The following is a 60,948-nucleotide window of genomic DNA, read 5'->3' on the forward strand; positions in this document are numbered from 1 at the left end:
GTTCCTTTATGAATAGCCACTTAAGAACTATATCACCTGGTGCTAATTAGCAGTACAGGTGTTTGTAAATGACCTCCATTCTGAATCAGTTTGACTGTTCTGAATGGATTATAGGCAAAGGTGCAAGTGCCAGTTGTTTCCGACTCTGGGATGACGTCGCATCACGTTTTCACAGCAGACTTTTTAACAGGATGATTTGCCATTGCCTTCCCCAGTCATCTACACTTTCCCCCCAGCAAGTTGGGTACTCATTTTAGCGACCTCAGAAGGATGGAAGGCTGAATCAACCTTGAATCCGCTACCTGAACGATCGAACTCAGGTCGTGAGCAGAGAGCTCGGACTGCAGTACTGCAGCATTACCACTCTGCACCACGGGGCAGTGAATGGATTATAAGCTAAGGCTATTGTCATGGATGGAAAGGATATCTGAGAGCAACTGGTATTAACTGGGTAATAAGTAGTCTACCCTTTATTGCAGTTATTTACCATGGAACATTGGAATGTTGTCAGTAGTAAGTTTTGATTTTATTTGAATCTGTGGGAGAGACACTCCTGTGCACAGGTCTGAAGAAGGGCAACAAAACACACCCGTCAAACATCAAAGTGCTGTTGCTGCTGTTATCAAAGTGAAGCTTCAGGAGACAAGTGCACCTTCAAGACCAACTAAGTTTTATTCAGAATGTAAGCTTTTCGTATGATGAAGTCTGCTTAAGAGCATACAAAAGCTTACATTCTGAATAAAACTTAGTTGGTCTTAAAGATGCACTTGTCTACTGCATTGTTCTATTGTGTCAGACCAACACGGCTTCGTACTGGGCTCAAGCTTCAGGAGAGTTCAGTGAATTACTGGAATTCTCAAGAGCAAGCTGGAATTCCCATAGGGAGAGCAAGGATTCATCCTGCTTTTCTTCCCTGTGTATTTTGTAGTGTTTATGAATATAATAATGTACAAAATTCACTGTAATTTTGAATAAACACAATGACAACTATAAGCAGAATATTTATTATAAGATAAGTAAGTCATGCTATCTTTCTATATAAAAATTAAATTATCTTGGTCAGAGAGTTTATTGGTAATAATTTTCTGGTGATTTGGTCTTATTAGTATCAACCTCCATGTAGTGACTGGAGATTACAGCTGGTCTCCAGGCAACAGAGATCAGCTCTGCTAGGGAAAATGGCTGCTTTGGAATGTGGACTCTATGGCATTGTACCCTGCCAAGGTTCCTGTTCTCCCCAAACTCCACCCTCTTCAAGCTCCATCCCCCCCTCCCCCAGTCTCTAGGTATTTCCCAACCTGGAGCTGTCAACCCAATCAATGCAATCCCCCCCCTTTTTTTCAGTGTGGCAACACCTACTGTATCGGCCACATTTTCCAGCAGCATACTAAATGGCAGCGTTACAGCAGTTTTATGATTCAGGAAGATGCAGAAGACAGTGCCGTATCAGGACCTCAAGGATGCAGGATTGAGCTTGACCAAAGGCAACTGAGATAAAATTATCTGCTGATTGCAATAGACAGTGGATTGCATGTCAAGATACACTTTTTGGTAAACAAATGGTTCCCAGATAAACAGAGATATCTCAGATTTCCTCTGCTGTCCCACAACACAGTAACAGCAGCTGTGTCCTTTGTGGTCGGTAGCCCTGTAACTCCCTCTTGTGGCTGCAGTGCTTCATCGCTAACGTCCACACAATTTGTGCGTAAAGTGTTGTCAATTTGCAGCTGACTCACAGTGAGTCTCATAGCTTTTTCAAGGCAAGAGACAAACAAAGGTCTCCCATTAAGTAGTTAATGAAGACCAACCCTGCTTAGCGCTTCTGAGAGCTGATAAGATCAGGCTAGCCTGGGCCATCCAAGTCAGGGTGTCTGTACAATATATATTATTAAAGTTTCTGGGTGTGTATGGAGAGGGCCATCAAGTCACAGTCAATTTATGGCAATTCCACAGGGTTTTAAAGGCAAATGATTAAGCAGAGGTGGTTTGCCATTGCCTTCTCAGAATAAAACGTTGTTGACCTTAAAGGTGCCACTGGACCTCCTCTGTAATCTGCCAAGTCCACTTGCAGAAGGCAGAATATAAACTGAAATGAATAAATAAGAGTCTTCCTTGGTGGCCTCCCATCCAAGGACCAATGCTGCTTAGCTTCCAATATAAGAACATAAGAGAAGCCATGTTGGATCAGGCCAATGGCCCATCCAGTCCAACACTCTGTGTTACACGGTGGCCAAAAAACCCAAGTGCCATCAAGGGGTCCACCAGTGGGGCTAGAAGCCCTGCCACTGTGCCCCCCCCCCCCAAGCACAAGAATATAGAGCATCACTGCCCCAGGCAGAAAGTTCCAACAATAAGCTGTGGCCAATAGCTAATGGACCTCTGCTCCATATGCTTATCCATTCCCCTCTTGAAGCTGTCTATGCTTGTAGCTGCCACCACCCCTTGTGGCAGTGAATTTCACATGTTAATCACCGTTTGGGTGAAGAAATACTTCCTTTTATCAGTTCCAACTCGACTGCTCAGCAATTTCATTGAATGCCCATAAGTTCTTGTATTGTGAGAAAGGGGGAAAAGTACTTCTTTTTCTACCTTCTCTGTCCCATGCATAATTTTGTAAACCTCTATCATGTCACCCTGCAGTCAACGTTTCTCCATGCTAAAGAGCCCCAAGCGTTTTAACCTTTACATCTCTCACCAGGTCTTGGGCATTACTTAGGACCAAATCCAGGATCGCCCCACCCCTCGTAGGCTCTGTGACCATCTGCTTCATAGCACAGTCGTTGCGAGTGTCTAGAAACTCAATCTCTTTCTCCCGATCAGAACACATATTGACCCAATCAATCTGCGGGTAGTTAAATCACCTATCTGACATGACTGGACTACACCATACCATTCCACATTCCCAGAGTTTCCTGAGGAAGTTGAAATAGCAATTATTTAATTTACACGTTTTTACTTATAACTTGCATAATGGTTTGTGTCCTTAGAGACTGTTCTGTCTTCTTTGTGCTGTTTCTGATCCAAGCTCGCATAGGCCCAGAGCTCATCTTTTCTTTCTCATTACTCCATATGAAGCATGGCTGGGCATTTCTTATTGCACATAATTGTAGTGAGGTTATCGCATCCCGAAGTCAAAAAGGTTTCAGGGGTAGCTTTTACCCAAGTTTTTTTTTCTTTAGAGGAGTACTGGAGGCTTATGGTGGCTGTCTTGTATTTGCACAGATGGAGACAAGGAGACGCTCTAGCAGGCTAGTAGAGCCACTGCCCCATATCAGATAGCAGAGAGAGATCCTGCATGTCCCCTCCAGGGTTGCCAGCTCCAGCTTGGGAAATTCCTGGAGATTTGGGGATTAAAGCTGTGTTCTGTTGCTTCGGACCTACATGGCTACACACCTGAATGTAAAATTTGTGGCAGGGTATGAGCTTTCGTGAGTCACTGAAGAAGTGAACAGCGACTCAGGAAACCTCCTGCCCCGCCACAAATCTTGTTAGTCTTTAAAGATGCTACTGGACTCTTGCTCTTTTCTACCACTACAGACAGGCTACCCATCTTGATCTGCCTCTCCAACCATGGAAAACACCACATTTAGCCTTACAAAATGGAAGTTTGTACCTCTGCAAATTTCTGTGAAGAAATTTGCAAAGGTACAAAGAGACATCATCTTTCTCACCAAATGCAGAAGACTTAACAAAGGGTCTGAGAAGAAAACAGGTATCTGAAGAAGTGAGCTGAGCAGTGACTCACGACAGCTCATCTCCTGCCACAAATTTCGTTAGTCTTTGAGGTGCTACCGGGCTTTTGCTCTGTCTTTTCTACATAAATCCAAGCGGGCGGCCGTGTTGGTCTGATGAAGTAGAACAAAGTAGGAGTCCAGTCCCATCTTTAAGACCAACAAAATTTTATTCAGAATGTAAGCGTTTGCGAAGTCAAGCCGAGAGAGAGAGAGAGGCTGCAGACTCAAGAACACTCATGTTTGGTTATAGATTCAGGCTCAAGGTTTAAATATCTACAGATCTGGTCATGTGTGGAATTAGATATATTGATCTGTGCATGCATGTGAAGAATTCTAACATTGAAGCTAAAGTAAAATAAGCAGTTTAACTGAGTGCACACGAAAGCTTACATTATGTATAAAACTTTGTTAGCCTTAAAGGTACGACTGGACTCCTACTTTGTTTTCCTGAATAAAGGAAGCGAAAGCATAAACCACGGGCCTCAGAGAGTTCTCCCCTTTTTCACCTTCAACGGCTATCGCAGCCGTGAGCCCTTATGGGCGCTAGATGGCGCTGGCGGTTCCTCGCTCGGTCTCTGGGGCCGGGCGCGGCCATTGTTGGCGCCTCCTGGCCGCCTTCCCTTGCCTTGTTCCGGCGGGTTCGGGTTTGGCGCCACGCTGGGCATGGAAGGGGAAAGCACCACGGCCCTGCTGCCGGGCTTCGTCTTCGGCGCCCTGGCTTTCCACCACTTCAGCACCGATTCGGACACAGTACGTAAGCGGCCCCCTTCCATCCTGCTTCTTGGGACTGGGGGAAGGCAATTCACACCATCCAGCGGCACGGGCGGGGGGCAAGCAGTGTTCCCTCTAAGCTGCGCAATCTTGTGAGCAAAAATTCTACTTTGTGAGCCACTGGCATTAAAGTGGTGAGCTGCTGCCATTAAACTTGTGAGCTACTGCATCAGTTAGTTTGCTCTGGGGCCATTTTTCCTCTAGTGTGAGCTAGAAGCTAAAAAATTGTGAGCTAGCTCACACTAATTCAGCTTAGAGGGATCCAGGTGGGCAGCCTTTTGTTGTTTCAGCCCAGTTAACACTAACGAACAAACACAAGACCCCAATTTATGATTCTTTTAATCTGCTAAAAAATATTTCCATGACTCTGCATACTAACTCACAGCCCACTTTCTCTAGATTTAGGACTTCTTCCCATTCCATACTATTGTCTGATGAAGTGTGCTTAGAGCACACGAAAGCTTACATGCTGAATAAAACTTCGTTGGTCTTAAAGGTGCAACTTGACTCCTGCTTTGTTCTTCAGTTTAGAGGGAACACTGAGGGTGAGTTGTGCTTCCTTCTGAGAGCCGAGGCTCCGGGCTGTGCCCTGCTGGTGGCTCTCCTCTCTGAAGCTTCCTTTGAGTTTAGCCCCAGGAGCTGTTAAGCTGAGCTTGCACAGCGAGAATGCCTCTGCATTGGTGCAGAGTGCGTTCCCCTTTAGAACTGACTGAGGAACCAGCAACAGTCAGCCCTAGGTTTGAAAGAAAAGGATTTCCCGCCTTACAAAATCTGGAAATCTGAGGAAAAGCCAGAATGTTGGTCCCTTTTGTGATAGAAAAGATAGCTCACTGGGTCTGTATGTGAGGAGAGAGATCTGCTTGCCCTGCGTTGGCGGATATTTGGACATTCTGAGTATTACCTTTTCTCCCCACATTTGCTTTTTGCCTTGTCTTAGGGTTTTAAAAGAATAAAACCCACTTCCCTTCTTTTCTCCCTTCTCTCTTAATGTGTGTGTCTCCGATTGTACACAGAGACTAGGCTACAGCCCCCCCACCCCCAACCACTGATTTCTGCAGTAGTCACAGGAATGCCGCTGCAACTCATCTGAAATGTCCACACATAAGGAGGATGGTTGGTGTGTGTGAATGTGTAAAAGAGGGATAATATGTACTCAGTAGCTTAATGCTAAACATTCTGTTTAAAACTAGTTTCCTTTGCAGTGTGACCAAGGATTGTCATGTAGCTGGTGCACTTTTCTATCCTCTGCATGTGTATTTTCAAACTTCCTTCCTTTGAGTAATTACTGACTGTAGTCTTTCTTAATGGAATCCTGCAGCGATGGCTGAAGACAGAGATTTTCACAGTCTTACTGATGTACTTATTGATTTAACCCCCCCCCCCTTCCAGTCCAGGAGGCTCTCCAAAGTGGCTTACAAAGCTCAATGGCAGGCTATAAATATTTTTAAAGGAACCACATTTAAACTGTCCATTCAATTACAGCATGCATTTTAAAACACCTACGTATTTCCTTCCTTTTAAAAATATGTGATTCCTTTCTGGTGTTTTGAATTTGTCATCCGTTGCTGCCTCTTCACTTACACACCCCCACGCTTTAATGAAATAAGCATTTAAAACACAGACACGAGAGATGTGGATGCCCACTCCTATACATATTAGTTCTCTTTGACCACATAATATACATAGATCCATCGTCCCTGTACAAATCTGCCTTTTGGAGGTTTGCACCCCTCTCCAGATTTTTCAGACCCAAGAAGAATTTTACTCTCCCAGCCAACAACTACATCTCGGTTAATGAAGCCTCACACATCACTTCCCAGCTGGTGTTTAATTGAGACATTGATGCAGTCCAAAAACATCTGCTGAAAAGTTTGTACCCTGGTTGCAGACAGTGTGTGAATTCGATCAGTGATAGGGCAGAGAATGATCCCCCCCTCCATCTATAATAATAGAACATCCTGTGAAACTGATTGGCTGTAGATGAAAGACAGTGAAAAGCAGTAGTATGTCACACAGTAAGTAGCTGACTTGTGGAACTCATTACCACAAGATGGAGGGCAACAGGTTATTTTATTTATTTTATAGATTGCCTTTTTTGCTAAGACTCAAGGTGGATTTAAAAGGGTGTTGGACAGATTTAGGGAAGATATTGTTGTTTATTGGCCGTGATAGCCGAAGGAGGATGGGCTCTGGATTCAAAAGAAAAAAATGTTTTTAAACATTGGAGAGCAATCTGTAGGCAAGGGATGTGTGGCTGTACTTTTGGGTTTCCGTAGGACATTGACTTGCCACTGATGGAAACAGGATGTTGTACTAGATAGACCACTGGTCTGATCCGGCAAGCCTGTTCTTATGGTGGAATGCCTAGCTGCAACAGGGTCTCTTTGATAGTCTCACCATCAAGCTAGCAATGTAGTCAGTGTCATCACTGTGCTAGGGGCAGTTGCAAGTATTTAAAGGTGTGTGTGTGTGTGGGAATCTAAGGACAGTTTTACATTTGAAAATATAAACCAGTCTGCAGTGTGCATCACACAAAACCAGTCACAGTAGTTCAGTTTCTCTTCCACACTGTGGCTCATGTTTACAGAATTTGCATAATGGATGGATAGTCCCTGAGGGACTCAAAAATTATTTATTTACTTAATTTGACTTTATCCCGCCCCTCCCACAAATGGGCTCAGGGCAGGTTACAGCACTGAATAAATAGGATGGATCAAAAATACTTTGAATAAAGAATTAAAAAATAAGATCAAAAATACTTTGAAGCTTTGTGGAAATGCCTGCAGTTCTTACAATTAAAAACAACAACAACCCTAGAACAGAATTTTGTAAAGATTGCATATGATTATATAAACTTGGCCTGTGTTTCCATGTTGTTTTGGTTCTAACTGAACAAATAGCTTATGATTACATACTTCACATTAATGTATGGAGCCTGGGAGAATTATGCAATTATTTAATTCAGATTAACCTGGGGGGGACACACAATAAAACCCTTTATTGTGTTGTATTGCTTTTTAAACTTTCCTCCAGCCTTTTTCCAGCATGTAGGTTCAGAATATTAATTTGGAATAGGCAGTCCTGAAACTTCTCTGTAGTATTTCCAGTATCTGATATGTTTTTCTTCTCTGGTTATAAAGGAAGGCTTCCTCCTTGGAGATGTGAAAGGTGAAGCCAAGAACAGCATTACTGACTCTCAGATGGATGATGTTGAAGTTGTTTATACAATTGGTAAGTTTTGAATGGTTTGGTTTTGGTTTCTCCCCCCATCCTTGCTTTTCATGAGATACATCAGGGATAGCCAGTGGTTGCTCTCCAGATGTTTTTTGTCTACAACTCCCCTCAGCCCCAGCCAGCATGGCCAATGGCTGGGGCTGATGGGAGTTGTAGGCAAAAAACATCTCGAGAGCTACTGTTGGCCATCCCTGAGATACATCACATTTTTTGGTTGGCCCTTATAGGGGACCTTTGTTCAGTACAGGCAGTGAACAGGAGATTACATGTACTATCTGCCTGGAGGACCCTGTATTTTGTGGGAAGGTGGCATAGAAATATAAATATTATATTTTAGCACAATTTTATGGAAGCAAAATAGTGAACAGATAATGAAACTGTATTCTTTATTTTCATTTCATTTCATTTTATTTATATCCCGTCCTCCCCACCGAGGCGGCTCAGGATATGACGTCGCCAGTATTTCTGCATATAGTGATACAGCTATGTTGTATTTCTGCCCATCTGCCATCATTTTATGAGTTTACATCATGATCCCCAGCCAGATCTGTTTTACAAAATTTCAATTGCACATTTTTGTTCACTTGAATCTACCGTTATCTAGCATTTTTAAAACTCGATCTTTTCCTTTAAGGGTGGTATTTCCCCCTTCCCTCTTTTTCTTGCAACAACCGTGTGAGGGGAGTTGTCTGAGAGAATAAAAATGGCAAAGTGGGCATTTAAATGCTGCTTTCCCAGATAATAGTCTGACACTCTAACCATTGGACCACTTTGACTCTTACTAAGATAGCACCCCCTGCAATTGTCCCATACTGCGCTGTTCCTTTTTCTTCAGCTTCCAGAGTTCCTTACACAACAGATCAGGGATTCCCAACATTTTCAAGCCTTTGGGCACTTCTGGAATTATGGCACAGGGTGGCAGGTTCAACCACAAAATGGCTGCTACAGGAGGTGGAGTCAACTGTAATAAGTCTGGGTGTGAGGTTACATGGAACTCTTAATAGTATCTCTTCAGCATTTCGGGCAGTAGCTCTGTAATAATAATAATAATAATTTTTAATTTATATCCCGCCCTCCCCGCCAAAGCAGGCTCAAGGCGGCCAACATGACATAAATGCATCATTACAATAATACAGCAATAAAATTCATAACAATCAGTTAAATATACAATTACATTTAAAGCAGCATTTAAACTAATAATTTAAAACCACAATGTGATATGGTGCTGTATTAACAGTATGCCTTTTTAAATGAATATACTTTTAAAATATTTTCTTGCATGTGTTCTCAGTAGCATAGTGAAGATCATGCTGTGGTGGCTGTCGTTGCTGAAGCAGTTTTAAAAACCTCTGCACAGCAAATCAGATCTCCAGGGGCCAAAGCCCCACCAGGCTCCACCCCCTTTTTAAAGACACTTGGGGGGCAGCATGTTGCAACAGACCCTTGTTTTCCTGTTCCTTTCAGAGCTGAGAAAGGAAAGACAAAAAAAGTAGCTTTAGGGAACTCTTCGTTGTGCACTGTACTTAAGTCTGCATCTTCCAATTTTCCAACAGTGCCAACTAGTAGGTTTTCTTTGAAGATCTGAGTGGGCACAGGATGGGATTCACTTTGCAACACTCTTTAATAATGCGGCTGATTTCATTTCAGATATAGAGAAGCACATTCCATGCTACCAACCTTTCAGCAACAACTCAAGCACAGTGTCACGTGCAAAAACAAACACAAAGTTTGCTTCTAGTCTAAACTTTTAAAAAACATTGTACGTTGTTTTGCATATAAAGTATGAAATTGTGCAACTGATGATAGATGACATTTTGATGTCTTAAAGGTCATGCGTTTCTGACAAGCACTTAGAAATTGTCATGCAGTGTAATCAGTTCAGTCTTGGGGGAAATCAAAATAAATAATAAATAATACAGACAAAAGGCTGTCTTTCTCATGATTATAGTAAAGGGCAGAATGATGAACAACAGCTTTAAAGTCTTTAATAAGGAATCCTTTTTTTAATGTCTTTTTAGTGGGGAATATGCAGAAATTTATTTATTTATTTTATTGGATTTATAGCCTGCCCTCCCCACCGCAGCAAGCTCAGGGCGGCTCACAACAGAAATACGTCTACACCAAACATTGGGGGCAAAAGTGACATGTTGATTTCATTTCAGATATACAGAAGCACATTCCATGCTACCAACCCTTCAGGTAAATGTTATATTTTTAAAAATGTTGTACGTTGTTTTGCATATAAAGTATGAAATTGTGCAACTGATGATAGATGACATTTTGATGTCTTAAAGGTCATGCGTTTCTGACATGCACTTAGAAGCTCTCATTATGCATTCATCAACACATAAGGGATGGCTGTCTCATTTGTTTTAACTTTACCTAGTGTCATGTTCACATCAGGGCCCTTAATATCCTTACGTCATGGTAACCAAACATATAATACTTACTTTTTACTTCATTTTTACCCTGCTTTTTTTCTCCACTGGGGATTTAAAGTAGCTTATGTTGTTCTCTTTGCAGGGAAGGGTACTGGTTCTGGTTGGTCCAGATCTTTTCGTTTGCAGAGCGGATGAGGCTTTAATGCAGAGGTGCTTGTATTGAATCTTGAATAGACCAGGTGGTTGCAAAATTATACAAAGCCACTGTTTCTTTTGAAACTAAACGATAACTACTTTATTACAGAAATACGTGTCTGATAGTGCAGGGTAAGAGAAAGAGACACATCCTATGCTATCTACCTGGCAGATGGGGCTGGATGCAGAGAAGCTTTGGCCTTTGAAGGAGAACTCAATGGAACCTGGCCCAGCAGCAACCACCAGGCAATTTGTATGACCTACCCAGGCCAAGCTGTTCAGCAGCTGCTGCCCCACTCTGCTGTGAAGGCTTATAGGGTAGCTTTGGGCCAGTCACAGTCTCAGCCTAATCTACCTCACAGGTTGTTGCAAGGAAACAGGGTGAGGTTGGAGAATGATGCAAGCTGCTTTTGGTCCTCATTGTGGAGACAGGTGGGGTATAAATCAAATAAATAATTGATCTAGCTGAAGATGGCAGGACAGATAAAAAATGGGTTGGCTGGTGGGTGGGAAGGAGAGGGGGGGGAAGCTGAGAATGCACGAGGGAAAGAGGAAATACTGGTGGAGGGGAGTAGAGGGGAAGATGAGATACCCTCTACAACTCCTTGCATGTCTCCCACTTGTATTATTTTAAGTCCACTGAAGTCAACGGACCTAGAAGGATATAACTCTGCTTTGGATTGCATGGTTAATGCTTTTCATATAGTCCAGGGGTGGGGAACAGTGGCTCTCCAGATGTTTTTGCCTACAACTCCCATCAGCCCCAGCCAGCATGGCCAATGGCTGGGGCTGATGGGAGTTGTAGGCAAAAAACATCTGGAGAGCCACTGTTCCCCACCCCTGATATAGTCCCTGCACACAGGAAGTCGGCATGTAAAGAAAGCTAGACCACAATCATTTGTGAAATCTAGTCTTTTTTTGGGGGGGGGGGGCAGGATTTATGGAGAATCAGTTCTATAAACATCCACCTGCAGGTGACAGCACAACCTGCCATCATTTTGTGGATTTTTTTATACCTCAGTCCTTGCGTTTTTGATGTAAAGAAAAGAGACTGCAGCTTTCAGATTTGGAGAATATGTTTCCAGCTGTATAACATCTGCTGTACGGAAGAACTTATTTCTGTTTGCAGATGAATTGCTGTAGGATCTCACTATGGCTCAGGTTAATTTGAAGTACATGTAATATACATATGTCCTGCTTTCTGTCTCCTAAAATCATAGAGCAGAAAGTGCAGACACAGGTTTTTCACACTGAAAAGATTTTAGGTGTAAAGAGTTGCAACTCCAGTGAACAAATACTCCATGATTATGATCTCTGGAACAAACACATGCATTCTTCTTTGCAGATGCTTTCCTCTCCCCCTCCCCTCTGCTCCAAGGTTTTGGTTTCTGTATTCTTGATTGGCCTGACCTGGATGGCCCAGGCTAGGCCAATCTCATCAGATCTTGAAAACTAAGCAGGATCAGGCCTGGTTATTTCTTGGGTAGGAGGGAAGTCCAGGTTTGCTATACCACCTCTAATTATCTCATGTTTTGAAAACCCTACGGGCGGGGTGGCCAAACTTGCTTAGTGTAAGAGCCACATAGAATAAACATCAGATGTTTGAGAGTCGCAAGACATGAACAGCAGATGTGGGAGGGAGGGAAGGAAGGAAATAGATGAGGGAGGGAGAGGTGGAAAGAAAGCAACTTTAACTTTAAATGCATTCTCCAAGCCGTGGGCTGGTGTGGCTTGGAAAAGTGATTTAAAAAGACAAGTGCTTTTTCCAAATTGGCTAATGGGGTGGTGGGGGCTTCAGGAGCCACACAATATCTATGAAAGAACCACATGTGGCTCCTGAGCCAAAGTTTGGCTTCCTCCCAATGTTTCCTCTAAGCTGCAGAATCTTTTGAGCAAAACTTCTACTTTGTGAGCTACGAGCATTAAAGTTGTGAACTACTGCATAAATTATTGTATTCCGGGGTCATCCTTCCTGAGCTAAGACAAAAATCTGTGAGCTGGAGGCTAAAAATCTGTGAGCTAGCTCATGCTAACTCAGTTTAGAGGGAACAATGTTCCCCCACTACAGAGCCACATAAGTCAGCTGCAATTTGATGGCACTTTCCCCCACCATTCATGATTATTGCTTTGGAATACTATTTTTTTATATACAATGGAAATGATTTACTCTGAGTCCCAGTAAATACCATAGAAAATGCCAAAGATCTGTGTTTACATGTGTGAAACAATACAAATTAATTGTAGCACCTGATAAACATGCACCTGATTTTAACACTTATGTGGCTCTCTAACCTACTTTGTTTGCTTTTCCAGCTTTTACAACTCAGCTGGAGAACTGAATGAATGTGTACTGAAGAAAATACTGTTAGGATGCAAAAAGGTATTTTGCATTTAGAACCTCTATTCTGGAAAATATATGTGTGCTGAGCTAGATACAATAATGTTTCTTAAAGACCTATATAATTGCCTACAGCGTCATGTTGGACATGTGCTTGTCCATGTTTACTTGGAAGTAAGTTGCAGGGCGTTCAGTGGTACTTACTCTGCTGTAAGTGTACATAGGCTTACAACCTTAGCCACATTCTCAATTTATGCCAGAGGGACACATCCATCAAGAATTCAAAAGCTCCCTCAAAATGAATGCCAACTATGTAAATGCACCCTGTATTTTTCTCCACTTAATGATGCATTCATACTTTGATTTAGGGAAAGTCATACATTTAACTGCTTTTGGTTGCTTTTTAGTGTGAAAAGTGTCTACTGTGAATTAATGTTCATTCAGCAAAAGAAGCGCATATCACAAGTTGTGTACTCTTGCCCCAACTCCCTCCCCATTTCCCTACCCCTCTGTTCATTTACTTGCATGCTTTAAAAAGGTGTGTTTATATATAAGCATTCTTGCATTTGGTTCAGGAAAACAAGTAATTCCCAAGGAACAGGTATGCTAGTTTGTTGCAGCAAAACTAAACAGGTATCTTGTGGCATTTTAAAGACTAAGCAAGATTTTATCCTGTCATAAATTTTTATCCCGTCATAAATGTTCATAGATGGGGGCCTGCTGGAAGTTTATGTGCTGGAATAAAATCGTGTTAGTAAGCTGCCACAAGACTTGTAAGAATATTTATTATTCCAGCTGTGCTATCTAATGCATCGTCTCAGTAGCAGCAGTGATTAGTTCCAAGCTGTGGCTAGGGGTTATTGCCTGGAAAATAACAGGTGGCTCCAGATAACCAGACCGAAACTTTACAAAAGGTGGTTCTCCCTCCACATGCTCATGTGTTCAGTTTCAAATGGCTCAATGTAGGTGTGCATGGACAGGGAAGCAACTGAACATACCTGAGAATTAGTAATCTCCGTGAATTTACTTGCACAGTTGGGATAAGCATCATCTGCCAGGGCAAGGGCATCCACTGTACTTACTATCCTGGTTCTGTGATTTTTTTGGGACATTTTATTTTGCGGCTCATAGACTTGGGACTCTAATTCTTAATTTAAATGCTCTGGTTCATGTGTGTGATCTCTTTTTTTTTTAAAGCTGTATCTGATTTTCAGATTCATTTATATTTTCCAGGCTGTGGTGGGCTGGTACAAACTCAGGCGCAATACTGACCAGGTGATGACATTCAGAGAGCGACTCCTTCATCAGCATTTACAGTCACACTTATCAAACCAGGGCCTTGTTTTTCTATTACTAACTTCCACAGTAACCTCATCAAGTTCTTCCACCTACAAACTTGAATATGCCTTGCATAAACCACAAGAGGGGTGAGTCTCTATTTTTTTTTCCCTTTTCGCAGGGAGACATACTATCTTATGTGCAAAGTAATGTAATAAAACTTTCAAATTTTCAACTTAGTCATATAATACAGTTTCTGTAATTTATGGTGCCCATGGGTTCTACGGCTCTGCCCGCATTTTGGTTGACACCCGCCACATCCTTTTAGAAATTGGTAGATCAAGGGGTGGCCAGACCGCAGCTCAGGAGCCGCATGTGGTTCCCTCTTTTCCTGCTGCCTTCCACTTTTCATAGTATTATTGTCTTTTCCAGTGACTCTTGTCTTCTCCTAATGTTACCAAAGTATGATAGCCTCACTTTGGTCATTTTAGGTTCTAGGGAGAGTTCAGGCTTAATTTGACCTGGAACCCACTAATTTGTCTATAAAATTCTCTTGCAACACCACATTTCAAATGAATCCCAATTTCTTCCTATCAGCTTTCTTCATTGTCCAACTTTCACACCCACATCATGGATCGTAATCATTGTCAATATCCCTGGTCTTTCAAGAAAACTACTGCTCTAAGACCTTAGGAAGTATTTCACTTTCGGTTGCTGCAACTATTTTTATAGAAGTAGAATCACTTTAAAAGTTCCTCCTTTTTATTTTTCTTATTTGTGGCTGAGAAGTGCATAACTTTCAATTGTATTAAAATTTAATGACATACAGTGTTCTATCATGCATTTTGACAAGAAACATTTAGGTGATCCACCCTTTTGGTCCACAGTGTAAACGTTTCCCATATTTATTTATATTCTCATCTTTCTCTTTTCCTGAAGTCTTTTCCAGAAAGTTCCTCTTGTTGTTGCCAATCTGGGAATGGCAGAACAGCAAGGCTACCGAACGGTATCTGGTTCATGTATTTCTTCTGGCTTTTGTAGAGGGATTGCAAAACACAGGTAAGAGCAGAATATTTTTTTATATTTTGCATGTTATTTCCAGAGGTTTCCATATAAGCTACAAATTAACTCCGGATCAGGGAAAACATAGTTCATTCAGAATCTTAAGCAATGGTTTTAAAAAAGGGATATTGCATATATTCAACAAGGAAATGCCTACAATTCCACACTGTTTAAAGCAGCTAAAAAATTCAGTGCATGTAATCTGATACAAAATTTTCTTCACTAATAATTTAACTAGTGAACACAAGTGCTTCTGTGTGTCCCTATTGATTTGGTAGCAGTTGTATTTTGAAGTGTCCACGTGGTAAAGTGCTGTAATTCATAATATTTCTAAGTGGGTAAGATTCACTTTATTATAAATGCCAGGTGCAAACAGTACATGCTAGGTTTCTTTTTGTACCAAAAGGTCTGAATTTTTTAATGAAGATGGGTCTCTAAAAGAAGTTTGCAAGATTAATGAAATGTATGCTACTTTGCAGGCAGAACTGAAGGTAAGTTTAAACTTTTCTTTAAAAACATGTATTATGTAGCTTTTAACAAGAAACACAACGTTTGAGTAAATCATTGTGGTCAGAAACAACACAACAGCCAAGCCAATTCTATCAATACGGCCAATTCAGATGCAACATTGTGCCTCTTAGAACTGCCTTTTGCTATATCTGGTGATAAGCTTCTATCGTCTTTTAAAGTCACTACACAAAGTGGCCATTACTACATCTTCTGAATGCCATTTGCTACTTATGTGTTATATGAATTAGTACATGTAATTGCCTCTGGCATTTTGGGCAGTTGCGAACATGGAGGAGGAAAACTCTGAGCTGTAGTACCATCCACGAGGGGCAGGGTTTTTGACTAGATGTAACACTAGCAAGAAACAGTTTTTTGACAACTGCATCTTCTATGCCAGAGTTTAAATTAAAGAAAGTTCTGTAGGTATATTGTCAGGTGCTAATATTAACTCATAATTTTATAGCTGTCTCCTATTTTTCTGTTCCAGGATTTATGCAGTGAAGTAGTGGATAGTGAAAGATCAGTAGAGAATCTGCTGGCAGAAGTGAACAAACTGAAACAAGAAATAAGAAGGAAAAAAGAACTTACAGAAGCAGCAGGTAATGTATATAGTAAACCATCGCTCTTCTCTAACCTTCACTCCAGATCATCTGGTGGCACCTCCTCAAAGATGTACAAGTGTTGCGTGGTGTGAAGGCAAGAGTAAGAAGATATTGGATTTATATCCCGCCCTTCACTCCGAAGAGTCTCAGAGCGGCTCACAATCTCCTTTACCTTCCTCCCCCACAACAGACACCCTGTGAGGTGGGTGGGGCTGGGGAGGGCTCTCACAGCAGCTGCCCTTTCAAGGACAACCTCTGCCAGAGCTATGGCTGACCCGAGGCCATGTTAGCAGGTGCAAGTGGAGGAGTGGGGAATCCAACCCGGTTCTCCCAGATAAGAGTCCGCACACTTAACCACTACACCAAAGCCTCATCAGATGTTTGTTGAAAGAGACTAATACAACCAATGTTTTGGGAGTATGTGATTTTTTTTAAAAAAAAGAAAAAGAAATTAAATGAAAAGTATCAAATACCGTAAGCGGCATCTAGGGCATCAGATAGGTAACCCTCAAAGAGATTGCCTCCCCTCCCCCCACAGTTAGCGTTGATGTAGGGTGGGGGGCAAGCAACCTTAATATATGCGCTGGATGGGAAAGGTTAACACTCCACAGCCAGTGCCTTGGCCCCCCTCCAAACCCCCTCCCTCATTTAGCCACCTTTTATGTAGCGCTCTAAAAAGACCCTAACTGAGAACTCTTCCTGGTTTTATTTCAAACATGTAGAGCAGGGGTGGCCAAGCTTGCTTAATGTAAGAGTCTCATAGAATAAACTTCAGATATTTGAGAGCAACAAGACATGAACATCAGGTGTTTGAGAGCAGGCAAGCAGGAAGAAAGGAAAGCAAATAGATGGAGGAGGGGGGAGGGGAGGTGGAAAGAAAGCAAGTTTAATTTTAAATGCATTCTCCAAGCTGCCAGCCTACTTGGTTTGGAGAAGTGATTTAAAGAGACAAATGCCTTTTCCAAGCCAGCCAATGGGGTGGGGGGGGGGCTTCGCGAACCACATAATGTGTGCAAGAGTCACATTTGGCTCCCGAGCTGCAGTCTGCCACCCCTGATGTAAAGTTTGGGAGAACTGGAAACATTTGTAAACCAATATTGCATATTGTTAGAAGAAGACATATGGTTTAAGACTTAGTAATTCTTTGCATGAGAGAGCTGGGAATTCAGAGTACGCCCCACCCACACCCCGCAATTAGGACAAAAGTTAAAGGAAAACAACCAAAGATGATAGAAGTTATATCTGTGGGTTGAAACAGGACTTTGTATATTTAAAAAAAAATCAACAATGATCCAAGTGGGCAGCCATGCTGGTCTAAAGCAGTAGAACAAATTTTGAATCCAGTGGCGCCTTTAAGACCAACAAAGTTTTATTCAAGTTGTGAGCATGCACACTTCCTCAGACACATTGGGATGGAGGTTAACTTTAAGATCAGGGTGGTATATAAATTGAAATTATAAATAAATTCTAAGTTTTATATATATATATATATATATATATATACATACATATACACACACACACACACACACATATATATATAGATACACAGATGCCTCTACGTAAGTGAACAGCAAATTAGCATACAACTTAATGAAATGTTCTGACATATGCAAAGGCCAAAGAGCAATAACAAGCTAAGTGCATAGGGTCACCATTTGTTTGGACAGAGATTCTCACCTGAGAGATCTGCAACAAAGTATCCATCTGATGAAGTCCAAAACAGATTAACAAAGCCAGGATGGTACCCAGAAAAAAACTGTTACAGAGGCTCAAAAGAGACAATAATAGAACGCCACTAGTGGTCACATACAGCTTTCAACTTAAAATGGTTAACATATCAGTGACATACAACCTCTACTGGATAAAGTTCTCTTTCACAAGTACTGGGAGGGCAAACCTTTTCTTGCGCACAGACAGCCCCCTATCTCAAACAACCCCTCACCCACAATAACGCAATATCTAATCTGAACACGGACACTGGTTACCAGAGCTTGCAATAAAACCAAATGCCAACTTTGCTGCCACATACACCCAGACAGCACAATCACTGGACCTAACTACAACAACATCTGAGGCTTATTCACATGCTCATCTTTGAACACTGTATGCCATTAAATGCCAACAATGCCCTTCGGTTCTCTAGATAGAGCAAACAGGACAAACCCTATGCTAAGGATAAATGGACACAAATCTGACATCAGGAATCACAGGCCTGAGGAACCTGTAAGAGAACATTTCAGCCTTCCAGAACATTCAATGGGTGACCTCACAGTAACTGTTTTATTGCAAAAGAGCTTCAGGAACAGAACGGAAATTGCTGAATTACAAGTTATTACAACACTTAGAACAAACACCACCCAGGACTCAACAGGATTACATATGCTAAACTCATTCCTACCAAGAACAGCTATACATCCTCGGTGTTTTAGAGTATTTTTTTTTAAATAGAATAATGGAAAGCAATTGCAATGCAATATATTGGAATGTATTCCTTGACCCCTAAGAAAAGGATGCTGTTAATTAAATCCAACCTTGAGAAGAAACAAATGGAGTATAACAGCTAAGGACACTTTTACACATCTGTCTCCTATTTGGACATGTTTATTGCTTTGCTGTCCTCCCCAGTTAAATCCAAACAAACGGTTACCCTATGAACTTAGCTTGTTATTGTTTGGCCTTTGTGTATGTCAAACATTTCATTAATGGGTTTGATTCCCCACTCCTCTGCTTGCAGCTGTTGGAATGGCCTTGGGTCAGCCATAGCTCTCATAGAATTTGTCCTTGAAAGGGCGGCTGCTGTGAGAGCCCTCTCAGCCCCACCCACTTCACAGGGTGTCTGTTGTGGGGGGAGAAGATATAGGAGATTGTAAGCCGCTCAGAGTCTCTGATTCAGAGAGGACGGGGTACAAATCTGCAGTCTTCTTAAGTTGCATGCAAATTTGTTGTTCACATATGTAGAGGCATCTCTGTATGTGTGTGCACGTGCGTAAAAACTGTTAGTCTCCATTCTAATGTATCTGAGGAAGTATGTATGCTTGTACGTGAAAGTTCACACCTTGAACAAAACTTGGTCTTGATTGGCCACTGGACTCAAAATCTGTTCTAACATCAGTAATGGTTGCAGTTGTCCTTAAAGAAAGTTTGCTTCTTACATTCTCCATGCAGACTTTGAAACCCTTCAAGTGCAGACTAAGGTCCTTTTTGTGACATTACTAGAACATGAATTCCTCTTATTTTAAAAACAGATGTAGGTGCCTACTAGGAGATGTGGTCTCAAAAGTTCAGAGTCTACTGCCCTACTGAACCCATCTGCTATGATCTCAGGGATTCCTTTCTGATTTAATAGAGCCCTTACAGATTAATATTTAGGCTTTGTTTCTATTAAAGGACCATCAACCAATGGGGTTTTGCTCTTAATTCTAAAGCACGCCTTCCTGTAGAGGTTTCACAAAGGGTCTTGTATGTAGTTCTCTTGACTAGGAAGATATTTTCAAAGGACATGGAAGCAATGTACACATTGTGATACTGAACAAGGACTGTCTTGCTTATAGTCTCCCCCCTCAATTTTTCCTCCTGTCTGTTTCAGGTAAGACTAGAAATCTTCCAGCTGAGACAAAAGAGAACATTTTCCTTTGTCAAGCGTTGCAAACCCTTTTTCCAAAATCTGGACTGCAGACAAGCATTGTTACCTTAAAAGGAAGACAGATTTCAAAATACTGCTGCAATACTGACCACAAAATCAATGTAATGGACCAGTTAACCTTAATGCTGAAAGAAAGTAATTTCCCTGAAACTGAAACAAGGCAAGCAGTTAAGCGAAAATCTACTGGGAGTGCCACTGGACCAAAGCCCTTCAAAAGGCTTCGATCTCTGCAACTGCATCAAAATCTATTTCCAAGAGATCAAGAGGACAGTGACCAGGAAAGATGCGCTACAAGTAATACTAAGACAGAGGACAACATAATAAAAGATGTTGAAGAGCATACTGTGTCCCCCAATCCTCTAATTTCTTGAAGGTGGATAATGCGGAAAGTGAGTGAGCTACCCGCCCCCCCCCCCAAAAAAAGTGTTGCATAGATATTCTCTGTTCATTTATGGTGGGGGGACATTATTAAGCTACAGGTAAAGACTTAAACCAGCATTATCCCTGTACTGGGGGAGGGGAGCGGGGAAATGAGCCCAGACTGCTCTTCCATAACTGAATTTGTAGACACCTTCTCAGGGAGTATCATAGAACAAGAATGCAATGAACAGAACGCCTTGCCTTTCAACACACTGTGCTTACTGTTTTGTTGTATTGGAGAGAAACACTGTTAAGCATTTTGAAAGCCAGCTGATGAGGCCTTGATACATAGATGTCACATGCACCGCCAGAAAATTCTAATAATCAGGCTGCCCAAACCATCAACTGTTAATAATATGCAATACAAATGAAACAAGATTTCCAGTTACAAATGGAATCCTATGCACAGTTATTCAGGAATCAATTCCACGAAGACTTGTGGGACTAACTTACACGCAAAAATGTTTGATTTAGCCATGACAGTATTTTTGTTCCTCAGACAAAATATGTCTGATGTGTATTTCAAGAAGGTTCATATGATTGAAAAATAATGATAATTTACTATTTGTAGCACAAAATATTCTCTTATGTATGTCACAACGCTACTTGTGTGTTTTAAGTGACCATTTTGCTTTGTGCCAGCTATACAAACAGCAGGAAATAACCACAAGATCATCTTTAAAATGTCTGTATATTTATTTTTTTATTAGTATTAAGCACACACCAATTACAACTTCGTCAAGTACAAAACATAATTCATTCTGGATATCTAATATCACATACTTTAGGATCACTGAGGAATGTTGGGTCCTTATATGTAACTGGCATAAATCCTGCAAAAACATAATTCAGAAGTTGTAGAAATAAATATTTTTATAAACAATTATTTTCATGCCTTTAAAATACACTTACCAATACAGTGAGCTCTTTTAATTGCTTTTGAGATCTCCTTCTGTTTCTTTGGACATAAGCCTGTGAACCAAAACAGGTGCTCTAAAAATAATTTCACTGAGCAATTTGAGAAGTTTGCTTGTTACCTGAACCCAAATTAAAGTATCTTTTAAAAGAAAAAAGCATCATTTAAATTGTTACAGATACCTGCTTCAAAAATCAAGTGCTGTGGCTCAGCAGAATTCAGAGTGTGAGGAGCCACTAACCAGTGGTTATTTAGGGTTAAACTAGGGTTACCACTTTTTTAGTCCACTTTTTTAATGTCCATCCTCTTGGATTTTTAAAAACAAACTGATGAAAATGTCCTCTTTGGGGGTTAGGGGGGTTAGGAATATTCCTAGCTAGTAGCAATTATCACAGCTCGAATAGCAGAGACATAGTGATCACTTGTTTGAAGTAGTCAGTTGAGAAATATGCTGGGGGGGGTTGCTTTACAAAATATGATAACCCTAGTTAAACTACAAGGGAGTGACTGGATGAGTAAGGGGTAACAGTAATTGTAACTTAATTTCTGATCTGTGACATACCTGTTATATGCATACCAAGAATGTGACCTGTATACGGTGAAACAAACTGAGACAAAAGCTGTTGAAAAAAACAAGTTTTCAGATCAGTAAACACTTTGATACAGTCTAGAGATTCTATATACAAAATTACTTAGTGACATTAAAATTAATTACCTAACACAAACATACCAAGTATAATCATATAATAATTTTTAATAATGTTTCAGATTCAGCTTTGGGGTGCATGATGATTTAAACAGACAGCAATTTCTGCTGACTTTATTCATGTCACATTTTCCTTCCCAACACAGCTTTTCAATTTGTCCTTTTCTCCTCCACCTACTCCTCACAACCACCACCTTGTGAAGTGAGTTGGGCTTGAGAGTTGTGATTGGCCCGGAGTCACCTGGCCAGCTTCCATGGCAGAGTGGGGATTGGAATCCAGTCATCCCAGATCCTAATCTGACATCACACCAGTGCTATGTTGGGTCTCTTGAGGCAGGTTATTTGCACCGCCAGGTTATTTTGTTGGGGCACGCTTCAAGGAACCCTTATCAGGCAGGGACCCAACAATCTAAGACGGGGGTGAGGGGCAGAGCTAACATGAGGCAGCCAATAACAAAAAGATGCAGTATTTGAGGAAGCTTCATTTGTTGTGTAGGGCACAAAATAAAAATTGATTTGCGCATCTATTAACTTTTATGTTTAAAAAGTTGTACAATGCTTTAGGAATTGATCAGGTTTAAAATCAGGGCATGAATACAACAAATAATTGCAAAATGGAACTCTTAAAGGAAAACGGATGTTTGTTACGTAAGCTGGTTTTACCTTTTTTGCTATCAGAGATAAAGGACAAGAAAGGTTGTGTATATGCAACACTGACTTAAGAACACAGCACAGATTTTGCACTCGTGTCCCTGATTTCCTCCTTCCACACACCAGTTCCCTTCTTCAAATGCTAACGGTGGCATTGCATTACATCTGTACTGCCCATCTGGCCTAACTATAATTGGATCCAACAGTAGTCTGGAAATGGGGTTGCAAGCTGTAATTGGAGCTAATGATGGTTAGTAGGAACACTAGTGCAGATGCAATATTGTCCTAGGGTTAGCCTGGAAAATGACATCGACTGGTTGTGCATAGAAGAAGGAGAAAGGGACCATGAGGCCCTTGAGCTGCTCCTGATCTGTTCACCATCAAGAGAGGTGAACAGCTGTTAATCTACAGTAGGCTTCTGAGAAACATGCTATTTTATTTAGGATGCAATGGTTTTCGCACCCACAATCTACTGGCCTTTGTTACTTTTCTTAGGCATTCACATAGTATAAAATACAATACAAAAGTATTGTACAAGCAAGGTGGTGTACGACTGCCATGTTTACAAGATGAGCATTTACATCTGCATACAGTGTCCTAAAATTCTTCCACCACTTTTTAAAGTGGAAGATTATGGAAACTTGACCTATGCCAGTTCTGTAGACTGGCTTTCTGCTAGGTCTGTGGATATTTTCCCTGGATGCATCTCTGAGAATGCAGGAGTCCCCAACCTTTTTGAACTTGCAGGCACCTTTGGAATTCTGACACAGTATGGTGGACACGGCCCACAAGATGTTTGTCATAAAATGGCTTCTGCAGAAAGTTGAGCCAGCCATAAAATGGCTGCTGTAGCTTACCTTCAGTTGCATAGTGAAGATCATTGTACTGTGGTGGAAACCACTGCTAAAGCAGCATCTTTTGTGTGCATGCATGTGCCTGCACCTGGAAGTCATGGTGATTGACCCTGATTGGGTGCCTGGAGAATATTCAGAGCAGTAGCTAAATAAAGCCTGTCCCTATCCTTCAAGGAGGTGTCCCATCCAGGTACTAACCAGAGCTGACCCTGCTTAGCTTCCGAGATCTGACAAGATCAGGTTTGCTTGAGCTATTCAGATCAGGGCCCAAAGCAGCATTTTAAAAAACCTGCACAGTGAATCAAAATTTCCAGTGGCCAATCAGAAACCTTGCTTAGTAAAAGCCCCATTTGGCCCCACCCACTTTCTAAAAACACTTGGCAGATACCATGGTAGGTATCAGTGGATGCCATAGGGCCCATGGTCGCTATATTGGAGACTCCTGCTCCACAGATTACATTTTCATTCTGATGCTCATCATCTTGCCAGCTATTTTAGAATGTAAAGGGACAACCATGTGAAAGGAATAGAAAGATTACATGACTACTACCCTGCAGTGGTATTTCCTGTAACAAGAGCAGAAAACCTGAACTAGTATTACTCTTGCAATTCATCTCTTTTCAAGATTTTAGGCTTAATTTTGCTTTTGCCACTCTTGCAACCTCAACAGCACATAAACATGAAACAAATTTACCTGAATATTCTTGTAATTAACATGTATCCCGCACAAGGTGCATTTTTTAGGAGGCTCCTTATAGGGATTATCCATTGTTTCAGGCTGAAACAGAAGTGGTTTTGACAATGAAAGCCGCTTTTGGTAGCATTCATACGTTTCTTTTGATTACCATGATGATCACTAAGCATTTATTTATTTATTTATTTATTTTATTTATATTTACATTTATATCCCGCCCTCCCCGCCTAGGCGGCTCAGGGCGGCTAACAACATTTCACATATTTAACAAAGGATAAAACTTTAAAATTTAACAATTAAAGAAATTAAACATAAAAACCAGTTAATTAAGTTAAAATATTTAAAATACATAATTCATTACATAGAATAAATCTGGCAGCAGTAAACTTGTTTGGCGCTGGTTCTGCCAGTTTAGATGGTTCCATAATCGTATAGTAGATGGCGGCTCCTTATTCTTAGCAACTCAGCAGATATCAGCATAGGCTTGCCTAAAAAGAGCGGTCTTGCAGGCCCCGCGGAACTGGTCAAGGTTCCGCAGGGCCCGCACTTCCTCCGGGAGCTGATTCCACAGTACAGGAGCCGCGGCTGAGAAGGCCCGAGTTCTGATATTTTGAAGTTTGACCTCTCTCGGCCCAGGGATAGTCAATTTATTTTTGCCCATCGACCTCAGTGCCCTCTGGGGTTCATATGGGGAGAGACGGTCCCTTAGGTAGGCTGGTCCTCGGCCATATAGGGCTTTAAAGGTAATAACCAACACTTTGTACTGGACTCGGTAGGTAATTGGCAGCCAGTGCAGTTCGCGCAGTCCCGGCCGTATGTGCTCCCATTTTGGGAGCCCCAATAATAGCCTGGCCGACGCGTTCTGCACCAGCTGCAGCTTCCGAGTCCGGCACAGAGGTAGCCCCAAGTAGAGGGCATTACAGTAGTCCAGTCTTGAGGTGACCGTTGCATGGATCACTGTTGCGAGGTCGCGACGCTCCAGGAAGGGGGCCAACTGCCTTGCCCGCCTCAGATGGAAGAATGCTGACTTGGCAGTGGCTGCTATCTGGGCCTCCATTGACAATGAAGGCTCCAGTAAAATGCCCAAACTCTTTACCTGGCGCGCGGGTTTCAATAGCGCGCCGTCGAAGGTTGGGAGAGCTATTTCCCCTCCTAGAGCGCCGCGATCCACGCAAAGGACCTCTGTCTTCGCTGGATTCAACTTCAGCCCACTCAACCTGAGCCACGTCGCTACAGCCTGTAAAGCCCGATCCAGATTCCCCGGGGCGGAGTCGGGCCGGCCGTCCATTAGCAGATAGAGCTGGGTGTCATCAGCATATTGATGGCAACCCAGCCCAAACCTCCGGACAATCTGGGCAAGGGGGCGCATATAAATGTTAAATAACATTGGGGAGAGAACTGCCCCCTGAGGCACCCCACAATCAAGTGTGCGCCTCTGGGATCGCTCCCCCCCAATAGCCACCCTTTGTCCCCGACCGGAGAGGAAGGAGGAAAGCCATTGCAAGGCCAACCCCCCAACCCCTATGTCGGCGAGGCGGCACTTTAGCAACTGATGGTCGACTGTATCAAATGCCGCCGACAGGTCTAGTAGCATCAGTACCGCAGTGCCGCCCCGATCCAGATGTCGCTGGAGGTCATCTACCAAGGCGACCAGCACCGTCTCCGTCCCATGGCCCGGTCGGAACCCAGACTGGCACGGGTCAAGGATGGAAGCGTCATCTAGGGACCTTTCAGGACAAGAGATGCTATAGTTTTATTTATTTTATGATTTGTATCCCGCCCTTCCCACAAGGATGGCTCAGGGCGGCTCACAACAAATAATAAAACAGAATTTAAATTAACATATGCATATATAAACAGTTAAAATAGTCAAAACATTTAAAACATTAAAAACCTTAAAACATCAAATCTTATACAGCATAATTAACAGATAACACATTTCAAGCTTGAAATGTGCAAATAAGGTTGCCAGCTCCATACCCAAATCTTCCATCAGCTGCTTTAAACCACCACTGTGAAATTTTAGAGTTTAAAGATAAACTATAATCAGTTGAGTTATTTATTATATCTAAACCAGGGGTGTCAAATATGTGCCATGGGGGCTGAATCAGGCCCCAGAGCAACTGGCTGTCATCTGCTTCCTTCTTTCTTTCTCTTGCTTCCTTCTGCATCACAGCTTGCTTTGCCAAGCTTGCTCAATTGCACAGAAGCTCCAGAACAAAGTCTCTATTTTCTCCATTGGCTGAGGCTTCTCCCTTGGGGAGGGGGGGAGGGAAGGAGAGCTTGCTTTGCTGGGCTTTTTCAATGGCACAGCAGAGCTACTGAGGCAAGCCTCTCTTCCTTCTATTGGCTGAGGCTCCTCCCCCTCCTTGTCCCTGGGGAGGAAGGAATGAGCCAGAGCTTCCTTTGCCCAGTTCCCTGGATTGCATGGGAGAAATACAAAGAAAACACCTTTAAGACCAACAAGCGCTAACGTTTTAAGCATGTTTTATTTTAAGTTTTTAAAAAATCTCCTTGTTTGTGTCCCTTATAAACTTTATATCTCTGCTACCTGGCATTACATTTTATGATGCACATGGCCCAGCAAGGTCTTATTTATGTCAGATCTGGCCCTCATAACAAATGAGTTCAACCCCCCTGATCTAAACCTTTAGATTCCAAAACCCAAATCTGAGACATATGCCAAATATATGCATGGCTTGTTTTAACAGTCTGATACCTTAACAATTTTGTAAGCTTTGTCATTTTTACTTTAATATTCTACCATAATTTCTGCTCTGACCAGGACCTCTAAAACTCCTGCATCTTTAATACCTTCCATTAGTGCTATACCAAGCCTCTTTCTGGTTCCCTTCCAGAAAGAGGCTTGAGAATATTGGAATAGTCATTCCGATATTAGTTTACAAAACATAAATATGTGAACATGCTCAAACATAAAACTTACCATATTTGGTTTACTGGATACCTGTTCACTGTGTGAACTACACTGCCGTCTCCATGATGCGACTGAGGGGGGGGAAGATAAATGAAAAACATATTTAAATATTAAGTACACTGCCCCACCATAGAGGGCCAAACTATCATGGCTGTATTCTCAAGAGCATTTCTCTTGTTTTAATAACAATGGTAATATTTTTCGTAGCACAAATGTTGGCATTGGCTGCAAGTATAGATGCAAAAATTCCAGAAATGCTAAAGCCAGGAAGTCAATAACTTTTTAAAAATCCACAACTTGGAAGATAGGGGACTGAAATTTATGCCATGCTTATCAAGCCTAAAATTATTTTATTGTTTTAACAACAGCAACAACAACACATAGTTTGAAACATATACAACTACACTACTTAAAATGTTTATGAAATCGATGAGTAAGATCACCTTACAGAACAATGAGATTAGATTGGAGTAACTGTGCATTAGACTGCAAAAATGGAAGTTTGCCTAGCAGTGACAGCATAGCTGATGATCACAGCACCCTTTGCTACCTTAGCGCATGTATCTTGGTTTTTGCCATCTAAGATATTTTATCTAGCAGCATATCTGAATGCTGAATTAAGCTTTATCATGATGACGCTCAAATCCTCAATAGTGTTTTGTCAACATATGCATTGCAGCATATAAAGGGATTAGAACTATAGTACACTGGAACAGATCTGCAAGTTGCTTTTATGAAGAAGACTATTCCATTGCAATTTTTATTGCACATACAACAGTTTCCTCTTTTACTATATAGCCTTCTGCCATGGAAATCCACTTTCTGCATTACAGTGTGACATGCCTCTGACAGTGTGTATTTTTAAAAAATTATCTCTGTAATCCAAGTCCTACTGCATTCCTTACTGGAGATCTTTGCTCTGTGGCTGAATTGATTTTTGTAATTTGTAATATGCTTTTACTTTTGGCCACTGTGTGACACAGTGTTGGACTGCATGGGCCATTGGCCTGATCCAACATGGCTTCTCTTAAGTTCTTATGACTACTAGTGAGAAAGGCAGACTACAAATGAAGTAAACAATACGAACATCTGCATGTTGTCTTTATTCCACAACAACGTTTGCAAGAAAGTCAGATAATACTGCCAAGCTCTATTTGCAACAAAAACGAAAATTCAACTGGTAAAATGTTTGGGTTTCACACAAGGGAACACTTCAGCTCCAGAGCCTTTGGTAAGCATCCCAGAAAGGGGGACGCAGGTAGTGAAAATAGGGCTAGTGAATTACTCCCCGTCCTTACCTGCTCCAAAGGCGCTACTACTATTCTTCCCTACTGCGGCAAAGATATAGGAAAGCTTCCCCCAGCCCTTGACAGAACCAGATAAAGAAGCTACGGTAGCCATGTTTCTAATACGCTTCCGCCCCAGAAAACCATAGAGACAGAAAACACCTAGGCGACAGCCAATCGGCTCTCTCGCTCCCACCCATTTCCGGTTCGTGCGACAGCTTCATTGCGCATGCGTCGCTGTGGTCCGGCGGCGACAACCGCGGCCATAGAGAAGTTTTGCGCTCTGGCTGTCAACTTCCGCTACCCAATCGTCACACGAGGTTCTCTTTGCTCCCCTCTCCCAGACGCGTCTTCAACCCAGGAAATGGTATATACCATAACCTTAACGATATGGCATAGCCGTTAGGAAGTTAAGCGTTAGTGTCAAGTCTTTCTTTCTCTCCCCCCCCCGTCGCAGTAGTTGGTTTAGTCCCTGTGCGTATTCGACAGAAGGCGATGGACAATTCCATTGTTTCAAGATGGGGGGGGGGGAATGGAGCTTCCGGCTTTCCTCACGAGAAGCGAATCTCATTGCCGACGCTGGTTCGCCCGGTGTGAGACTGACGGACTGATTCCTTAACCGTTGCGGGCGGGCTATGCCGTTGCCTCATGGAGAGCGGCGGGGTCGCCGTGAAGAGGACTCGAGGACGGCGGAGGTCCAGTCGGAGAAGCGACAGAGCCGCTTTGGGGGGCAAAAGGAGCCGAGACCGGACTTGCTCCGGGTCGCCGCCGCCCCGCAAGAAGCTGGGAAGTGGGGAGGAGCAAGACTATCCTGAGGTATCCACGAGGAGAGCCCGGGCGCCGTTCCCCTCTTTGGCTGAGGACTAGCTCCTTGAAAGGCATTGGCGCCCTTCCCTCTGCTCGCTTCCGCCTGTCAAAAACGTGGCCCCTGCATCGCAACCCAGCCTGAATTTTTGGATAGGCGATAGCGACAATACAGGCTAGGCTTTGCTTCAGTCATATGTACAAAGTGGAAATGCAGGATGTACGTGCAACAAAATTGAGTACTGGATCCAGTTCAAGGTGTTGGTACTTACCTTTAAAGTCCTATATGGCCAGGGGCCAGCATACCTTCGGGATCTCCTCTCCCTGTATGAGCCCCGTAGCTCTTTACAATCAGAGACCCAACAACATTTGGTAATACCTGGCCCCAGAGACGTCCATCTGGCCTTGACAAGGGCCAGGGCCTTTTCAGCCCTGGCCCCTGCCTGGTGGAATGAGCTCCCCCTGGAGAGTCGCTTGTTACCGGCCTCTCCCCTTCATTCCATCCCAGTGCTATAAGATCTGCTGGACCTAGACAATAGGTCTTGTATTGTTTTTACTGTTGATTGTTTTTATGATGTAACATGCCCTGAGCCTGTCTTACGGGAAGGGTGGGCTAAAAATCGAATAAAATAAATAAAATGAGTAGATCAGGTAGTCCCTAAATAAGTAACACCTAGTTGCTGTGCTAGGTGTCAGGTGGTAATTATTGCTTCTTTTCATGTTTCAAGAATATGCACCCACTCAGGTGATCTGCAACTTCCTGCAGGAGGCATTCCATTTCCCTTACCCCAATATTTCCCCTTTTTCTGCCCTAAAGGCCCCCCCTGGTCTCTCCCCTTTTCCTGCCTTCTTTTCTCCACATCCACAAGCCAACCTACCTTTATCTGTCTCTCTCCCCAACCCCCCCTTCAATTTTCCTTCCTTCTCCCTGGGAAATCTCTGGCCAAAGTCACACAGTGGGGAACCTGCAAGGACTTGCAGGGGGCACTTTGCGTTTCCCTATATTTTCCCACCATACTGTTTTCTCTTTCTCACTTTCTGGCAGCCCTTGTATCCTCACCTGTCTTTGCTTCTTTCTCCCACCCACCAATCCACCTGCTTTTTATCTGCCTCATCTTTAGCTGCATTTTTAATACAAATGGGGACCTAAAGCAGCATGTACGGTTCTATTCTCCTCCAGTTTACCTTCACAACAACTCTGTGAAGTAGGTTAGGCTTGGACTGTGTGAGTGGGCCAAAGTCACCTAGTGAACTTCCACAGCAGAGTGGGTTTTTGAACCTGAGTTTCCCAGATCCTGGTCTGAATCTTTAACTACTATACCTTATCTCATCCAGTTTGTTTGTTTGTTTGTTTGTTTATTTATTATTTTAGTCTTCCATCCTGCCTTCTCCGCAAGCGGACTCAGGGAGGCTAACAGTCAATTCAAAAAGTTTACAATTACAATTTAAAAACAATTAAATAACAATTAAAGTACATTTCATGATGCTGTTCAACTTCAGTTTAGGCGGGATCTTTCTTTCTTCTAGCGGCCCCGTGGCGCAGAGTGGTAAAGCAGCAGTACTGTGGCCTGAACTCTCTGCTCACGACCTGAGTTCGAGTCTGGCGGAAGCTGGATTCAGGTAGCCGGCCCAAGGTTGACTCAGCCTTCCATCCTTCTGAGGTCGGTAAAATGAGTACTGGGGGGAAAGTGTAAAAGACTGGGGAAGGCAATGGCAAACCACCCCGTTAAAAGTCTGCCGTGAAAACGTTGTGAAAGCAACGTCACCCCAGAGTCGGAAATGACTGGTGCTTGCACAGGGGACCTTTCCTTTTTTTTCTTTCTTTCTTCTGTGGACACAAGGTAAACAAAACATTAAACAGGCAAAACCTCCTCAGGCATGAAGATAAGTGATGGGAAATGTTTCCCCTACTGATTAGGTAGCAACTCTAAATTCTGTCTCAGCCCAAAACTGTGACCTTGCCTAAAGCAACTCAGTGTTTCTCAACCTTAGCCTCCTATCTAAAGTACAGGTATACTATAGTGTTCTAATATTGCAGTAGGGTTCTTGCAAGATCTCCTGAAACAATGTGTGTGAAGTGCTTTGCTGTAAAGTGTTGTGTATAAATTCTTGGTATTATTCAAAACAGTCAAACAGCTCCATGTCTTGTTCTTGTAGTGTAATGGCAGTGAAGATGACTTGTTTGGGGACTACGACAGCTTTTCTGGGAACTCCTCTCTGTTAACCGAAATAGAAGTTATAGAACAAAAGGTTGTGCTTTCTCCTGACTTTGTGTTGGATTCTAAAAGCTTTGAGAGCAGAACTGCTGCCCAGTTACAGAGTGCAGAACAGACATTTTCAGAAAGTATGACTTGCTCAAGAAGCGAAACAGAACATGATTTCTTGAGCTCTGGGAAAGAACAACAGGAGAGCAATGTAAAACCTCAAGATGATGATGATGTTCTAGAATGCCTGCCATCATCGCAGCTTTTATTTCTTAAACAGTCCAATGAATGTTTTGCTGGCCCTGATGCAATAGCAGATGTAAAACAAAAAGACTGTCATATGAATGGCTGCCCTGACACGACTTCAAATCAGTCTTATTGCTACAAAACAGAATATAATAAAGATAATGAACCATCTACAAGTGAACTATCTGCAATTGCTTTGGCTGACCCGAGCAGGAGAAAAAGCCTTAAAGATCTTCTCAAAAGTGCAATGACTGGAAATGCAAGAGCTCCAGCTCCATTGGTGTCTAAAAGCAAAGAGCTCAAGGAATCTGTTGAAGCTAAAGAGACTGGTCATGCTGAGGAAACAGCTGATGCTTCATTTGTTGATATTGGTCCTTTTTATGGTTTACCTACCAAAGTCAAGGAGCTACTGGTAAAGTGTCGAGGAATTGAAAACCTTTATGGTAATACCACCATTGATAAATTCTTACACATAACCTTGGAACCGTCTTTGTACAAACTCCTGTTGAAATCATGACTTCCAGTTCAGTCTTAAACAGAGTGGCATGTCTCTAAATCCATTGTACTAATTGGGTTTAGAACAGTGTGTCTCTGTTTAGGATTGCACTGTAAACCAGTTATATCAATGTAATAACCAGCTTAACTTGAACTTAAACTAGTACATTAGTATAATTTCGGTATGCTGATACTGAACTACCAGGATTTGTGAATGCATTCAAGAATATATGTTACCATAACTGAATGCTTTTAAAAATGATGTAATCTTGAATTATATTCTTAAATTATATTTGATTGAAAAAATAAACCCTTGTAGGATTTTAAAGCAGATCTTTGTTTTGATTTTGAGTCATTATGAATGGTAAAATACAAAAGAAGTGTAAGTAATGTCTTTCTTTTTTTTTCAGATTGGCAGCATGATTGTTTAACATTAGAATCACTGAAACAGAGAAAAAATTTAATATACTCCTTACCAACCAGTGGTGGAAAAACACTTGTAGCTGAAATTTTAATTCTTCAAGAATTGCTGTGCAGGCAAATGGATGTGTTAATGATCCTTCCTTATGTGGCCATAGTTCAGGAGAAGGTGTGATGGTGTTAAGGTTTATCTGTATGGTTTTAAGATATATCTGTATTTTATCTGGACAATTTTCGATCAGGAGTGCAGATTCAAGGAGGAAAATAATATATGCTTAATCGAGAAGAAATTCCATTTAACCAAGAAGGTGTATTGGGGGGGGGGGGGGACAGTCATAGCCCTGGGCTGTATTTCATAGAATCATAGAGTTGGAAGGGACTTCCAGGGTCATCTAGCCCAACTCCCTGCATAATGCAGGAAACTCACAAATACCTCCCCCTAAATTCACAGGATCTTCATTGCCGTCAGATGGCCATCTAGCCTCTGTTTAAAAACATCCAAGGAAGGAGAGCCCACCACCTCCTGAGGAAGCCTGTTCCACTGAGGAACCGCTCTAACGGTCTAATGTTGACCCGGAAACTCTTTTTAATTTCAACCTATTGGTTCTGGTCCTACCTTCTGGGACCACAGAAAACAATTCCGCACATCCTCTATATGACAGCCCTTCCAAGTACTTGAAGATGGTGATCATATCACCTCTCAGCTGTCTCCTCTCCAGGCTAAACATGCCCAGCTCCTTCAACCTTTCTTCATAGGACTTGCTCCTAAGACTGCTGCTGTTTATTTAGTTAGTTTGCAGTTTAGAAATTCCTGTGTGTTCGTATGTTTTTATACTGAGTCCAGGATTTTCTTAGGATTTAATGAATTAAGATTTCATGTAGTTAACTGCAGAGGCTTTTGTAATAAACTGTTTATGGTTTTTGTTTTTAACATTTATTGTAAAATTTGTCTTCTTCCTTTATATTTTTATTATTTTTAGGTTGGGAATTTATCAGGTTTTGGAATGGAACTGGGTTTTCTGGTTGAAGAGTATGCAGGAAGTAAAGGAAAAATTCCACCTGTCAAGAGAAGGCTAAAGAAATCCTTGTATGTTTCTACTATTGAGAAAGGACACAGCCTGGTGAATTCCTTAATAGAAACAGGACGAATCAGTGACTTGGGTCTAGTTGTAGTTGATGAGGTTTGTTATAATACTTTGAAAGCCTTTCTAACATTTTACACATGTCAATTATTTATGGAATCAAAAAGTAGCTCGCGATTTGTCTTGCTTCCACAATCTCTACTCAGCCAGCTGAAAAGCTTTCAAGGCTTTTATAAGAAACTAATGAATTAGTATGATTTAAACATTAATATGATTTAAAGTGTCATTGTGCTCCAAATATATGTTAATTATGCCAACAGTAGTAATACATTTGAACATATTTTATTAGTTCCAAGCATAGTGAAAATACACAGGTCTTATGTCTCTTCTTAAAGATGTTCAGGTTTGGAGAGACTCTTGTGGCGATGTGAAGTGCCTTCAGGTTTCAGCCAACTTATGATGACCCTGTAGGGTTTTCAAGGCAAGATATATTAAGTGGTGGTTTGCCAGTACCTGTGTCTGCAATAGTGACCCTGGAACGCCTTGGTGGTCTCCCATCTAAATACTAACCAGGGCCAACCCTGCTTAGCTTCCAAGGTCTGATGTGGCCTAGCTAGCGTGGCCTTGGAACTTGGAAATACTTGGAAATACTTCAGGGAAAACAAATTCTATGAATATGAAGCAGCTGCTGAGCCAGTAATATTCATTCCTAGTCTTCTAGCAAGGCATTCCACCCTTCCTTGAATGGCATAGTATTTTAGTTTAAGCTCCAGTTTTTCAAAGTCAGCCTTATGACAAATTTATTGCAGTTGCAAAGTCTTGAAATTACCAAGTATGAGTGGCTGTTGCTGTCTTCAGAATCACAGAAAAACTGAATGCAGAGAGATATACTTAGAAATTGAATGCAGAGGGATATACTTGACCAGCATAAAACACTATAACCAGAGAGTTCTGGTGTGGTGATTGATTCAAAACCATCCAAGTCTGCAGATCTCATTGATCACAGAAGGCCAAAGTCCCTACTCCTTCAAGAAATTTCATAAAATTTGCCATTGATCATCATTTTATTCTTACTGGTATCTTACCTGCATCAGCTGAAAAATTAGTAATATATGTAGAACAAACATTAGCTGTCATGTTTAATTGCTGTTCTTGAGAATGCTTTTCAGAATGTTGTGTCTGTTTTTTGGGTTAAATTTGTGCTCCTTTTTTGTATGGGAATAGTTCTGTTCTTGGACTGGAGAAGCTCTGAGCCAACAGACCAGTTAAAAATACAGGAGTCTTGTTTTGACTGAAGGTTAAATTTGACTGTAGGTTAAAGTACAGTAGTCACATTACTAGAATCTTACTGTGATCCATGGTAATATTTAGATATTCGATATCTTGGATTCTGTGATTACTTTCCCCCTTTCTCTCATTCATAGCTCCACATGATTGGAGAAGGAAGTCGTGGAGCCATTCTAGAAATGACACTTGCAAAGATAATCTACACAAGTAGTAAGTAATTTCTGCATAATATCTAGAACTAATAATCAGATACAACATGCGATCTGGTTCCAAGAAGAATCATGAAGAGGGGCAAAATTTGAAAATCCCAACCCTTTAAACTCCCTTTTAGGATTCTCTAAGGTCTTGAACAAGGAAGATTTTATTTATTCTATTCATTTGGGGGTTTTGTTGTATTTATTTACAGAATTTATACTTTGCTATTCTGCCCTCATCAGAGCCACAAGGCAGGTAGCAGGTTAAAACATGCATAATAAAAATACATCTACCATTAAAACCAAACAAAACCCCCCACATGATTCAAACTATTTTTAAAAATTTTAAATACACATTCAGTAAAATACACATGCGTGAGAACAGTAATTAAAAACAGGGTAGGAAGGTGGGATCATGGAAGCAAAGCCAGATGAAACAAGTCTTTACCTGCTGATGAAAAATGGCAACAGACAGGCAAGGAATGGGTTCTATAGTTTCATTGGCACAACTGAGAAGGACCTCTCCTTGGTCGTGACCCACCTAATCTCAGATGGTAGGGTCAGGCAAAGAAGGACCTCAGAAGATGTCACTAGCAATTCGGGTAGGTTCATAAGGGAGTAGGTGATCCTTCAGGTTCTGGAAGGGAGCAAGGCCACAGGACAGCAGTATAGTTTAAATATAATTCCAGGATGGGTAAAGAAAATTAGTCTTTTTCTCCTTCTCCCGAAATACTAGAACGCAAGAGCATCCAACGAAGCTGATGAGCGGTAGGTTCAGGATAGATGGAAGGAAATATTACTTTACACAACAAGCAATTAAAATGTGGAAATCGCTGGCGGAGGATGTAGTGATGGCCACAGAAATAAACAGCTTTAAAGGGGGCTTAGATAGATTCATGGATAAGTCTATCAGTGGCTAGTAGCCCTGATGACCGAGGGGAGCCTCTACGTTCAGAGGCAGTAATCTCCTGAATCCCATAGCCAAGAGGCAACATTGGGGGAAGACCTCAGCCTCTATGCCCTGTTACTGGCCATCCAGAGGAACTGATTGGCCACTGTGTGAGGCAGGATGCTGAACTAGATGGACCTCTGGTCTGATCCAGCAGGGCTCATGTTATGTTCTTACGTCTTCATTCTGAAACTTTCAAACATATCAAGATTTTACTGAGATTTTTTAAAGAGACTTTTCAAGGCTGTATTTTGTGCTGCTATTTTAACAGTGTTCTGTAATTAGGGAAGTGTTTTGAGTACATGATTCTTGAGATGGATGCTGCTGTTATCCTTTGGCACTAATCTTGTGAAGAGACCATTTCCTGTTTTGTTTACAGTTTGGGGTACTTTGACTTACCTTTTCAGTTTTTGTATGGGCTTTGATAGATTCTCATAGTGTGTTCTTAATTATGAACATTCAGCATTTCAAATAATGTTGCTTTACGTTATATAGAGACTACTCAGATCATTGGCATGAGTGCAACGTTAAGCAATGTTGGAGACCTGCAGCAGTTTTTGAAAGCGGAATACTACACCAGTAATTTCAGGCCAGTATGTATTCAAGACCTAAGCTATGCATGAACAGTCGTACATGTAAATTTAATTTGTCGACCTTGTCAGGTTGATGAGAATTGAAAACATATTTTTCATTCTAAGCTCCTAAAACAATTAAACTTTTTTACTATAATGTTTGCTTTCGAAAAAAATTTTCATTTGAAGAAAAAACGTCTACTTTAGGAAAACAATGGGTACCATGTATTATGAGTGATTTTAATGTCTAGCATTTCCAGATCGTTAAAGTTTCTAAAATAGTGTTGCCTTCTTTGGAGCAAACAGGAAAAACATTTTATTAATTTTTTTCCTTAACTATAGGCAAAATTATGTACGCAATGGAAATTCAATTAGACATCATTCCAGGAAGTGTTAATCTATTCTACTATTTTTAGGGAGCCACCAAGAACCATTGATATAAGTAAGAGAATAAACAACCTCAGTGGCTAATTGTGTTGTCTGGAAGCTTTTGTTAATTTTTCAAAGCATCAATCAGATCGGTAGGTAGGTAGAGAGAGAGATAACGTGCCAATTCAAGTCATGACATTTTGTGATTGTTGGTAACTTTAAAAATCTAGGTAGAATTAAAAGAATATGTTAAAATACAAGACAGCATCTATGAAGTTGACAGCACTGCAGAAAACGGCTTTACATTTTCACGTCTCCTTGATTATAAGGTAATATATCTAAGCATTTGAACCTTTTCTTTTCTGTAGATAATTTATTATTCAGTCAGGCTACTTACTTCAACATTTTCCAATGATGTTTTTCCTTATGTCTTGCACAAATAGGGAACTATCGAGAAAAAATTCATTAAGATGTTAACAATCAAAATAAATCAGCGGTCTCTATTTAGTTTCTGAATTTTTTTTTTGGAGGGGGGGTTAGTCTTTCCCAGTGCAATAATTTAGAGGAATATATTGTTTTAAGTGTATGTTTTACCAGCACAGGCTTGTATGGCCCTTGGCTTTAGTATCCTCAGGATGTATAATATAGGACAAGACTACGTATAGTTTTTAGTGTTCCATTTCATTCAAGGGATGTACAGGACAGTCTTAAGAATGTGCAGTCCAAATTATCGTACTGATTTCTGTGTAACACTTTCCAAGGAAGCATGTGTAGGGTTGCAGTCTTTAAAAACCTGAGCAATTTTACAAACTGAAACTTCAGCCCTAGACAGATTTATTCCTTGTCAGATGTAGTAAACCTTGGCATAAATGTTTTGATGACTGAGGCACAGCCCTAATGCAGATTATAAACCACGATGTACAATACCTTCAGTATTCTAGTAATCTTCAGAAGATAGACCCAGATCATCTTATTGCCTTGGCAACAGAAGTTATTCCAAAGTACTCCTGCCTCATCTTTTGTCCCACTAAAAAGAACTGTGAAAATGTAGCTGAAACAATATGCAAGTACTTGAAGAGGTATGTTGTCTGTATGTGTTTAATAATTATTTCATAATTTAATTTGAGAGTTGATTGGTGGAAATGGCCAGAGTGTTGGAATTGTTTTGGGAAGAGGTCAAGAGAGTGTACCATGACCATCACAATTGCACAGTATGTTGCAGCATTGCATCTGGAGCACTGACACACCTAGAAACGATGACATTACTATACCAGGAAGAATTGCGTTTATGAGAGACATTAACAGTATCATACAAAGTATCATGTGTCAGAGGAACAGATAGAGACATAACAAGAGGAACTAAGCCATTAGGGTTTAAAAGGAGGCATCATGAAGCTGAAATTTATTTAATCCTCTGACATGAATAAATGGCTTTAGTAACATTTCCACACATTACAGTTTTCTCTCATAATATTCTGCAGAGATCTGTGGCATCCCAGCATGAACCTATCCAAATTTGGAAATGGTTTGGGAAAGAAGTTTCATCACCTAATTGGTTCATTGCTGTCACTGATGGCTGGTCTAGAAAGTGGTACTGTGTGGTTCATGGAGAGTCACGTTCACAATTACCATGAACCAAAAGAGCCATGTGACCACTGTATACCCTGTGAACCACCCCAGACACACACTACTATTAAATGTATAAGTAGAACCTTTTAAATTGACAGCATACCTCTGAGAATGTCAGGGTGTTTGTCTCTCCCCACCACTATTGAACTTTAGACGGCCCTTATATATGTGGAGTGAGGGGAAGGGCATAAGCCACAGTAGCTCTTGTTAGAGAGTGAGGTTGGCAGCATACCCGGAGGAGAGCAAGATGTGTAGTGGCACAAGGCCCACAGCTCAGGGATGGTCATCGTTTTTCTGTCTTCCAGTCTGTATGCAGGGGGCTGTTCCACAGTCCACTTGCCTGCTTGTTGGGAGGGCAGGATAAAAATGAAAGTAAACAAACAAACAAACCATTTGCCAGCTGTTGGGGAAATGAGGAGGGCAGGAACCTTTTCATGGACTCCCACCCCCACTGTGTTCATGTGTGGGGGGAGAAATTGGCTTCCCAATTGCATTGAGAGAGAGAGAGACAGTTGCTTCAAAACACCTCTTATTTGTTTAACTTCAAACCCAAATGTAAAACCCTTTAAATATATAAGAATCTACTATACAGCATACAAAATAAATCAAAGTACCGTAATCAAATATCTAATTAGAGTGCACTGTAATTTTATAAAAGATATATACTGGTTATTCTGTCAAGACCCATAGCACAAGGTGGTTGGCCAGAACAACCCTGAGCAAGACTAAATTCAGACATTAAGTCCCCCCCCCCCTCCTTAGGAGTCCATGTAACTGTCAGTCAACTCTGTGACGAGCATCTGGCATACATCTCTGACATGCATGACAAAGCTCAGTCCATTCTTTCTCTTTGGGGAGGTCAGGAGAGTCAGAGAAAGCTAGGGTAACTCAGAGAGTCAAAGTCAACTAAGAGAGTCCCAGGAAGCTAGGCTCAGATACTCCCATCTATTTAGTTTGATAGTGTAGAAACATTCCAAAAGGTAAAAAATCATGTATAGCATTGTTTATACGAGGAAGGTCACATCACCAGAAGCATCCTAAAGCCTCCTGGGAAACAGAAGCAATTACTAGAGGCTAATGTAGAGGCTAATTACTATAGAAATTGAATTAATAGGTTTAGTAGAGGAGTGAGGTTCAGTCCAGGTTCCAATTCTGCCACACCAGCCACAAGCCCTACTGGGCTGGGCAGTGACCTGGCTCATTTCCCTGGAATATCCAGTGTGTTCCACATTGGGGAACAGTGCTCAGAACAGCCACAAGTTGCATGTGAAATGAGCCACATGGGCCTTGCAAGCCCTTGAGTACCATGGGTCTACAGAGATAATGACTCTCATCCTACATATATTATAAGTACAGGTGTCTGACTAGCAAACTTTTGTAATAGTACACATCTGCTTATCCACCTGATGTTTCAAGACCTGATACCTTGAAGCTCACACACACACACTGATGAGGAGAGGAGTCCTGGAAGGCCCCATTAGCTGCATCCCTGTGAACTACCTTCAGTAAATCTAGCTGTTAGTTAAACAGTCACACCTGTGTTTGCATGGGTTATTACTGCTGGGTGATAAGGGAAGTAGTTGATCTCCGGTCCTTTAAACATGGGTGAGGGACAAGAAATGTCACATCTGCATGGACTGTTTTACAGATCATGTGCACCGTGATTTATTCATCCTGAATGAACAACAACGTGACCACCTGGCCATAGTGAAGGAAGCACGGAGCCATAGCCTCTTTCGAAACCACATGTGCAGATCCTGAGCTGTTTTCCATATGAGTACAATCTGATTGTCATTTTCTTCCCTAGAGAGTATAAAACCATCAGGGACAGGGAAAAACGGGACCTTATTGAAGATTTAACCAACATTTGCAATGGAAGACTTTGTCCAGTACTGAAGCGAACAATTCCTTTTGGAGTTGCCTATCACCACAGCGGCCTTACCAGCGATGAAAGAAAACAAATCGAAGAAGCCTATTCTTCAGGCATCCTCTGTCTCCTGACCTGTACCTCTACCCTTGCGGCTGGAGTAAACCTGCCAGCTCGAAGGTGAATCAAGCTTCTTTTTTGTTTAGTTTTACGCTGTCCAGGTTCAGAAATATTTTGAGAGGCTGAAAGCTTATACCCAGAGTAAATTTGGTTGGTTTTAAAGGTGCCACTGAGCTCAAACTTTGTTCTGTCTCAGAGATATAGTTATCAGTACTAATTGGAGTAATCTGAGGAGTTTAATTAATTGATTGATAACATTTATTAGCTGTTACATTGCGGTGTAAATAAAACACCAATTATAAATGAGCACAATTTAAAATCACAGTTAGAACTGCTGATTACTAAATTAAATTAATCAACTGATTCATAAAAGGAAGCCTCTCACTGTTTCAGTGAGTCTCCCCCCCCCCCCCCCATCTAAATGCCTCTCTTTGTATGTTCCACTGCAACAGCCACACTTATCTCAGCAAAGACTTCTGCAGAAGGGTAAAAGGCCTTATTCAGTGCTTTAGCATATCATGCATGAAACAATGTGCATGTTAACAACCTTGAGGAAAGTAATGGTTTCAGAAATTATTTGCATACTTAATTGTGTTCTGGAATGTTTAGTTATATCAGACTTTAGGAAGATAAAATAGCTTATTTTTTATCTTGAAGAAAATGCCCATGTATCAGTTCTATAATTAAAATACATCTTTGCTGTTTTCTTAGGGTCATCTTAAGAGCTCCATACGTTGCCACCGAATTCATGAAGAAGAATCAGTATAAGCAGATGATTGGCAGAGCCGGTCGTGCTGGCATTGACAGTGCTGGCGAAAGCATTCTTATAGCGCAAACAAAAGACAAACAGCTGGTAACTTGAGCAAAAAAGAATGGAGATTTTTGAGACTTCTGAATCATCGGGATAAATCAATTATGTAGCATAGGGAGGAGTTCAGTGTTTGTTTTTTGTTTGTAAAAAGACTCTCTTTTTAGTAAGTATATTTTAAGGGTACTTTTTTATTGAGTGTAATAACGACAAAGCCCAGCTACTCTCCTTCAAAGCTAATGGTATTTCATCATTAAATAGAGTTGTGGCTAAATAGTGTTACATCCTGACTTTCCAACTTGTTAAATTATTTTAATATGTATCTGCATGGACTTAGGGTAAGTGGCTACCTTTATAAGCGCAAGCTCATGTGAAAAATTAAAGTGTTGATTTTAAAGGCATATATTTAAAAGATAAGTAGTCAAGCATTTTTAAAAAAAACAGATATATTGCTAAAACATATCCTTGTTCTTTCTTATTCAGTAAATCCTTACCCAAATCAGACTGTTACATATCACTAGAAGGGGTTCAGACAGTGGAAACCTGGAGGGAGAAGAGCTGTCTCATGTGTCATTTTTTAAATTTAGTTTTGCTTGGAATTTTTGTTTACTTTGTTATATTCCCTGTTGTGGATCAAAGGCATCTGATGTTGTTCTCACCTTCATTTTGACCTCACAACAACCCTGTGAGGTAGGTCAGGCAGAGTGTGACTGGCTCAAGGTCGCCCAACAAGCTGCTATGGCAAAGCAGGGGTTCAGACCTGAGTCTCCCAGATCAAAGTCAGACACTAACAACTACAGTGCTGTAGCTCACTAAGATCACTTATAGTAGGGGTCCCTGTCGTGTCTATGAGCACTATGGCACCCACCAACACCTTTCCTGGTGCCCATCAAGTGTTTTCAGAAGTGGGTGGGGCCACTTGGGGCTCTCAGCCAACAGGGCTTCTGGCTGCTGGAGATCTGATTGGCTGTGGAGATAAAAATAATGTTGAGCAGCAGCTGCCACCAGTGTTGGTTTTATTCTCTTTCATTTTTCTTTCCCAGGGTATTTTTTACAATTACCCCCCTTTTCCCTTCCACTCTGGGTGTGGCATTTTGTAGTTGCCCCAGTCACTCTCTCAGAATTCCAAAAGTGCCCACATGCTGAAAAAGGTTGGGGACCCTGATTTATACTTGATCTTTCCAAAGTAATCAAGGTGATTAATAGACAGCACTCAAAACTACTGTAAAACAATGCGCAACTACAGTTCTAGAATTAAATAAAAGCAAAGAAACTAGACTATGCTATCCCATAGCAGATTTGTGGAACCAGAAAATCCTGGCCTCAGGGAAGTTTTCCTGAATACATGCATATCAGGTAACTGCCAGAAAGCCAGGCAAAGGTGCGCAATCAAAACTTTCAAAGCAGATCATTCCACGGACTTGGAGTCACCAGTGTAAAGACCCTGTTTTAGCTGCAGATAGACTTTCTTCCTTTATAGAGCAGGGCCCCCAGAGCATGAGCTTCCTGAGCATAATTAAGAGAGAGTTTCTGGAGAGGTGTAATAGACAAGATGCTGTTCTAAGAATTTTGGGTAGAAATATGAATTGTTTATAGCTTTCTCTTTAACTTATGCTGTTTCATTGATTACATATTATAATTTCTTAAAGGTTCGAAACTTAGTACACAGCCCTTTAGAAAGCTGTTACAGCAACCTCTTGCTTGAGCGCAACAGAGGAATTCGGAGCTTGATCCTCTCTTTAGTAGGCTTGAAGGTATTTCGGAAATCTTTTTTGTATGCTGTAAAATTGCTTGACTTCATTAAGGGGAGTGATTCAGGGAGGGAAGCTTCAGTAGGAATAACAAAGAGCCAGGATCTGTTTTTCTTCCACAGTTCTAAACTCTGGAGGTTTTTTGTAGATCTTAGTCCAGCTTGCCCTTCTTCTGTTCCACTATAGGTAGCAACCAGCCCCGAAGAAGTTAACCACTTTATGTGCTGTACTTTGATTAGCATCCAACCCCAGCTTCTGCCTAAGGGGAAAAGTCTGTGTAATGTAACTGTGGAGGCGTTGCAGTGGTTGAAACAAAATGGGCTACTAAAGGAAAGAGAAAAGTGTGAGAGTGAACACCAACTGCAGCATAATTTAGAGATCACTCACCTGGGTCAAGCCACTTACAAAGGTAAGATGTCCCTGGCTTATGTGCTAGGAATAGTGCTCCTAGTGCTGCTTACTGCTACTGTGCTAGGATCATTAGGCAGCACAAGGTAGCTGCTTCAGGAGTAATGAAAGGCAACAAAATTGTCCATTATTTTAGTGTGATTGTGTTTTTACAGAAAGGGTTTCACGTGTGGATGTTTTCATCTCAGGCCTCAAAGTGTCATGGAGCAGCCGTGCATTTAGGGACCTTAGTTTTCACCTCAAATCAAATTCCTGGCAAATTCACCTTAGCTTCAGTGGCAAGTCTTTGAGAAGTGTGGTTTTATGAGTGCCCAGTAGGGCTCCCAATAGCCTGGAGAAAAAAACATCCTGGGATGCTATTGGCACAGGTGACGTTACTTACATCCATGCCATTAGGCTGCTTTTATACATTTAGCTGCTATTAAAATGACGGGATTTTTTTCTCCAGGTTGTTGGCAACCCTTTTTGCCAACATTCTTTAATTTAATTTTATAGGCCAGAAACCTCTTGCTCTGTATCTTTAGTGAGAGCGCTTACTTATCCTTTAACAAATGGAGGGGCATTGTAGCAGTCTCAGTAGTTCCCCCCTGCCCCCCCCCCCCCGCATTGTGGCGTATTGAATTTTTGTAAAGGTATGAAAAGGCAGTGTTTCCACAGCCCTTTACCCCTACCCCACTCTGGAATCAAAACTCATGCTCTGTCCATTACATCTAAATTTGTGTCTAGCAGGGGCGGTTTGAGCTGGAACACACAAGAACGCAGTTCCAGTTGGCTTGGCGTTAGGGGATGTGGCCTAATATGCAAATGAATTCCAGTTTATGTGCTAGGAATAGTGCTACTATTGTGTGAAGCAATAGTAATGTCAGGGGGGGTGTCCTAATATGCAAATGAGTTCCTGCTGGGCTTTTTCTACCCAAAAAGCCCTGGAGTCTAGTATCAGCTTAGAGACCAACAAGATTTTTGGGGTATGAGCTTTTGGGTCAAAGCTCCCTTTGTCAGAGCTTTGATTCTTGAAAGCTCATAGCCCAACGATCTAAGATGCTACTGGGCACAAATCTGGCTGTCCTGCTACAGGCCCACCTGACTACTCTCTGAAACAGTCCATTGCATGAAGATGAGGGAAGGGTCTTAAAACTAAAGCTTGAACTAAGAAGTAAGCAGTGCTTTTAACTATATGGAAAAGCACCTGGGGCTAGCACATATGTTTAGGTGCTGCAAATGTCATGTTCCCAAGAGGGAAAGAAAGTTAAATATATCTGCACAATATGCACATGTACTTAGCGTGGTACACTGTATGATGTTTGCTTGTTTAAATACATCTCAGGTTCTGTTGATCTGTCATATTGTGATACACTCTATGGAGACCTTAAGAAAGGCCTTGAGGGGCTAATCCTTGAGAGCTGCCTTCATTTACTCTACCTGACAACGCCGTATGATATGGTTTCCCAATGTAACCCAGATTGGATGATCTATTTTAAACAGGTAAGGCTTTTAAAAAACATTAAGAGTTTTACGGTCTTGCTCAGAGGGAAAAGGACATCCAGGGAACCTTTGTTAGCTTTGCTGGCTACATTGAGACATCATGGCAAACTGTAGTTACATGCAGCTGGGCATGTACAGAGCTTGTTGCTGTGCTTCCGTTTCCTCCTTCACACTGAATTTATTGAACACTTCCTGTTCCAGTTTTCCATGGTTTTCAAATGCAGGCACAAATGCAAATGTATTCCCACCCTTAAGTAAAATTCTAAACCTTGGTATAGTTCCAGTTTAGAATCCCAGTTTTTACAGAATAAATAAACTCCAGTTTGCAGAGGAATCTGCATTTGAGTGTTATGCTAAATTGGAGCTCAGTCAGTCTAGGAAATTTTCAATCAGTTTCTATGCATGAGAAGAAACAGGAAGTGGGAGAAATGGGGTGATAATACAAGCTTGCTGACAAGCTCTGTTCATCCCCCTGTCGCAATTTAGTTGTGTTTTGTGATGTTTGAATGTAGCCATGGTGAAATGGCTGGAGTTGTGTCTTGGTGCCAGCCCTCTTGAAGGGCCAACATCGATTTTCAAACGTTTCAGTTTCCCATTACAGCCACAGGAGGAGGAATCTGTACCTTCCATGGAAGATTGCTTCTTGCACCAGCCCTCTGTGCATTCAGGTGATGTCAGAGAAGACTTCAGCCATTTCATCAGAGCTTGCAAGTGATACATCCCTTGTCTCATTGGTATGGCCAGACTGCATAATTTCAGGTTCCTCCTGGAACTGAAGGAAACATCTACCATGTGATTTCCAGGAAGCTAGCTGCAAGTTTCCCATGGATACTCTTGGGTGCAGGGGAGGGTGGGATAAAAATCTAACAAAATAAATAGGTGGCTTGGCCTTAACCCTGTAGGCTGTTTTGTCTGTCTTTCTTCTAGCAAAATATGTCTTCTTGAAATACTAAATGACATATCCTAACAAGGTGTTAGAATCATAAATATTGCCTCCAGGCAATGCTGTGAAATACAATGGCTCTGATCCAACAGTAGTTAATCCTATCCAGGTGTTGAAAGCTTAAGTTAGTCACAGATCATTGGTTTGGTTTGACTGTGACTCAGGGCTTAAGAAGACAAGACTCAAGAGAACAGCAGTCAGATTTCCTGACCTCTTAATGTCACTGAAAAGCTGTGTGTGGGAGGGGAATTTGGATTGGGGTTTGGCAGGGGGATTGTTCTGCTTTGTGCAATTTCTTGGGTAGATACGGGGAGCCCAAAGCATTTATTGACCCAATTTTTTGTGGGGGGGGGGGATAAATTGCATCCCCCATCCCAAATGCGCAGCCACTTGGTGAGATTACTTTCCATTTCTGAAGCAGCTTGGAGGGTCAAGAGGGCCACATAGAGCTCTGTGCGAATCCTCACAGGAGGACAGGTTGTGCTCTGCGTTCTCTGTTAACATTTGCTGCTTAGAAGTATTCAGCTGAATTTTTCAATCTGAATTCTGCTTTTTAGTATAATCAGCTGACCCCAGTAGAACAGCAAGTAGCAGCTGCGGTTGGAGTGCCAGAGAGCTTTATAGCAAAAAAGGCTTCTGGACAAGCCATCAGGAAGGTAAGAGAGATCTCTCTCTCATAGGAGGTACTTTAAAGGCAGTGGAAGGCAAAAATACTTTCCTCATCCATTTTTACCTCTCTGTCTTTTTAAGACCTCTTTCCCTTTACATTTTATCCTGTCCCTCCTCCAAAGTAACCCTGTGAAGTAGATTAAGCTGAAAGAGATTGACTGGCCTAGGTTCACCCCACTCCTCCACGTTGGTGGAACGACCTTCCAGAGATGGTGCGAGCCCTGCGGGACCTGAACCAATTCCGCAGGGCTTGCAAAACATTTCTTTTCCAGCTGGCTTTCGAGATAGAACCTGATTAATCCGACGTGTGGACATTTAGCCATCTTGTGGATATTATGATTACAGTATTTTAGCACCTATTTTATGTATTTTATCTATTTTAAATAATTTACTATGTAATTGATATATTTAAAATTGTTTATATTGTTTTAGATGAATCATGGGATCCCCATGTCTGTTAGCCGCCCTGAGCCCGCCTTGGCGGGGGAGGGCGGGATATAAAAATAAAGATTATTATTATTATTATTATTATTATTATTATTATTATTATTATTATTATTATTATTATATGTTATGGCAAGTGGGCTCTCCTCCTCTATCTTGATCTAACACTGTAAGTACTGTGCAAGACTGGCTCTAAAATTCTTAGCTGGAAATGTGTTTTATAAGGTAGACAGGGAGTATATAAAGCAGTTTCTAAGAAGTTTTGTAGCTCCTTATAAGGAGTTTTATAAGGCAGGTAGGCGGGGAGTAGATTTACATGTAGAAATGTGTTCTGTAAGGTAAACAGGGAGTATATAAGGCAGCTTCTAAGAAGTTTTATAGCTCCTTATATACTCCTTGTGAGTATATAAGGCGTTTTATAAGGCAGGTATGCAGAGAGATCTTCATGTGGTGGTGGAGGAAAGTGCTGTCAAGTCACAGCTGGCTTCTGGCAACCCAGGGGGGGTTTTCAAGGCAAGAGGCATTCAGAGGTTGTTGCTCTTGCCTGCCTCTGCATCATGACCCTTCCCTATCCAAATACTATCCATGGCTGACCCTGCATAGTTTCCAAGATCTGATGAGACTGGACTATCCTGGGCCATCCAGGTCAGGGCACATCTTCATATATTGCCATGGAAATGAATACATTTAAGGACTATCCCTTTCCCCCATTGTTTTAGGGCTGTTGAAAGATGCAGAAGGCTTACATTCGGCTGTGTCCGTAATTTTGAACTAAAACTAATTTTGGTTTTAGGATGTGGACAGCAGCATTGTCGGTAGACTATACTTGTCCTTTGTTCTTCACGCACTATTAAAAGAGACCAACATATGGAGTGTGGCAGAAAAATTTAACACATCTCGTGGATTTGTTCAAACCCTCCTTAATTCAGCTGCTGCGTTCTCCTCCTCCATTCTGCATTTCTGTGAGGTAATGTATGACAGCTTAATACTTAAGTGATGGACTTCCTGTATATGAACGAGCCAGTTTGGTGTAGTGGTTAAGTGTGCGGACTCTTATCTGGGAGAACCGGGTTTGATTCCCCACTCCTCCACTTGCACCTGCTGGAATGGTCTTGGGTTAGCCATAGCTCTGGCAGAGGTTGTCCTTGAAAGGGCAGCTGCTGTGAGAGTCCTCTCAGCCCCACCCACCTCACAGGGTGTCTGTTGTGGGGGGGAGAAGATATAGGAGATTGTAAGCCGCTCTGAGTCGCTGATTCAGAGAGAAAGGCGGGGTATAAATCTGCAATTCTTCTTCTTCTTCTTCTTACATTGGGTCAGACAGTCATGCAAATAAAATGTTAGATTTGAGTCCGGTAGCACCTTAGAGATCAACAAGATTTTTGGAGTACAGGCTTTCAAGAGTGTAAGTTCTCTCTTTGTCAGACACCAACACAGCTACCCTCTGAAACTATGCAGAGAAGTACCTCCTTCCCACCGCCTGCTGTTTGAGATGTTGGAAAATTAACCTGGAACCATCTGCACGCATTCCCTGCTCTGCAACTAAGCTATTGCTCTTCTGTTCCAAATTTGCTAGGGTTTTTTTATTATTATTTTAATTCAAATTTTCCCAATTGCCCACAATACTTTCCCCATCTAATGCCAAAAGTGAACGAAGCAGTAGCTCATGTTTGTTCTGTTTTAATTAATTCACATATTAGAAATCCTTCAGCTAATAACAAAGGAGCCATTTCACTGTTCTATTACAATATGGTTTCCATGTATGTTCTATCATCTCTTTGCCATCAGTTAATTATCAGGAAAGAATTTGTTGGCGTTGGCTGTTTCTGTTGATACCTTATCATTGCGATTTAAGGTGGTGCCCATGTGATCCATTTGAAAGGTTATTGGACCCTTTGGTTGTTCACATTTAAGTCTTACCTTATCTGTAATTGAAGGATAACAATGACTGGTATACAACATTCCAACTTCCAGAAATATATCAGGATTCACTCAGCAGTTTCCCAAACCACCAACGAACAAATATTGCATTTGTGTTGTATTTTAATATTTAATATTATTTATGTTTCCAGGAACTGGATGAATTTTGGGTTTATAAAGCTCTCTTCATGGAACTTAGCAAGAAATTGACCTATTGTGTTAAGGCAGAGCTCATTCCTCTTATGGAAGTGGCAGGAGTTTTGGAGGTGAGCAAACTTTAAATGTTTAGGTCCTTTTCTAAACACTTTTGTGCAAAAAAAAATGCAATAATAAGTACAGCTTTTCAGAAATTCAAAATAAAATTTCTAAAAGATTTTTAAAACATCTTCAAAAGTGAGCATTATGCAACCCCTAAGAACAGCTGCAATTCCAGGATAAAATTGAAGGAGCATATGCCAGAACTTTTGCGAAATGTAGGCATATTTTTTTTAGTAATTACAGTTTGCTCCTGTACAGTAGCCTCTTGGTCATTGAAACTTATAGATGCTTTTCCCCTGGCAGTATCCCTCAGGGTTCATTTGGGCTAGCCTCTGTTTTGGCATTTGACCTTTGGACTTCTGTGTGACCTCGTGTCACACCCCAGCAGGGACCACACAGGGTTTCCCAGCTAAGCTTCATTGCGCAGTCACAACAGTAAAGATCCAAGCCTATATAATATACGCGTCAGCCTCACATAACCCAAATCAGAATTATTTTTTCAGAGTTATTGATTATATTCTTAAATATAAAGTATCCTCGGAAAATGATTTTATTAAAAAAAAATCATTAAAATAGTACTACTAGGTAAATTTTAGTTGTATTACAGTAATAATATTGGAACTTCTCTTATTTTCAAACTATTAAAAGGTCATTAACATTTTTAACATATTGTCTAATGTTTAAGAGCCCCGTGGTGCAGAGTGGTAAAGCTGCAGTACTGCAGTCGGAGCCCTCTGCTCACAGCCTGAGTTCGATTCCAGCGGAAGCTGGTTCAGGTAGCCGGCTCAAGGTTGACTCAGCCTTCCATCCTTCTGAGGTCAGTAAAATGAGTACCCAGCTTGTTGGGGGGGGAAGTGTAATGACTGGGAAGGCAATGGCAAACCACCCCGTAAAAAGGCCTGCCGTGAAAACGTTGTGAAAGCAGCAGCATCCCAGAGACGAAAACGACTGGTGCTTGCACAGGGGACCTTTTCTTTCCTTCCTAATGTTTAAGAGGGGCCCACTTCATCAGAGGACCACAGGGCCCACTTGCCATTGGGCAAGCTGACGCCCTGGCCAGTCCACCACTGCCAGTAACATCTTCAGGGTGCAAGTTTTGGAGAATTAAAGCTCTCTTCATCAGACACAGTAGAACAGAAGTGTAGATCTGAGGCCTTTTATCCTGGTCAGAAGGTGGGTGGGGCGTTGCAAAGGATGCAGAGGGTACAATGCATATGGTAATCAGCTTGATTAGAGCAGAGGGGAAATGCTTGGGGGTGGAAGATTACAAGCAACTCGGGATCACAGTGGAAAAGAACAGAAATAAGCACTGGAAGGGCTACTATGCTTTTTAATGAAGTTACATTACATATAGCCTTTACATCTTAAGTAGATAACAAAGACAACACAACAACAGTGTGATTCTGCAATGTAAATTAACGAAAGTCCCAGCCTTGTAAGGCTGCAGAGCAGCTTCTGTAATGAACTGAGGAGCATCCAGATGTAAGCCTGTTTTGTGGTTAATCGTCCTCAGAAGGATATTCTTAGTAAGTTTTCCTCTGTGGTTATTTCCCTAAAATTAACCATACAAATTACAGCATGAAGGCCACTGCATAGCCCTACAGGAATAAAAACTAAAGCGTTTAGACTTACCTATTATTTATAGCTCTGCATTTATATAGGAAGCAAGCCAGCCCTTTAGTTTTTTCATAATATGGTGGCAATCCTTCCATTCTAACCAGGCCTTTTTTGGTAGAAAAAGCCCAGCAGGAACTCATTTGCATATTAGGCCACATCTCCTGACACCAGCCAGTCGGAACTGTGTTCCTGCTCAAAAAAAGCCCTGGTTCTAACAGCTGGCAAGATGTTCTCTAAATACACAGATAACAGTGCCCTTCTTAAAATAAACTCACCTTGGTAATTTCATGCAGCTGTGTGTGAAACTGTCACATGTAACTTCATCATAAAACATCATGGCCATTACTCACAGTGAGCAGGTAGAAGATTAACATTGGTTGTGAGATAAAAATCGTAAAACCCCTAATCAGGTGTGTGTGTGTCCATTGTTCTGAATTTATGAATTAACTTGAGTTCAACAGTCTCCCTTTGAAATGTCTTTATTTGAGGACTTCTTTTAGATCAGCAATGGAATGACCTGAAAGACATTAAAAACTGCAACACACAGGAATCAGGGAGAACATTTTAATCTTCCAGGTTCCTTACCTAAGAGCAGCAGTCAACTAACAAAAACATTTCAAAGGGAAATGTCACTGTAAGACCGCTGGACTCGAGTTCAAGTTTCAAAACCTTTAATGGCATAATAGCTATTTTCAAGAGCCCTGACTATTAAAACAACACTCTGTTTCAAAGAATCCTGTGCCTGTTTAATATTACAATATTCACAACAACTTTTAATTGAGGCTTATGAGAACTGTGGGAGATGAAGCAGCTCCCTATAGTATCCCAGTCCTTAGTGTGAAAGATGAAAGAAAAAAGAAAGAGGCAGTTATTTCTGCCAGTGGAGTTACTGTGTAATCTCTACGAAATGCCTTCAGTGTCCCAGCCAGAGTAGCAGGAGGGGGATGGCTAGAAGTGCAAGAGGTGGGAACAGATGCTTGTTGCTGTTGTTGGGGATGCTGCTTCTCATCTCCTTTCATTAGCGTTTTGGCCCTTTTTGCAGGCCCGAGCCAAGCAACTCTACAATGCAGGATATAAAACGTTAGCACACTTGGCGAATGCAAATCCAGAAGTGCTGGTGAAGACTATTGAGCATATGTCCAGACGTCAGGCTCGGCAAATAGTTTCATCTGCAAAGGTGAGCAAAAATTTCTGTGAAAAGCTCCAAATCTGACACTTTCCAACTGATAAATGTTTTCAGCCGATCTGGAGAGTAGATAGGAAGTACCGGAGAATCCTGATCCTTTTTTGGAATACAGTTGCATTATGATCAACCAAGTTAATGAGGGATCTTTAACAGGTTACTTTGAGCAGGGTATTCTTGCTTTATGCCGAGGTAATGTTCTCCTGGCTGGCAAAGAAACCAAGGAGGCCCTGCTATGCTACCAGAAGCAGTGGATTGGAAAAGAACCTGGGGTAGAGCTATGCCTATCCATGAAGCAAAGTAGGGAGCTTTCCTCCATTGGAATAAGAACCAAGTCTTCCAGCTTATCGCAGGGGAGTGGTCACATTCACCCCACTGCCACCGCCTTTGGGGAAATGTTACCTGTGATGAATTACCTGTATTATACTACTCCTATCATAGACATTGTTAGAGTGCATGTAGGGAAGAGCTTGCAAAGACCCCCAGAGGGGTAAACGTGCATCTTGGTGTATACCACCTGCCTACAGCCCATTTGTCAGATCCTTTTGGATAAAGTACAGCCCACCTGCTCCTGCCTGCAGAGCTCTATCCCTTTATGTGGAAAGCCCATTCTGTCAGCTGTATTATAACATGGTGGGATTTTGGAAGCTGCTTATATTTAGCTTTTCACAGGGCTTTTTTTTTTGCAGCAGGAACTCCTTTGCATATTAGGCCACACACCCCTGATGTAGCCAATCTTCCTGGAGCTTACTGCAGGCCCTGTAAGCTCTTGGAGGATTGGCTACATGAGGGGGTTTATGGTCCAATATGCAAATGAGTTTCTGCTACAAAAAAAAGCCCTGGCTTTTCACAAAGATCAGGTTAGTTCTTGCGCCTGCTTTTGAGTCTTCATCTTGGGGAATGGCCACCTTTCACACACACACTGCACTTAGTGCATCTGGGAAGTTGTATTATCAGAATAATTCGACCTCAGATGTTGTTTTGGGATACAGATGCATCTGGCTGAAAAGGCAGAGTCTTTACAAGAAGAGGCTGAAGCACTTCTGCGAATACCTGCGGATATTCCTTGAAGCTTTCGGATCACTCTTCAGTATGAACGTGAAAATCAGACACTTAATTCACAACTCTCTCTCTCAAAATATATAAATATATCAGGTTGTAAATATATATCTTTGTAGTTTGCTGTATATAAACTTGATTTTACAATAATAATAATCCCCCCCCCAAAATCCATCTCTGCTTCCCTTTCTGTACATCTTAAAACAAGAGTGCATTATTATGTGCAAATGGAAGCTCATAGGGTTTGATCTAAACAATTTTTAAATGGTAGAATGGAAGTCCTTCCCTCCACTTCCACACACAACTGCAGCTCATTGATCTTCACAAAATGCTACCGCTGGGGATAGGAGAATGACATCAGCTGCAAGAAGGGGGAATCAGTGGAAATGGCCATTTTAGTCCTGATCCAACCCATTATTGGGCACCTGTCCTTATTAAATACCTCCATTATGTATCTCCATTATAAAACCCTCTTCTTGCTGAATCTAGAGTAATGCTCTCCCTGTATGAGCCCCATAGGTCTTTATGATCAGCAATGGAGAAAGCAGCGGAGGCGGCAGGCGCTTTTGCAGGGCTTGCTGGTGCTTTCTTTCACCACCACCCCAGCACTAAAGCTCTGGAGAGCTCTGGAAGGCCGGCAGAGGAGCGCTGGCCTCCCCACGGCTTTTCCTGTGATCGGTGGTGGGGGTGGGGCTGGAAAGAGCCCCAGGAGGAGCCAGTGCTTCACGGGGTGGGTGGGAGGGGGAGGTGCTGTGGAGGGGGGCAGGGGCCGCCAGAGCAGCGGGGAGAGGGGGGCTGCCAGAGAAGTGGCAGCAGAGAGAGTGGGGGGGGCCCTCTATCTGAAATTTTATTCCCTGGACCCCCTCACCGAAAATTTTCTGGCTATAGGCCTGCTGGCTGCACTTCCACTTTCTCTCTCTCTCTCACTTTCACACACACACAAAGCAGCCAAAATAAACACCGTTTCGAAGCACACACTTTGTGGTCTCACTGAGGCAATTTACTCACCATGGGAGATTGTTGAATGCTGTACACTCAACCAAGTTCTTCAGACAACACAGTGGAACCAGAGGTTCTCTCTTACTTTACTGTGCAAATGACTTCTGGAGGGGCTGTGAAACAAACAGAGGGAGGAGACTCCTTCCCTTCCTCACAACACCCATATTGATCTGCAGGCTCACCCTGCCCTCATTCAGCCTAGCTCCAGAGTTTTAAAGGCACACATACCTTTCAAAAAGCAAGCCCTTCCAAAGTCTTCTAAGCCAGGGGTGTCCAACTCATTTGTTATGAGGGACAGATATTCACCTTTTTAGGCCTGGCCATGTGTGTCATAAAATGTAATGCCAGGTGGAACCCCCGCTGGGACCTGGGGACTGGCAAGCCTAGTCACCCGATTAATTTTATGGCTGAGCAGGGATCCAAATCCATGTCTCCCAGACATGGGTTCAGTGTTTTATGCTACATGATTTCTTCATCTAACTCCTCTCAAACTTCTGCCTATGTAATACTTGCCAGTGTGTCCTTTCCAAAGGAGGGAATCTCTTGTTGATCAAAAACTGGCTAATTAATAGGAAGCAGAGAGTGAGTATAAATGGGCAGTCTTCGCAGTGGAAGACAGTAAGCAGTGGGGTGCCGCAAGGCTCAGTACTGGGTTCCGTGCTCTTTAACTTGTTCATTAATGACTTGGAGTTGGGAGTAAGCAGTGAAGTGGCCAAGTTTGCAGATGACACTAAATTGTTCAGGGTGGTGAGAACCAGAGAGAATTGTGAGGCACTCCAAAGGGATCTGTTGAGGCTGGGTGAGTGGGCGTCAACGTGGCAGATGAGGTTCAGTGTGGCCAAATGCAAAGTAATTCACATTGGGACCAAGAATCCCAGCTACAAATACAAGTTGATGGGGTGTGAACTGGCAGAGACTGATCAAGAGAGAGATCTTGGGATCATGGTAGATAACTCACTGAAAATGTCAAGACAGTGTGCGATTGCAATAAAAAAGGCCAGCGCCATGCTGGGAATTATTAGGAAGGGAATTGAAAAATCAGCCAGTATCATAATGCCCCTGTATAAATGGATGGTGCGGTCTTATTTGGAATACTGTGTACAATTCTGGTCACCGCACCTCAAAAAGGATATTATAGCACTGGAAAAAGTGCAGAAAAGGGCAACTAGATTGATTAAAGGTTTGGAACATTTTCCCTATAAGAAAGGTTAAAACTCTTGGGGCTCTTTAGCTTGGAGAAACGTCGACTGCGGGGTGACGTGATAGAGGTTTACAAGATTATGCATGGGATGGAGAAAGTAGAGAATGAAGTACTTTTCTCCCTTTCTCACAATACAAGAACTTGTGGGCATTCACTGAAATTGCTGAGCAGTCGGGTTAAAACGGATAAAAGGAAGTACTTCTTCACTCAAAGGCTGATTAACATGTGGAATTCACTGCCACAGGAGGTGGTGGCGGCTGCAAGCATAGCCAGCTTCATGAGGGGATTGGATAAAAATATGGAGCAGAGGTCCATCAGTGGCTATTACCCACAGTATATTATTAGAACTGTCTGGGGTAGTGATGCTCTGTATTCTTGGTGCTTGGGAGGGGCAAAGTGGAAGGGCTTCTAGACCCACTTGTGAACCTCCTGATGGCACTTGGATTGTTGTTTTTTGGGCCACTGTGACACAGTGTTGGACTGGATGGGCCATTGGCCTGATCCAACATGGCTTCTCTTATGTTCTTATGTTAATTCCAGGGGCTAGCTAGATGGCGGGGAGGGACATCCTTCTTTCTAGGATGCTGCAAAAGACTGTTTATATGCTAGAATTGTCGAGCAAAGCACGTTTAATTCCTGTCTAGTCTTTTGGAAGCTGACCTCTTGGCCATCAGTCACATCCAGTCATTGTAATAGTCAAGTCAGCAGAGCTTCCTGCGATGTGAGCCTCAGACGGCAAAAGAGTAATTAAAGGAAAGGAAGTTAGGTTTCAGCAGGTTACCTCCTTCTAACTCTTGTTTACTTTGCTCTGTGATTGGTTAGAAGCAGTCAAACCTGTTCCAGGAAGGAGGCAGATTCATTTGCAGGTTGTGTTTAGTTAGGGTGAGTTGTCCAAGCTTAAAAGATCGACTTCCTGCATTCCTGTTGACAGCATTTGTTGGAAAGTATTATTAAGTATAATCTGAAAGAAGTCCTCATTGCAGAGTAGCAAGTGTGGAGTGGGAATGCAGAGCAGCAGTGTTACAGGAGGCCTTTAAATTCAAACCATTCCAGAAAGGCAGCTGTATTAGTTTGTTCCAGCAAAAAATAATCATGGAACTAGTGGCTAGCAAGATAGTGTCCAACATAAACTTTTGTGGGCTAGAGCCCACTTCTTTAGGTACAATGAGCAGAGCCTCACCATGAAAACATATTTTTTTTTTAATATGAGATAGAAAAAAATAAGCAGCAGGGTTGAACAATCTCCTTCCCTTCCTCTCCCCACAACAGACACCCTGTGGGTTGAGAGAGCGCTGAGAACTGTGACTGACCCAAGGTCACCCAGCTGCTGCATGTGGAGAAGCGGGGAATCAAACCCGGTTATCCAGATTAGAGTCCACCGCTCTTAACCCCCGCACCAAACTGGCTCTCATTAGGCTATTTCATTTACAAAGGCTTTTGTTTGGGTTTAGCTGTGAGCATTGTTTGGGGCAGTGCTAATTAGGATCTACTTGTTCTGTATGTTGTTAATTTTTGGAATTGTAAGCTGCCTTGTAAACTGCCTTGAGCCACAAGGGCAAGGCAAGAGATATATATTATAATAAATAAATACATGCATTTAATTTCCGGCATCTTCATCCCTACTGGTGGGAAGGGACAAAGAGGCTACCTTGTATTTTCAAGCTATTCATCAGTATTGTCTTCTTTGGCAGCCATCTTCTAGGGCCTCAGCTGTCTTGGCCTCCCCTGCTGTTAGCAGCACACAATACACACTGAAGAAGTGTGCGTGCACATGAACGCTTATACCCAGAACTAAACATTGTTGGTCTTCAGGGTGCCCCTGGACTCAAGCTTTGTTCTGGTGGGAAATAATGCCAGCCATTATTTTCAGGGGAGGGGTGGAGCAGCAGCATGGAGTATAATGCATCAGGAAAGCTTCTGTTCTCTGAGTCCTGCCCTTCCACAAACTAGGCAAAACTGAACTATTCAGGAGGGTTTTTTCTGTGTAGACCAGGGGTGGCCGAACTTGCTTGACATAAGAGTCTCATATAATAAGCGTCAAATGTTGGAGAGCCGCAAGAAATGGATGTCAGATGTTGAAGAGCTGCAAGACAGGAAGGAAGGAAAGAAAGAAGGCAAATAGATAGGGAAGGGAGGGAGAAGTGAAAAGAAAGCAACTTTAAATGCATTCTCTAAGCCGCTGGCTGCTTGGCTTGGAGAAATGAATTAAAGAGAGAAACACCTTCCACCAGCTGGCTGATGGGGTAGCGGCGGCTTCAAGAGCCACACAATATGTGTGAAAGAGCCACATGTGGCTCCCGAGCCACAGTTTGGCCACCCCTGGTGTAGACAAACGGTTACAACCAGGGCTGGGCCTGCCACTGGGCAAACTAGGTGATTGCCTAGGGCAAGGGTCCCCAACTACCGGGCTGCGGGTTGGTACCAGTCCGTGGCCTGTTAGCAACCGGGCCGCAGAATAAGGCAGAGGTGCCTCCCCAACCCCGCCTGCCCAGGACCCATGCAGCGAAAGAGGCAGTGTGGCCTTGCTCCGAGGCAGGGGGGCAGCCTCAGAGCAAGGCAGAGCAGCCCCGCTGCCCCTTCCATCCACCTGCCACCCGATCAGCTGACCGGCAGGGGTCTTTAAGTGGGAAGGGGAGGCAGATTGGCCTTCTGCCACCTGGTCACCAAGCGGGGAGGCAGCAGAAACAGCCCCAGTCTCCCCCCATTTAAAAACGGGGCCGGTGCTAGGGTTTTTAGTACTCTAGGCGAGCTGCCCTCTAGCACCCCCCTCCTCAAAATTTAAAAAACAGAGAATTGTAGGAATGAAGAATGAAGAAACTATTCACATTTTTACAGTTTTTTAATTTATTTTTTTTCAATTGAGAAATCAAGTAATAAAAATTGTGAGAATACTGCTTGATCCTTTTAGCTGGAGGTGCCAGGGACAAGACCTTGTGCATGCGAGAAAGAGGCTCTACACTGAGCTATAGCTCCCATGGCTCTGTTAAAGTAGAGTAGGGAGGATGAGTGGCAGCATAGAACTTCAACAGAAGCCAGTTTTTAGAAACTGCAATTGGCTCTTCTTCAGCTTTTACAATTGGTTAATTTATCCCTGCTGGGCTCTGAGGAGCGTACTCCACAGACGCTGTCCAGTTTTGCATTTCCCAGGTCTGTAACAGACCCGGGGAACGTGAAACCATCAGGGCAGTGTCTGCGCTCCATGGATCCTGTTTTCCATTGGGGAAGGCAGGTTTCAAGGAGCACTCATGCTACGCATGGGGAGAGGTACCCCCTAAGCCAGGTGGCACTAGGCAACCGCCTACTTGGCCTACTCCCATGCACTGGCCACGGGGGCAGGGATGGAGTGTGGGGAGGGGGCAGCCTGGGGCGGCAAAAACCCAGGTGCCGCCCCCCCCCCAGTCCATGGAAAAATGTTCATCCACAATACCGGTCCCTGGTGCCAAAAAGGTTGGGAGCCACTGGCCTAGGACACTGGCCTTTGGGGGCACTGAACTGGGCAGCTCCCGTGTGTCATTTCATTTTTCCCATAATTCATCTGTTTTTGAAAATTAGTGTGGGGGGTGGGGTGGGGAGAAGTTACCCTTGCCTAGGGTGCCAGATAGTCTAGGGCAGGGGTAGGGAACATTGGCTCTCCAGATTTTTTTTTGCCTACAACTCCCATCAGCCCCAGCCATTGGCCATGCTGGCTGGGGCTGATGGGAGTTGTAGGCAAAAAACATCTGGAGAGCCAACGTTCCCTACCCCTAGTCTAGGGCCAGCTCTGGTTCCAACTCCACAAAATGGTTCACAAACTTACTTGGATAAATGACAGAGATGCTGGACAAACTTCTGCATATAGCTTAGTGGAAGGGGGATCCTATTATATAATTTCTGTACCACTTAATGTGACATATGAAGACTTATGTCAAGTTTCAGTTCTTTCTGGTGGCTCCAGAGTTCTACAGTCCTAGTCATTGGTTACTGAATGTCCTTTTTTGTCGACTGTACTGACTCACTCTGTCTAATCCGCCTTGAGTCCCTGTGAGAAAAGCAGATGTAAATAAATAAATACAATTTTTGCATGTCTAGAGTTGCCCATTGATTCTTGCAGCTGAATCCCAAATTCCCTGCCATCATTCCCCAGTTTCAGGGGACTTGGGGGTGATAAGGGATCTATGCGAAAGAAAGAATAGGCTTGGTGGGTATCGAGTAACAGGGACAAGATAAAACAGGAGTCCCAGCGACCCCTTAAAACTATCACCATTTATGCCAGTATAAGCATTTTTGAGTCAGAGCACACTTTGTCAGATGCGCCAAAGTATGCATCCGTTAAGCAGCTATATTTATGTGAACAGGAAGGTGGGTGGGAGGAAGAGCTGTGATAAAGAGAGGCCAGTTTGGAACCAGGTAATCTGATCATGGGAGCTCTGAGTCAACCAAAGAGTATGTCAGTGCTAGGCTTTCTGGCACCCTAGGCAAATCACCCACTAGTGCTCCCCTCCACATTAAAAATATAGGGAAATTGAAGTGCGCCAAACTTAAAACTTTTCACATTTTTAATTTACTGATTTTAATTCTAATTTTTTTTTTAAAAATGTGATAAGTTAAAAAAAAATTGTGAGAATAAGTGCTTGCCGGCCATACCAGGAAGGAGGGTGGCAGGATAGGATGAGGTGGGAGGCCAAGTCACACACTGGGGAGAGGGAGGTGGCTTGGCTTTGTTGATGGCAGCTTGGTGATGGAAGAGAACAATGTGACAGTGGTCAGGAGCCAGAGTCATGCGTTGGGGAGGGGGCTCCAAGTTGTGCCCCCTAGGCCAGGTGGCGCCCTAGGTGACTGCCTACTCCGCCTACTCCCACACACCGGCCCCGGCAGGAGTCTATGCCACTGGACTCCCTTCTTTATATTGCTGCACAGATTAATACCCATCTGGAACTATCATAAGGTTAGGGAGTGGAGTGGGGTGACTTGAGTGTTCGAGAAGATTCTGGCAGGCCCAAGTTCAAAACCCCATTCTGCCTTGAAGCTCAGGAGTAATAGGATTGCCAGCTCCCAGGTGAGTTCTGGAGACCTCCACGATTTACTTGTGAGCTCCAAATCATACAGAAAAGGGCAGTTTGAGAGGGTATCTTTTAAGGCAGGGGTAGCCAACAGTAGCTCTCCAGATGTTTTTTTTGCCTACAACTCCCATCAGCCTCAGCCATTGGCCATGCTGGCTGGGGCTGATGGGAGTTGTAGGCAAAAAAGATCTGGAAAGCTACCGTTGGCCACCCCTGTTCTAAGGCATTATCCCTCTCTGAGGTCCCTCCCCAAATCCTGTCTTTGCCAGGCTCCACCCCCAAACCTCATGGAATTTCCCAGCTTGGAGCTGAGCTGGCAACCCTGTGAGTGATGGGCTAGAAGCCATCTCAGCGTAACCTGCCTGATAGGGTTGGTGTGGAGGCTAAAGGCATGCCACTTGGAGCTCCTTGTAGGACCGGGTGGAATAAAAATGTAATTAGTAGACACAAGTTAACATTGAGAAGGTCAAGGTTGTGAGAAGCAGAGAAGTCCTTCCTTCTGCACTTTAAGCTCCCCTGCCTCTAACATCGGTGGTTTGGGTTGCCAGCCTCCAGGTGGGGGCTGGAATCTCCCAGAATTCCAACAGCTCCAGACAACAGAGATCAGTTCCTCTGGAGAAAATGGCTGCTTTAGAGGGTGGACTCCATGCCGTTATACCTCTTCCCCTCCCCAAACTCCATTTTTCCCAAGCTCCACCCCTAAATCTGTAGGGATTTCC

The 60,948-nt window shown here is 42.4% G+C and overlaps 3 protein-coding genes across 4 annotated transcripts; 2 read left to right on the forward strand and 1 right to left on the reverse strand.

Moving 5' to 3' along the window:
- The first annotated feature begins 4,224 nt into the window (after positions 1-4,224).
- Positions 4,225-21,054, forward strand: ABRAXAS1 (abraxas 1, BRCA1 A complex subunit). The gene is made up of 9 exons (XM_060247113.1): positions 4,225-4,484; positions 7,646-7,736; positions 9,902-9,938; positions 12,629-12,695; positions 13,887-14,080; positions 14,871-14,990; positions 15,400-15,484; positions 15,991-16,102; positions 19,695-21,054. Exons 1-9 carry the CDS (start codon positions 4,398-4,400, stop codon positions 20,120-20,122), a joined length of 1,221 nt encoding a protein of 406 aa, XP_060103096.1. The 5' UTR covers positions 4,225-4,397; the 3' UTR covers positions 20,123-21,054.
- MRPS18C (mitochondrial ribosomal protein S18C) lies at positions 20,856-28,411 on the reverse strand. The gene is made up of 6 exons (XM_060247115.1): positions 28,226-28,411; positions 26,937-26,998; positions 23,993-24,076; positions 21,650-21,707; positions 21,084-21,143; positions 20,856-21,004 (listed from the first exon to the last, which is right to left on the reverse strand). Exons 1-6 carry the CDS (start codon positions 28,326-28,328, stop codon positions 20,928-20,930), a joined length of 444 nt encoding a protein of 147 aa, XP_060103098.1. The 5' UTR covers positions 28,329-28,411; the 3' UTR covers positions 20,856-20,927.
- A 27-nt stretch (positions 28,412-28,438) lies between these two features.
- HELQ (helicase, POLQ like) lies at positions 28,439-53,160 on the forward strand. 2 transcript variants are annotated; one of them, XM_060247106.1, is made up of 18 exons: positions 28,439-29,029; positions 31,175-31,910; positions 32,373-32,551; positions 33,363-33,563; positions 34,889-34,961; positions 36,390-36,487; positions 37,066-37,164; positions 37,769-37,914; positions 40,272-40,511; positions 41,163-41,304; positions 42,909-43,013; positions 43,197-43,419; positions 44,743-44,900; positions 46,401-46,499; positions 47,750-47,923; positions 49,026-49,139; positions 51,791-51,925; positions 52,924-53,160. In XM_060247106.1, exons 1-18 carry the CDS (start codon positions 28,862-28,864, stop codon positions 52,999-53,001), a joined length of 3,168 nt encoding a protein of 1,055 aa, XP_060103089.1. In that variant the 5' UTR covers positions 28,439-28,861; the 3' UTR covers positions 53,002-53,160. The 2 variants fall into 2 exon arrangements, with proteins under 2 accessions (XP_060103089.1, XP_060103090.1); XM_060247107.1 differs by lacking the exons at positions 28,439-29,029; positions 32,373-32,551 and having other exon boundaries at positions 31,790-31,910.
- Positions 53,161-60,948: the final 7,788 nt, after the last annotated feature.

This window comes from Heteronotia binoei, chromosome 9, assembly GCF_032191835.1.
Source record: "Heteronotia binoei isolate CCM8104 ecotype False Entrance Well chromosome 9, APGP_CSIRO_Hbin_v1, whole genome shotgun sequence".
Taxonomy (NCBI): domain Eukaryota; kingdom Metazoa; phylum Chordata; class Lepidosauria; order Squamata; family Gekkonidae; genus Heteronotia; species Heteronotia binoei.

Coding starts and splice junctions, on each gene's coding strand:
- ABRAXAS1 (XM_060247113.1), top strand. CDS start 4,398: ATGGAAGGGGAAAGCACCACGGCCCTGCTGCCGGGCTTCGTCTTCGGC. Junction 9,939..12,628: donor CCATGCTACCAACCCTTCAG/GTAAATGTTATA, acceptor TTGCTTTTCCAG/CTTTTACAACTCAGCTGGAG. Junction 14,081..14,870: donor TTGCATAAACCACAAGAGGG/GTGAGTCTCTAT, acceptor CTTTTCCTGAAG/TCTTTTCCAGAAAGTTCCTC.
- MRPS18C (XM_060247115.1), bottom strand. CDS start 28,328: ATGGCTACCGTAGCTTCTTTATCTGGTTCTGTCAAGGGCTGGGGGAAG. Junction 26,999..28,225: donor TAGTAGCGCCTTTGGAGCAG/GTAAGGACGGGG, acceptor CCCCCCCCTCAG/TCGCATCATGGAGACGGCAG. Junction 24,077..26,936: donor TATCCAGTAAACCAAATATG/GTAAGTTTTATG, acceptor CTTCTGTTTCAG/CCTGAAACAATGGATAATCC.
- HELQ (XM_060247106.1), top strand. CDS start 28,862: ATGGAGAGCGGCGGGGTCGCCGTGAAGAGGACTCGAGGACGGCGGAGG. Junction 32,552..33,362: donor TGGCCATAGTTCAGGAGAAG/GTGTGATGGTGT, acceptor TATTATTTTTAG/GTTGGGAATTTATCAGGTTT. Junction 43,420..44,742: donor GGGTCAAGCCACTTACAAAG/GTAAGATGTCCC, acceptor AATACATCTCAG/GTTCTGTTGATCTGTCATAT.